The sequence below is a fragment of the Phaethon lepturus genome, unplaced genomic scaffold, assembly GCF_000687285.1.
Source record: "Phaethon lepturus isolate BGI_N335 unplaced genomic scaffold, ASM68728v1 scaffold21613, whole genome shotgun sequence".
NCBI classification, from domain to species: domain Eukaryota; kingdom Metazoa; phylum Chordata; class Aves; order Phaethontiformes; family Phaethontidae; genus Phaethon; species Phaethon lepturus.
This window is the reverse complement of record NW_010530027.1, coordinates 24840-85926: the sequence shown is the minus strand read 5'-3', so window position 1 is coordinate 85926 and position 61087 is coordinate 24840. Positions and strand designations below refer to the sequence as shown.

The 61087-nt window shown below is 37.4% G+C and overlaps 1 protein-coding gene across 1 annotated transcript; it reads left to right on the top strand.

The window, feature by feature from the left end:
- Nucleotides 1–2372: 2372 nt before the first annotated feature.
- On the top strand, nucleotides 2373–48735 carry LOC104616174 (dedicator of cytokinesis protein 2-like; the record flags this gene model as incomplete). The annotated part of the gene is made up of 22 exons (XM_010284149.1): nucleotides 2373–2473; nucleotides 2565–2623; nucleotides 5703–5851; nucleotides 14247–14332; nucleotides 19112–19268; nucleotides 20416–20456; nucleotides 21876–21966; nucleotides 23047–23166; nucleotides 25058–25147; nucleotides 26463–26567; nucleotides 28208–28349; nucleotides 30054–30135; nucleotides 33141–33225; nucleotides 34470–34556; nucleotides 34889–35065; nucleotides 36355–36438; nucleotides 40151–40288; nucleotides 42513–42640; nucleotides 44350–44530; nucleotides 45948–46068; nucleotides 47116–47258; nucleotides 48661–48735. Coding segments are annotated over 22 exons (2442 nt in total), but the record flags the coding sequence as incomplete, so codon positions are not given.
- Nucleotides 48736–61087: the final 12352 nt, after the last annotated feature.

Genomic DNA, 61087 nt, shown 5'->3' with positions numbered 1-61087 from the left:
GCCCAAACCTGGCCACGCAAACCCAGTACAGTGGTTAACACCATGCTCAGCTGAATAGTCTCCATGTTTTGAAGTGTTAAAACACACTAAGCCAGCCTGTGCCGTTACTGTCCGATGCTGCATCTCTGCGGGAGTTTGCAGTGAGTAACTGGTAAGTGATTAGAGAAGGGTCACCTCTCGGCTCCAGCGTTGTCTCCCAGTTCTCTGTCCCTAGCTGACAAGCCAGCACTGGGGCTCATGTCAACAAGCAGCGAAGCGTGTCAGGCAAATGGGAGCAGGAGAGCTCTGGTCCTCTCCTGCCACTGTGAGTGCAGCCCCACCGCACGCCAGGTAGCTGGGTCTTCACATGCAGAGCGTTTTGGAATGTTATTGTGGGCTTAAGAGAAAACAAAACGGGTCTCATGAGCATAGTTTTTTTGCATTTTAAAACCTGTTTCTGTCGGCTTTTGCTGGTTTTTTACTTTTGAGAGACTACTTTGCCTCACAGGGTGTTAAACATAGTTTTGGTACTTAAAGGCTTGCGAGTCCTTCACTTGAATATGCTATTAAAATGCAAAGGATTGTATTTTTTCATCCATCATAGGGTACTCGGAGGACAAAAGGAAATGTATTATATAAATAAGGAAATTGAGCCTTTAGGGTGTGTCTCTGACAAAGGTGGCTTCGAACTTGGAATTAATAAGTGGATAAATTAACTCTAGTAATAAGGCTTCATTTTTCTCCCCATAATCTAGAACAATTTGAGAAATTTGCCATTTTACCTGTGTAATTGACATACGCAAAATGTATTTCCTACACATCGATAAATACAGCTTCTCAAGGGACTGAAAGCTCTAAATTGGGCAAACCAATCTTTTAAAATCTTTCATAATGGGGGAGGGAGAGAGAACAGGACTTTCTGGAAATAAAGAACATTTGTCCTGGGGAAAAACACTCTGAATTAGTAAGTTCTATTAGTATACTGTCCAAAATTAGATACAAACATAATTTAAGTGTTGGTATTAAGGGAGGGGAAAAAAAGCTGCTGCCTTACTAGTGCTCATATTCAAATGTCATTTTTAATAAGGCTGTGATTGGTTTGGGCGAATTCAGAGCATCTTTGAATGGTGTAATACGTAACTGCTTAATACGTGTCTCCGGTGAAACGCTGCTTGTGTCGGTGTGTCTGCACGAGGGATGACTAGGCTCTCTGGCCTGTAAATACTTAAAGACAGAAACAGCCCTCCGAAGGGCTTTTAAATAAGCAAGTCTGCTCAGGAGAGCGTTAGTTGGGCCTCGAAGGGAGGAATAAATTAAATGCAGGATCTTCGTCACATTATACGGGACATTTGAGAATTTTATTTATTGTAGGAAATGTCTGTGTTTTTGTGTGCGGTTTTGTGTGTCGGGATCTATTTTTCCCAGTTATTTGTGCCTAACAGAGTTTTCCAGGTTATAAAGGACAGAGGTCACTTAAGTTTTTGATGAAACACTGTATTTCTAGGCTACTTAGTGTGGGTTCCCAACCCAGGGTTGTATTTCACCATACAAAACGAAAAGCTCTGTAGTGATGTTACATGTTTTGTTTCCATTCTTTAAATTCCCACTGAATACATTTACTGTTGCCTTTCTACTGTCTCACTGGTACTGACAGTGCATATTTTTAGATGCAGCTACGTTTTTAAAAGAAGTGTCTAAAGCCATTGCTGACTGCTTAGAAGCTTCTGAAAATAGTACTTACTTCCTTGAATCTGTGTCTCCTAGTGAAGTTTCTTTTTTTCCCCTTTCCATCTCTTACACATTGAGAGCAGTACTTCATTTTGATTGTCTAGAGAAAAAGTAATTTGCGTTTTTTCTTGTAGTTCAAGTACATGACTCGGTACTATTAGTTACTTAGGTATGTATTCTGTCCTTGTTTCATGTAGAGCGCTCTTAACAAAATGTTTTGGCATTTCACACAAATTGTTGTTGAATTAGAATCCAAAGAGAAGACAGTAGATGCTTTTTGAAGTAGTTCTCAAACACAGTGTAATTACATTGGAGGCCTTCAGCTCCAAGTTGCTAAGATTCACAGGCGTGTCATGTGTTTCACTAGTCCTGCTGTGGTTCGTGCTCTGATGTTGTTAGCTAATGAATCTCATATGAATCTTTTTTAGCAATATTTATTCAGCTGCTGTATTACTAAGAGCAAATGTGTAGTAGTGGTTATTAAAATGCATCTTTCTTGCTTTTCTGATAATTGCATAATACTAATTATGTACATCTTCGCATAATATAAAAATCTCATATTGCTTGCATCATTTGGTTTCATAAATTATTCAGCATTATGCATAGTTTAATATCACGCCTGCTTTTCTCAAAACTGTTATAATTTCCCTATATTCAATTTACAGCTGTGGAACAACTATTTTCATTTGGCTGTGGCTTTTATTACCCAAGATTCACTACAGCTAGAAAACTTTTCCCATGCAAAATACAACAAGATCCAGAACAAGTAAGCAAAATTGTATGCTTTAGCTTATCTCTTCAATTTTGTATTAAAATGATGATAATTATAAGAATACCTTCCATATTTTTTTTAATAGATACGGAGATATGAGACGTTTAATTGGCTTTGCTATCCGTGACATGTGGTACAAACTTGGTAAGTAGGCAAATGAACTTAATTGCAACTGAATCCATAGCATATTGCTCATTTCATTGAAAAATATTTGACATGAAGTGCTTTTGTAAATATTTCTGCTATCTGAACTTAAAATAGGTTTTCTCTTCTTGTGATTAAGTTTGGAACTGACATGAGATACTGTTTGACTACTGCCCTTTTTTTATTTCTAAGAGAACTTACAACCTTCTCTCATGTTTCAAAGATGACTGAAATCGGGAGATTTCAGAAAGGTTATTTTGCTGAAATTTGAGAACCAGATAAATTTTTCCCTGGAAGGTTACTGCGCAGTTTGAATCTACAGTTCCAGAAATTAGATTTGGAATCTGTTTGGATTAAAATTCCAAAATGTTTTTACAGTTGTTGTACAGCCATGTTCTGCCACAGCCCCTTCGAGAGTTCATAATAAAGGGAACAACAATGTATTGTTCTATGAAAAGATGGATTATAGAGGTTTTTTTGAAATATACAGTGAAGACAATTATGATGATACCTATGATTATACTTAGAAATGCAAGCTGAATCTCAAATTTCAGACAGTTAATCATGAAAAGACCAGATTTCATCAGTTTATTAACAGAGAGATGACAGAGAAAAAGGCTTTACAACCTTTCCTCTCACCCCTGAGCTGGTCAAATAACATTTGCAGTGTGTTTGAACCTCTGACACAGCAGTGTTGCAAGGTAAAATAAGCTGTGGAGAGGCTCTAATATCACCCTGTCTTATTACACAAGGAAGCCAACGATGATTTTCAAAACGCACTGAAAGGGATTTGTTTCATTCTAACTGAACTTATGTAGAGTATTTGTTTTATCTTGGAAATTTTTTGTGAAATTCTTCTTTTAGGACATGTGAAATCTCTTCATCATCTCTATTAAACTTTCAAGTTTCCAAGGTGTATCCGTGCTTGCCTGGAGATTTTGAATGTTTTCATCACCTTGCACATAGTCCTTCTGGTGATATGTACCCCTTTCAATCTCTCCTTCCTTAAGTTTTTTCTTTTAGTATTTTTTAGTAGAAAAAAAAAGTTTTAATGCATCAGTATACTCTGATGTATCAAAAAGAGGTTGTCGAGGTTTTAAAGGATTTATACTTTTGCTGATTAATTGGTGAACTCTCAAACCTGTGTTCAGCATAGTCATTAATTTTCTAGTTTATCACCCTTGTCATCCTTTTTAATACTGGTAGGTGTAAATGTGAAATTAATCATTTTCACATGGATTCTTGATTCTAGAGCCATTAACATCTGTTTCTTAATATAAACTTTGAAGTTTTCATTTTACTACAAAGTACCACAAATCTTGCAGAAGCACTCTGCCACTTGTGTGTGTTTGCGATTTGCAGTTGCATCCCACTCATGCTGAATCTGAGAGTCCGCGTTAAAAGCAGCAAGCACAACGGCTTTATAAAAATTCAAGGGCCTTTAGCAGTTTTGTCTAGCATAATGTTGAAGACCAGGGGATTGTTTTATAATATCCAAATGCATTACTAATTTATTTAAATAATATTGTCTTACGTACCCAATGGAAAAAGTGAGCCATACAGCTTGAGAATTGTTTCAAACTAATATGCAATAATTCTCACTTAATAATAAATGCCCCTTCCATTTATTTTTTATAATCTTCAGGCTTCTTCTGTAGCTTTAACAAAAAGGAATCTGCATCCTGAAAAGCAGTAGAGCATCTTAAGTATAAACCACATTTGAGACATACATATACAGCAAGATTGAAACAGGTGAATGCGTGTCAAAGAATCGCATACTGTGACTTCAAGAGTGCCTTTCAAATGAGGCATTGAATGGCCTTGTTCTGTGGGGCAGATTGTCTTCCTTTGTCCATTTCAGTCAGTCGGTCATTGTGAGGTTTGAGTAGATGTTACTCGTGATTCCTGAAATGGAAATAAAGTTGCTGATGGCAGGATAGTCTTACAAATTATTTTTAAAACTTTCTTCATGTATTTATTTATTTATTTAAAGTTGTGTGCAAAGCTGTTCTGATTTTAAGTGTGAGATTAGTCTCTTGGTCAAGCAATAGGTATTGCTGTCGTTTAGCTGAAAGTTTCTCTTTTTTTTCTACTCATGTAAGAGGATTGCTTGAGAGAGTGCAGATTTTGAGAGGTGAATGGATAGCTATGTAATACATGAAATTCTGTGGTTTTCAAAAATTACAGACCTGTAAGGTCTAATACATATAGGTATTAGAAGTTACTCAGTCATCATAACATTCTTTTCAGTCTTACTGACTTTACTGATTTAACTAGGATTTATAATGACTTTAATCAACATGAGTGGAAGAAAAAATAACATTGCATAAAACTGTTGAAGTTGTAGTTCAGTTATGCTTAGCACCTCATGTGTGGCACCCATATGAGAGGAACATCAGAGTCAGGTTACTTTCTAGTTACGGAACAAGTCTGGTCATATTTGTTTATGAGAATATTTTAGCTCCATACAGCTTTAGGCAGTATTGACATTCTTACGCAGGTCACTGGATTTTGATGGTGGTCTGTTCCACATATCACACATTTTTCTTCCCAAGAAACAAGCAGCATTTGAAGAACGTCTTGGACCTGGTTGAGTTTTTCTGCAGATTGGTTGTTCATTGGCACCTGATGTAACAGTTGTGCTACAAGATAATTTTGTGTGGGTTGAGGAGTTGTGTGGATACTGCTTCTGTTACTGCTTGCAATGTGTGATGCGTCGGTTGGTTTGATTGGTTGCAATGTTTGATGTTATTCAGGAATGAAAGCAAGTACTGTTTTTCTCCTTCATAAACTAGAAAGGTTACACCGTGTGACATTACCGTGTGGCGCTCTCCTACTGATAGAATTTGGGGGGTTCTTAGGTTTATTCCTCGAACTATTTAAAAGGAGATGTCAAAAGCTGAAAAACTGAAATGTGTTCAGCGTTTGAGAAGGAATAGGGATGAGTGACTAAGTTGTAAGACTTTACAAGCACAGATGGATTAAAACACTGCTTGAAATGATTGCATGTCCTAAATGTTTTCCTAAAAAAGAGGTTTTTTTGATCCTCTCTCAAATAGCCAATTTGCTATTGTTTCAGGCCAGAATAAAATTTGCTTTATTCCGGGGATGGTTGGACCCATCTTGGAAATGACTCTTATTCCAGAAGTTGAACTACGAAAAGCCACAATCCCAATTTTCTTTGACATGATGCTGTGTGAATACCAAAGGACAGGAGAATTCAAAAAGGTAATTAAGAATACTCGGTGTGAAAATTGATTAAAATGTCATATGGTCAGTTTATTTCTGGTAAGTAAGTGTTGTGTGGGCTTTTCTGCTTACAGAAAGTAAAATCCAAAATATTAATAACAAAAGAGCTCTTAGTTTGGACTTCAGTAGAACTTCCATCACAGTGACAGCAATAAGGTACTGGAATAGGGGCCCAGAGAAGTTGCAGGATCTTAATCAAAGCTTTAAAAATTTTATTGAAAAAGGTTCTGAGCAACAAGACGTGACATTGAATTCAGCCCTCAGTTAAGTAGGAGGTAGAATTAAATGACTTCTAGGGGTCCTTTCTAATGTAAATTTTTCATGATACCTCTTCCTTATGACAGATATTGATAAGCCAAAACTTCCAATTTTTAATACAGAATGTCTGACACGAGTAGCAGTGAATAGTTAAGATATATTACCCGATTTCTCAGGAAACTCTTAAGTTTTCTAAATACTTATTGGGAGAAATACTGTGAGAAAACAAACTACTGTGCAGAACTGCCATTCCTAAAATGTTTCCTACAGTCATTTTGAAAAGGAAAAGGTTTTTTAAATCACAAATATTAATTTTTTTTGGTTCATGGAAGAGAAATACGGATGGTTGGATAGAACATTTGGGAATGTAATCTGAATCTCCTGCCACTGCTTGCTGTGACTACCTGGGCAGAGAGTATCTGTCAGATTCATTCCTAGCTGACTTCTCCATTCTCTGCAAGCTCTTCGGGCATGGCCTTAACCTTATTCTGTGTTTGCACGCTGCCCTTCACAGTAAATTATGAATTGGAGATTCAGGCTTTGTAGCTACACAAATAATGAATTTAGAACAATCTGTGTAATGGTAAGTGGCAGACAAAAAGTCATAATGTTAGACATTCATAGGAAAGTAAGTATGTCACTTACATACCCAGCTATGTTTAATACTTTAAATCATGCGGGGCATTTCCGTGTCAACTGAAGTGTGGAACAGACAAGCAGATGGAATTTCCATTTTGGTCTGTATTCCACAGTGCAAGGCTTTTGGTTCAAGGCCAAGATTAAAAACCGCATTGCTTCTGTGCATCTGTTCCCTCTGTGTCCTAATAGTCCTATATTTACCTTCTTAAAGATGTTTTCCTGCTCTTGGCTTATACTTCATCTCTTGGGAGAGATGCACAGATCTGTACAGACCAAAAATCCTGAAAACTCATCAGTCGTACTGACCGATTAACAAGAATAACCACTTAGGAGCCTGGAAGATGCCAGTGCTTAGGTGACCCTTAAATCACTTCTTATGCTAATATAAATAAGTTTTAGGTGATATCTTTTCAGCACTGAGGAATAAGGACAATCACTTTCTTGCAGCTTAAAAATAAGAGGTCATTTTTACCAGATGGCACTGAAACTATTTCATCGTTGAGCAGTTGAGTCTCCCTGGATTCTAATGTTTTGCTTTAGAAATTGCGATCATTTACTGGTCAACAATTTTGGTTTTTATTATCTCCTTTCTTATGAACGAGGTAATTAAGATAAATTTCTTAAACTTGCATCTGTAAGTTTGGCAATTCTGGTAAGTTTGGTTTTTGGGGTTTTTTTGTTTTTTTGTTTTTTTTGTTTTTTTTTAATATATTTTAAAGGAAAGGCACATTTAAGTTTTATTACTTAAAATTGTTACCATCTTAATTGGAAAAGGCAAAGAAATAATATGAATGGAAAATTATTTGATAAATACATATAACCTAACTTTTGCTAGTGGACAATTTTCATATACAAATTGGCATTTAGTATTATAAAGGATATTTTCTTAAAGGTTTAATATAAAATTTTGAGAAGGATAACATGTTATTTCAAGACTGCCTTATGCACTTAGGAGCCTAGATTGACATTCAATTAAAACATAATTTTGCTGAACTTCAGAAATAAATAATTAATTTCTAATCTAATCCTCTCTAATGAGAGATGGGAAAAAAGCACGAACAGAGATGTCTTCACTAGTTGAGTCAGTACCGGCACTGGAACTAGAGCTTGCCTGGTACCTGCCACATGATTTAATAAACTTCACCCAAAAGATTGATTTTGCTAACTTGATGTGGCACTGTGCTGAGACATCTGTGTGGCAGTGCTCCATTCTGGGTGGACAGACATGTTGTGTTGCTGCTAGGTCAAGAGGCTGTGTCCTGCTTTATGCATACAAGATATGTGTGCTAAGGATATAAAGTTATTGAAACTTACCAAGTAGGAATTTCATTTTATTTAGCTATTTCTAGGAAGTCAAGTAATCACTGAGAAAACAAAATTCCACCTCTGGTTACCTCAACAATGAGATACTGTACATATATATTTAATGGAATGGAATACATACGTAGGTGTTTGGTGCACTAAGGCATTTTCTTCGCAGTCCTTCCTTTTACTTTGCAGATGTCACTTCCATTCACCCAGAATAAATGTTATATAAGCTTGTTATTTTACCTCTAATTGAAGATGTAGGGAGGAAGCCATTAATATCTACTAATTTAGGCACCAAAGCTCTGTCTGTCATAGTAGGGAGGAAGCCATTAATATCTACTAATTTTAGCCACCAAAGCTCTGTCTGTCATTAGCTCAGAGAGCTAGGAATCTTGGAAAGGCAATTTATCCAACTTACGTCCAGTGTCTGTGGATAGAATTAGTCCTGCAAATATATCCCCTTCTCCTTCAAATATAAGGGGAAGCTGGTTGCCTACGTGTGTCCTGTTGGACACATGACGTTAAAAGAATCCCGTCCTCCAAACGTTGATAACCCATCTTTCCTTGAAAGATCAGGTTGTACATTTTATTAAGACTTCCCAAAGAAAGATATGTTGTCCAGCAACCTAGTACTGTTTGTTCCACCTGATAATCTGAGGCCAAAAGCTAGAAAAGACGTACTTAAACAAAAAAACCAAAGTCCAACCAAACCACACTTAAAAAAACCCACAAAACTGTTTGCAGAGTAAATGAAAATATTATTGAAATAAACATGGATTCAAGTTATGTTAAGGATTTAACTTGGCTTAGGAAAGATTAATTCATCTGTGTTTATATTTTTGTTCATTCTGTTTGTGTTTGGTATTTTCAGTTTAGTATTTCTCATTGGTTCCAGTTGCTGAAGCCATCTGGGGAAGTTTTCTATATTTGCTTTCCTTCCTGACAGTTGATGGGCTGTGTCAGACAATAGTGCTGACAGACGGTGTGTTCTTGGGTTTACATAGCTGTTGGTAGGGTTAGAGGATAGACGTTTATGCTTAGTGAACCTAGTGGAATCTCACATCCTTCTGAGCTAACAGCTGTAAAAGGTTACTAAATGACTGACTAGAGGTGCTCTCAGCAAGCTCCTTTGGTGCATGTGATGTGTAATTGCTGTAAATACCCATATGCTTTACTCTCAGTTCTTGAAATTTTATTATGCATAAGGATTTCAGAAGGATGCGAGATCATCCTATTAGCAGAAACCAAGTTTGTATGGCTTGGTGCTTCAGACAGATACATGTAGAAAAAATGGAGATGTTTTGTGCTTTCGTATTGAGGTGTGGAGATTTCTTGGCTCTATTAGATAGATAAGCAGGTGGTTTTAAAGCCAAATTGGTGCCAATGACAGTTAGGCACATTCTGTTTAAGTCAGAGGAGAAATATGCTTTCCAGGGCTTTTTTCTATATTTCTGACAGCTTTTTTATTTATTTTGGTTCAAGCAACTGGCTTTTTTGCAGCTTGTTGAGAAACTGCAGGAAAGATGCTTAGGAAGACTTTTTTGTTCAGATCCAGCATCTGTGAAATTATTTCCTCTTAGAGAAGTAATCAATTTCTACCTGCTGAATAAGTACTAGAAAGGATTTAAGAGGTGGATGATTTTTATCTGCTGCTTGATATATTCACAGATTTCTGTCTTACTGCAGTAAGTCCACAGACTGCGGCTCTAGAAAATGACTGGATTGGATCTTTTTGCTTAGTATTGCCTTGTCCTGAAACTGCTGTCTTCCTGCGTTACCCATGTTACTAACACTCACATACACACTACTGGACATACTACTTACACATAGAAATTAATTCAGAGCCCTTTAAACTTCTTTTTCAGCCTGGACCAGCCATAGTAATCTTTTTTCCTGTTTATATTTCAGTGGTAGCTCTTTATTCTCTAGTATTGGTATAGCATGTACTGTTCCACTGGCAATCTTTAATTTGTATTCTAATTACAGAGAAAGAGCTAATATTAGAGCAGCAAAACCCATAAGTAACAGGACAAAGAATTGTTCTGGATGACACAGTATCGGTACTCTTAACAACCCAAAATTCTTTGTGGCCTCTAAAGAACAAATAAGGTTCACTCTTATTTGACACTCCTATTTAAAAAATAATTAAGAAATTGTACTAATGTGGTAGTCCTTTCTTTATCAGAAAATGTGATTGCTATTTCTACTGAACGATTTGTAGTTTTCTCTGAGAACGTTACGGGAACTGTCTCTTAAATGGAGACTCTTGAGATGTGAAGTCGCTAAGTATTTTGAGGAGCAGTGTAGGGCCTATTCAGTATGCCACAGAGAGGAAACATTTACTGCCAGTGCCTGTGGAAATACTGGATTACTACATGCTGCTCAGTTCTGCTATTAATGTTGCTTATATGCATACTATAAAGGTTTGCAAATTCATATTCAGCAATGACCTTCTGTATATAGGCATCTCACAGATAATAAAGAGCAGCATATTTTCTCAATTTTCCCCTTCATCCAGACAGCAAAATATTTTAACCATTTTATGGCCATTTAAAACAGTGCTATTCATGTTTTCCTGAACATTACTCTTCTACTCAGTCATCTTAAGATGTGCTATACCTGGTGCTGAGCTGGAGAAGTCTCCGGTTCTACGCCATCGTATAGCGTGTACACAACTTGTATCCAGGCTCTTGCATATCACATCAACCCCCTGTGAAGTGTTTAAGTATTTCTGTTTGAAGAAGATCTGTCTGGTAGATGAATTACATGATCTATAATCATACAAACAGTTTTGGTTTCACACATGTACAGCTGTGGTTTTCTTGTTTTGACTTGGTCTGAGAAATACCAAGTGGTTGAGATTGCTCCTTCCTCCCTGCCTCTTCTAGAGAAAAGAGGAGTGTATCTATGTTGCCTAAATTTCTGCACCTAGTTTTTTGGTTTTCATGTGAACAGTGTCTAAGGAAGTTTAAGGAATCTAAGTGATCTAAGGAAGTTTAAATAGAGATTTTTACATATTGTGTAGCTTATAATTCTCTTTCTTTAAGAAGCTGTTTCACATAATTGTACTTGTTGATTTTAGGGGCAAAATAATTTGATTGGCTTATGTTCTGGAATAACCTTGATCTTTGACACTTGCTGGTCTTGTTTAGCAGAATCGCAGGACAAAAATGAATGTTATAAAATAATTCTGGAGAAAAATGGGGAATGCTTGGTCTTCATTCTTGAAAAATGCTGCGTAATTTTTCTGGGTGTGTAATTTTAATCATGACCTACTTGAAGGAAGTACACGTACTAACATGTTTCTAGTTAGCATGCCACGTTCTCTAAACACTGAAGGAAGTGGCCCTTCCAAAACATGAGTCTGAAGATATGTGTGACCTGAGTGGTGTTCTAAGGGGAAGAACTATTTTGTTCTATGTAGCCTTGGGCTTAGCTTCTTCAGCTAAAGACTGAACTTTTTGATGAGGATAACTGCATTGACATTATCTGACAGTACCACATACAAAATACTCTAGTAATTCTTTCTACTATGAAATGCTTCCAGTTCTCTGATGGGATGATTTGGATCCCAGTCTGCCAAAGCACTCAATTACACAGAAACACTCCGGGGAGAAAACAGAATTATTCATATACTGAAAATTATGCAACATTCTGTGCAAGAGAAAACTGTGAAAATTTGTTGTATTAGTACGGTAGTGAATCCTCTGTCATTTGTACAGTGCTTTCAATAAAATTATATCTAGGTAAAGCAGCAGAGCTTTATTTTGATGTAGATCCCCTAGTTTTCTAATGCTTTCTCTGTGCCGCTTCATGGGTTAATGGCTTGTCTACAACCTTGTGGTAGATCTTTCCTACCTTTTATTGAAAATACTATGCCAAAGTTTCTTTTATCTGATGCTAGATCTTAACTAGGGCACAAATTTTTCTTTAGCACCTGGAAAAGTCTCTTTTAGACTTGCTTCCTGTTTTCTCAAATGTCATCTTATTTGCACTCTTGGGCATGCTTCTCCCATTAGCATGTGTGCTTGCTCTCAGAGCACGAGTAATCTCCCATTTTTAGTATGTCTCTAGTTGACTCATGGGGCAATAGAACAGGCAACATAAACAAGCAGTCTTTCCTTTCTGCTGCCTCACCATGCTGTATGTAAAGATGTGAAACGTTTGGTACTTACATGAATTATTAGAAACAAAAAATTAATATAAATTTTGCCACACCTGAGTAATTTATTCATATGGTACTCAAAGATTTTAGTAGAAATCTTGGGGTGAGAGGACTGAGGCATGTTGTGACCGCATGAAGAGGACATTGACAGCCACGTTAGAAAAGTTTAAAAAAATGTTGGCATTAAAAATTTGTAATTCTCTAGCTGTGCAGATTCTTTACAAATTTCTGTCAAGTTGCCTTCTCATATGATGGTATCCGAACATGATACAACCAGTTGTATGAGAAGAAATGACTAGCTGCACTAAGACTCTGAGATGTATGTATCGCACTTCATTACAGAGGGCATGCCCAAATGAAATGGAAGCTTAGTGAAAGGGAACATCCAGGCTTTCAGCAGTGCTAAAAGCCCAGACTATGAGTCAAGCTGATGAATCTTGGAATGCTTTTATAAATTCTAAGGTTTTCATATAACAAGCCAAAAATAGATGTCAAAGGATGAAGAATCAAAGAAAATTATCAGGCAAGAGGCTTGGAAGCAATGAAGGCATTCAGTAAAGGCAAAGCACACAACAAGGTCAAACTGACTTAGGCGCAATCAGAGTATAAATGTATTCCCTTTGTAGTTAGAGCTAGAGGCTGGTCAATAAAAGAATGGCTCTGCCCGGAATTGGTATTGTCCTTACATTTGTGCTGAGTTTCCAGCCTGCAGGTGCAAGAAGATACCTGCTACTTCACAACAAAATATTTGAAACTTGGGAAAAATTACGCTGATGGGCTGTCGGCCTTTTAGTGGTTTTTTTTTTTTGGTTAGGCATTCAGTAAAGGCAAAGCACACAACAAGGTCAAACTGACTTAGGCATCAGAGTATAAATGTATTCCCTTTGTAGTTAGAGCTAGAGGCTGGTCAATAAAAGAATGGCTCTGCCCGGATTTGGTATTGTCCTTACATTTGTGCTGAGTTTCCAGCCTGCAGGTGCAAGAAGATACCTGCTACTTCACAACAAAATATTTGAAACTTGGGAAAAATTACACTGATGGGCTGTCGGCCTTTTAGTGGTTTTTTTTTTTGGTTGTTTTTTTTTTTTTTTTTAGGTTATTTTAAAACACTTTCCTTTTTGGACACTTTTTAAAACATTGTTTCAGATCATGTCTGAAGGATAACAATAGGCTGATATACCTAGTAATTTTGTTCAAAATGCCTGGCTCTACACTGGGCAATATTAGTATTTTCCTTGGAACCCTCTCCCCGTAAATTTCCAACTGACTTAAGTTTCTTTTTTTTTTTCCTCCCAATGGTATTTTTCATTTTATATTGAGAAAATAAACCAACTCAACTTCTGTATTTCTGTTATGAGTATGATACATAAATATGAACTATATGAGGGCATTTTTCAAATATGCAAATGTTCTTTAAGGTGCTTGGAATTGGGTGGAAAAAATACCCAAACAAACTATGTGCATGTATTATGGTTTCCATGGTTTTAATTTCCCGGACCTGAATGCAGTCTGCATAATATATGATAAAGGCATTGCAAACTAGTTACAAATTCTGATTTAACCGTGTTACGTTGGATTAACCCTTTCAAAATGATAAAGCAGTTTCCTGCGTATAATGTATTGCAAAGGCTTTGAAATGACAAATTATGATTGTATATTTACTTTGCAGTAACACAATAACATTTTAAAGAGGCTTTATATCATTAACCCAGCATAGCGTTGGCTTAAAATATAATCCAACATGTACTTCCATTTCTTTAAGAGGTAATGGTATATCACTGTGGTATATTAATGGTATATTACCTAGAAGTTCTCCAGTGGAGAAATATTAACAGGGTTTCTCTCTTTGCGTGCACACAAGCTGCATAGATTCTTTTTCAATTCAGAGAAGGTAAAAATGTACTCTGTGATATAACTATACAAAGATATTCTTTTGATGCCATATTGAAATGTGTTTGACCTCTAGATATCTGCTCAATGTTTTCATTTTTCTTTCCTAATTAGTTCGAAAATGAAATAATTTTGAAGTTGGACCATGAGGTGGAAGGAGGACGAGGGGATGAACACTACATGCAGTTGTTTGAGTCCATGTAAGTGGTGCATGAGAATAAACACCTTGAGGATGTGTTTTATCTTACTGTTCCCACTTCTCGAGTTGGTGACCTCACTTAAAAATAAAATAGAATCTTACCAACTTTTTTTATGAAGGGACTGGAAATAGCATACTGGTTCAGTGAACCTGGTTTGCATTGTAGTTTTGCTCATGGAAACTATTTTCATGGTTGCTTGTTGGTATTTTTTGCTCCAGCTAATTTATGAAGAAATTATACCTAACCTGCATTTCTCTATCCAACTTTCAAGCAAAGATAATCAAATACTCACTGCACTTCTAGGTTTCCCCCCCATTTTTCTTTGTAACCTTTCTTGTTTTTATTTCACACTAATAAGAATAAGGTATTTCAAAATGTCTTTCTTGCTTTTCTCTATGTCTAGATTGGACCCTAAGAGAGAATTCCCTGAATTTATGTAAGGTGGCTATCCTGGAAGCGCTACAATATTGCAAAGTGCTATAGTTTAATGAAAATATTTCTATTTCTGTATTTCTAGCAATCCCAAAGCCTGACATAGCGTCTCCTTTGTTCTTGGCCGCCCACATTCAGTTTTATTCTCAGACTTAGTAGCTGTGTCTTCACTTGTGGCAGGTTGCTGCGTGATGTATTAGGCAGTGGTGAAATCCTTGCACCTACCTCTGAGAATTTGTTCCTAGCTTTGTACCTTAGACTGTAACAGTGAGAAAGTACATCACTCATACACTTTCTCAAGCCTTGATAACCTAGTAGTTATTAAGTATAAAAATGTCGTAGCACTTTGGCTGTGTGATAAAATCGATACCGGCTTTGTGACATTGAGTGTGTATGCGTTTTACTTTCTCAAAGCCTGCTACATTGTGTGCATGGTATTTTTGTGTAGGGGGGAGCAATCTTTGCAAAGGCACATCCCTTACCAGAGGAAGCATGAAATCTTTGTGTATACCACAATGGAAAAAAGTCTACTTCCAGTGAAAACATGATTTTGTAAAAAATACTGAATTGTATAATGAAATAATGATATGTAAATGTTATCATATGTAAATAATGTGTAACTATATTCTAATTAAATAGTAAAATTTAAAAGAAACATCATTTAAATCAAACATAATTTAAATGTTGGCTATGTTAGTTTAATTTCTGTCCTACAACGAGGCAGATAAAATACAGAGGCAGACTTGAAAAAAGTTAGAAGTACTGACGCTTTTTAAGCAATACAGAACTATTCTTTGAAACTGATACAGATGGGCAGATGAAGTTTTAAAAATGTCTCTTTCACTTCCTAGCAGGCAATGACTATGTAAACTGAAAGCAATAAGGTAATTTTTCAGTTTGGAATGTTTTCTGTTCGGCTTCAAGCCTTAGGATAGCTAAGAGGTGACGCAGAGATGTTCAGACTGGCTCCTGGTGTGACCAGACCAGGCCTGCAAGTCCGTAGTTTTCTCAATGACGCTGCTGCAAAGCCTAAGCCGCGATGCCTGCCTGAACTGTCGGTACAATTCATCATCTCCAGTAGTGAGGATTCAGCTGACACAGTGAACATTTATTCAGTTGTAAACTTTCCTGCTGCTAGTACGTTTTTTTCCAGATATCCATACTAAATCTTCCTTGCCTCAGTTTAAGCCAACTAGTTGTCCCCCCCAACAGGGGACATAAAGAATCATTTATTCTCTTTCTCTTTGCAGCAGCTTTTAATAAATTTGAAAGTTGCTGTCAAGTTTCCATCCATTTTCTCTTTAGGGTAAACAACCCAAGTATTTCAGTTTATCATATGCAATGTTTTCTGGACATTCCTACAATGTCTACATCTATTTTGAGATACTACATTGCCTTAAAGCTGGAGACAGTATTCAAACTGAAACTTTCTCAATGCAAAGAGAAAAGCTTCCTTCAGATCTTGTGTACGAGACTCTTGAGGTTTACTTTTCTGAGCTGTGTAACAGGGTTTGCTTGTCCTGTTTGCAGTTTATTCTTGCATTCAAATATTTTTCCAGAGAACTGGTACCTATGCAGTTAAACCCCATCTTTCAGTAGTGCAGTTAAATAGTCTCATCAAACATACTACATAGCATTTGCTCTTCCTGCCTTTCCAAGGTTCTCCTCTTTCTTTGATATACCCGTTTTTTTCCCTTTGATACTCTCCCATGTTCTACAAGGCTTCAAGTTCAAGGTTTCCACATTTCTGAAGATGTCACTTCATATTATCTCCAGATAGTATTTTTTGTTCCATCCTTGAAAGTTGTTTAATGATGCCCGTAGAGGGACAGTTGAAGCAGAGGCTGGTGACTTGTCTATGGTAGGACTCTCCTCTCCCCTCTCTTCTCCCCTCTCTTCTCGCTGCTGTTTTTGTTTGGTTTTAAATCTTCCTACCTTCACACCTTTCAAAGCAGGGTTTTCAAGCCACTATCCCCAACTCCCTGTTCCAACTGGATACAGACCCAGTTAAATTGGGCTCCATATTTATTCATTTGGTCATATTTTCATCAACTAACTAATTTCCTGTAACTGTCTGCGTTAGTTCCAGTTGCCACCCAAATGCGGATATTTAGCCCTGGTCAATGACTGGCTTGTGTGTTGATGCTCACCTCTGTACCCTACACTTACTCACACTGGTTGGTTGCTGGGATCTTCCCCATGCCCACTGAACCAAACAGGATCAGCAGAAGTTTAATCACTGCCTTGCAGTTGTCCGTAGTCCTAAACGTTAGCATGTGCCATGGCAGGGTGATGACCTGTGCTGATAAGCGCTGTCCCAGCCAACGCCGAGGAAGAGTTGGGATAATACAGAACAGAGGAGAGGCTGTTCTCAACACGCAGAATAGACAAGGCTATGCTCTTTTGGGAGATGGAGGAGAATCTGGCTATATGAATATAAGGTGTGCTTTGCCACTTTTCCTCGGGCTCAGAAAATGAATTCTGGCATGTTTTAGTTACCAATATAGGCACAACAGAAAAGAGCATTTGGAAGCTTTCCAGTCCCCCATCATTGCAGTGGCCCATGTTATGCAGTTGTTTTCTTGAGCTTTATTGAAAATATTTTTTATTTTAAAACTTGGGGTTTTTTTCAAACTCTGTTTAAAAATTCAAAGGTTTCTTGCTCCCTCCTGGGGAGAAAAAAAATATTCTAAAGTTTTATGGGTTCTTTTTATTGAGATTATTATAAAGCTGAGTAAGACAACTTTTTAAATCTTCCCTCATGAGACAGGTATTCCTCTTGCCTTTTCATTTTGTAGTTCTCCTCTATGTGTCCTCCAGTTCATCTTTCTTAGTGACTGGAGTTACATACTATATCCTGGGTGAGATTAGCAATAGCTTGTGTTTTATGTCAATGTTTTTCTACTTATATTAGAAAGAAATGTGATGCCTTGGTGACTCATGTTCATTTCACAGTCAAGTAATGTTCATAGCTCTGCCTTGTTTGCTGTCACTCCAAGTGAACCTATGGCAAAAATCTGGAATAGTCACTTAAATGGTGACTGTACCTTCCCTTGTTAGTGTCTTCTCCTGTTTCTGATACTAACATATGTAAAATAACCCCATTTTTCCTGTATAGTGTTCCAGTCTCTTACATGATTCTGAAGGCCTTCTTACTTTCTTTTCCACAAATACCATTTTATGTGCTCCAGCCTATTCTGTCAGTTGTCGACTCTTCAGACCCTCCTCCTCCTTTCTCTTAGCGTTTACTCCTGAGCAAATGTCATATGGTATGGAATATCCCTTTGGCTGGATTGGGTCAGCTCTCCTGGCTGTGTCCCCTACCAAGTTCTTGCCCACCCCCAGCCTGCTGGCGAGGGGGAGTGTCGGGGAGCCAGCCCGAGCACTGCTGTGTTATCAACGCCTTTCTGGCTACCAACACACAGCCCAGCACTGCGAGGGCTGCTATGGGGAAAAGTAACTCCATCTTAGCCACCAGACCCAATACATGCATATACAAATATGTACGTGTGTGTGTTTATATTAAAAAAATTGAGTTTGTCAGAAAGAATCCAAATGGAAAACCAGAATGCTAAGGAGAGGAGGCAAGCTTTTAAGCAAAGAAAGAAAACAATCCTTAATGAGATGCTGGTAATCATTTCATACAGTTTGAACAGTTAAGCTTTGAAAAACAAAGCCATGCCAGTGATGTGAAATATCTGCTCTTAAATCACTTCAGCACTTTATAGAAACAGCATATGCTAATATTTTGTTAATCTAAATTGGACTCTGATGATGGTGTATAAAACTCACTTTCCGATATTTTTATCATGAGAACTAACTGCTTTGTTTTGATCTGGAGAAAGTTTATTGTTTGGTTTTGCTTATTTCTCAAGGGCAAATTGCTCTGGTGAGGTCTTGTTCACGAATGTCTTTTTTGACTTAAAATTATAATTTCTGTTAGTTTGACCTCTGTGCTCACACATAACTGTACAAAGAGAAGGAAATAACTGTTGCATTTTACGTTGTGCAAAACAGAGGTAAGGAAGGTCTAACATTTGTTGCAGTAGAGCGGCAGAGTTTGTTATACTAGCAGATGCAGGTTGCTCTATTCTGAAATTGTGGGTATACCCTTGAATTGCAGTAATTTTCAGACAGGAAGTGTAAATGCTTAATTTTTTTTTTCTTTTGATTTATAACCCATCTGTCTTCTGGATATCTAAATTATCAACCCACAAAGGGTGTTTCCAGTGCATTCTGCAGTCGCTTTAGCCCTAATTCAGTATTTGCCTTCAGGTCCAAACAGTTTTTCCGTTGATGGGCCACTAATTTTCACAGTACTGTAAAAACATGTTTTTGTGTTTGCAGTCTTACAGAGTGTGCGTGTCAGTATCCCGGCATTTTTAACTTGGTAGAAAGTTTTGTCAGCCTAGTTAAAGGCCTCCTGGAGAAACTGCTGGATTACCGAACCGTGATGAATGATGAAAGCAAGGACAATCGCATGAGCTGCACTGTGAACTTACTGGTATGTTCTCTCTTGTAATTCTTGTGTGGGAATGGGGGAGAGCTTTAGAATCCGTTTACTAAAGATGAGGGCAAATCTTCCTGGGGACAGGACTGGTTGGCAATGCTCAGTAGTGATTTTAAACCCTGAGGCAAGAGATTTTTATATCTATTTGCATGGATATATGCACAAACCTGAAAGCAACATCCAATCAGTTCTTTTTTTTTGCCTGTTTTATCCACTTTGATTCTGTGGATAAATAAGGAAGTCTACTGTTCATATACCTTTACCTTTTGATAGGCTTAATGTAACAGTGGGCTTGCCAGAGTCAAGTTTTGCACGAGGTTCTAACCCACTTGCTACTTTAGCAACGCAGCAATTATGGTTTTTCAATCTGGGGAAGAAACCTGCAAGATACACTTGCAATAAGATGCCAAGAAGATTTGAGTCTCTGATCTGGTTCTAGGCCACCACGTCTTTTTTTCTCTTCCTATTTTGTAATGAGGGTATTGCATATAGAGATTCCTCCACCAGGAAATTCCTCTAAGCTGAAGAGCAGCTGTTGTCTACTTTGAAGGTTGGGAAGAGAACATGCTTAATGTGTACTGCACTCGCCTATCCTCTGTTCCTCGGTAATCACCGCGCAGTGTGGTGTAAATCACTGCAGCTCTTCAGGAGGCAATTCTTGTCGTACATTTTGCATAGCCTTAGCAACTCTTATACCTGCAAAAGTGTTACGGTGACAAAAATGGGCTTTATTCCTGCAATTAGCCCCTTTAAAGGTATTGCACAAAAGCGCTACTTTCAACTTCAGTAAATACCAGCTTCTTTTCTGGCCAAGGACTATAGCCAGAGCATGCAGTTTATTATGTTAATGCATTGGGATAACCATCTTTTCCTCTTCTCCAACAGGAAAACTTTCACTAATGATTTCATTAGTGCACTCGGAGAAGTACGCACGTCTATGTATAATAATAACACATGCTAATAACTAATTAAAATATTAATTGAAGTAGCAGTGCCAGCTTTAAACTTAAGATAGTCTGTCAATAAATAACTTCTTGTGCTGTCCAACTAGCAAGAAAATAAAAACCTCAGCATATATATTTTTATCTTGTGTTTTAATAAAAGACATTAGGAGGTAACTTTTAAATGTTTGTGTCCCTAGAATTTCTACAAGGACATTAACCGTGAAGAGATGTATATCAGGTATGGCAGTTGTTTTGTTGGATCTGTTCTGGAGAGGGAAATAATATTCTCTTACGAATTCTGTTTTTATCATTGTACTTGGATTTCTGTTAATTAATGTTAGTTTAACACCCACAATGACTCTTTTATAGTCCTGACCTCATTTATATTCTTACTCCACTGTTTGCTTAGCTGTCAGTGATTTGGAATCTATCATCTGTATACATCATCAGCAGTTTTTCCCCCAGAATCAACTTCCAGTTGATCAAATCACTCAACATTCACTGTCTATTGTTTTAAATAAAGAAAATGCAGCTAGATTTGAGGTTTGACGGAGGGTGTATAATACATTTAGAATGGCAGAAAAAACATTCAAGTTTTATAGATTTGTGCAGTCTGCCAAGTCTCTTCAAATATGCAACACTACATGCAATGCAGAATTACTAGCAAAGCATTTTTCTGTAAGGGCTATAGCTACACTGGCAAATTCTTTCAGGTGTGATATGGCCTCTTACTGTCTCCAACGGTTTTGCATATGAGCAGCAGCAAATCTTGCTGTTCAAAAGCTCACTGTTCCCTGCCTCTCCTCACATTCTGCAAAATCTGCAGAACGACCTGCGCCTCAGCCACTGCCATGCACAGCCCAGCAGCTTAGCTGAAGGGAGCACTGCAGGGGTTCAGAGCTAAACCTGGAGCCGTGAGCTGGAGTGGCCAGGCAGAAACAATGCTCCCTCTGTGGGCGATTGCTGAGGGGGACGCACTTCCAGTTGGGCTCACAGCTGGGAATGGCAATGCCTTGAGCTGCTGCAGCAAGGTGTCAGAGTTCTGTGTGCAAGCTCCTGTTGTGTGTAAGAGGGTGGGATGCACTTTTTCTTTCTGGCTGCTGGAAAAGATGGGGCTTCAGTCACATGATGGGCAGCGGTTGTGCTGGTAGCAGCAGAGCTTCCCTAGGGATCAAGGAGAACACTGGCGACATGTAACTTCGACCAACTCTTCTTCCCACCCCCTCCCCTTCCAAGTTGTACAGGAGCTTGCTTTGTCTTTCTGGGCTGGTGTTTTCTCCTTTACCTTGTGTTATCTGTTGTGCTTGCCTGTATTTACATGGGAAGTATTTACATGCAATCGAAAAGTGCTACAGAGGAAGGCAGCTATCTTTAGTAAACAGTCCAGAAATAACAGACTCAGAGGTCTTAAACCTTGAGTCTAGTAATTCTTGCTCTTCCTTGTAGAGGTGGAGCTGACAGCAGTTCAGCATAGACAGAAAAGCCTGAACAAATGCACAGAGCTTTAACCCGTCTCAGAGTGTCCTTAAAGACTGCGTGACATCTATGAAGTTTCCACTACAGAGTTTATCTAGAACTTTTTTGACACTTAGTATTCCAGTTGTGTCAATATCTAACTGATATGTTCTAATCACATCTAATTCTTCTCCTCTAACAGGTATTTGTATAAACTGCGAGATCTTCATTTAGATTGTGAGAATTACACAGAAGCAGCATACACCCTTCTACTCCATACATGGCTCCTGAAGGTTAGATTTTTCCAAACTCAGTATATAAATAAGCTTTTGCAATTTTCAGATTTATAAACTAAAAAGTGATTGTCTTAATCTCTGTTTTACTGCATATTAGTTATTTTCCACAGGGGTATTCAAGTTTCTGATTAAAAATACTGCAGTAGGTAGTACAAAATTAATATTAATTGTTGAAATTGTATTTTCAATAGGTGATTAAAAGCCACATATTGGTGAAACTAAACACTATAGCAAAGTGTCAACAGTGTGTGCAAATTCTGAAGCCATTTAACTTCCATGTGGTTTTCATCTTGCTGATTTCTTACTATCCCGGACATAATAATGATGGAAATGAAATGCAATTTCTGCCAACTATCACAGGGTGACAGCTGACTTTTCATTTTAAATAATATGGATCACTCTGCCAAATTATGTTTGCTTTGTTTTGTAGCTTATAATTATTTTTTGCTACAACTGATGTTTATTCTCATTGTAACTGATGTTATCAATAACAATGGTCAGTAAGATGCATTTCCATTTCAAGGGTAAACTCAAAATTTAAATGTTCTTCAGAAAAAAATTGAGATTTCTTACGGAACTTCTTCTAGTGCAGAACCATATAAATTTGGCTTTTCACAGTGCAATTTTGCTTAAACTTCATTTTGACTTGCATAAAAAATGTATCGTACAAAAATACGAGGTATGCTGTATGTATTGGTATAGACAAAGATAATATCATATGCAAATATTTTAAGATAAAAAATCAAAACCTAATCAGTCAAGATGACACCATGAAAATAAAATGAACTCATTTTCTCACACAGATGTTTATTCAAAATTTTTGGGTGGAGGGGAGGAAGGAACACGGGTTTTTAAAATGTTATGTTTAGTCCTGGTTATCACCTGAAACACAGTGCTTGATTGAAGAGATAATGAAAACATTCCCAGTGCCTTTTCCAGTTTCTTTGTGGAATGGTAAAAAAAGACCAGGAAAAACCACTTAGAAGAGCCCAGGGGACCGGGCCTTGGGGGTGGGGGACACGTGTGTGAAATGTTGAACTCCAGGATTGTGGTTTTTTAATGTGTTTTTATTCTCAGTGGTCAGATGAACAGTGTGCACCCCAAGTCATGTCAACAGAGTTCCAGTGTTCACAGACCTATCGACACTTGAAAGAGAATTTGTATGAGAAGATCATAGAGTACTTTGACAAAGGAAAGGTAGGTCTGTCGAGTTCTTCCCCCTGCCGCATCTCTTTGTACAGTAGTATTTAATGAATATGCTCTGTATAAAGTGTTTGTGTAGGAAATCCTCTTTGAAATGTGGGTCAAGTAAAAATTGTGTCCTGAAGGCTTATTCACAGAGTGTATCTGTGCTCTATGAACACGTTCTTTCAATAACCACATTCACAAAGACAGAGGGCTAATGTATATACTGGTCACAAGCATGTCTGTCAGGCGGTAATAAAATAATAAAAAAAGTTGAATGGACTTTCCTGTACTAGGAAGAGAATACAGATTACACAGATTGCACTTCTAAATCATTCGGTCATTATCTCCCAAAAAACCAGAGAGTTCAAAATGGACATACTTGTTTCAGAGAAGTCTGAGAATTGCATTCCAAACTTAAAATGTAGTCGTTTTATGTTCAGTACTCAGGTTTAGTTCAGCTTTAAAAAAAAAAAAAGTTAATAAAATTGCCTATGAATACAGTGACATTAAAGCTGAGATTTTTTTCAAGTAAAGCAAAAGACTAAAAGAAAGCAGGAAAAAATTCTGCGGTGCCAGATAATGACTCTTTTGACCCAATAAGGCCCTTAAGTCATTATGTCAGCCAAAGGTATGAAGGGGGAAGGCAATTCATTACTGCTTCTTGCAAAATAAAGGCATGACTCCCCCATGAAAGTTGCTCCTGTAATTCAGAAGATAGAAAGTTTGTTGTGCTTCAGCACTGTGGAGGGAAATGCAGTGCTATTTTTAACTTCTCACAGGGGTTTGGGTTTTTTTGGCATCTGAAATGACTCTGGTGTAGCAGTCTCCACCCACTGTATCAGAATAATCAAATCCGCGTGACACCTGATCTATCTAGCGTTCGGGTTCTCCTCAGATACACCAGAGGAGGCTTGCGGGCAGCTGAACGTAGCTATCAGGTTCAGAACTGCCTACCCTAGGAGATGGGGCAGATGCCCCATCCCTGGAAACATCCCAGGTCAGGCTGGACGGGGCTCTGAGCAACCTGCTGTAGTTGAAGGTGTCCCTGCTCACTGCAGGGGGGTTGGACTAGATGGCCTTTAAGGTCCCTCCCAACCCAAACTACCCCATGATTCTACATGGCACCATATAAAAATGGTTATAATATGTGTGTGGCCACCAGTGACCTTATACGAGTAGAGAATGGTGTTCAGAAAACCCCTTTTGAGGGGGAATTTGAGTTTCTATATGCTTTATATATATGCACTTCATCTATATATATGCACTCTATACGCACTTTTGTGCTGGATACATTAAGTACCTATAGCAGATAAGAAAACTGTCCTAGTCTTCCCAGTGCAGCTCTGTAACTCCTCACAGTAATTTTCTGAGGTAGCTATCAAGCTGTGTGGTAGCAAACAAGCTGCTAGTCCAAGGCAAGTGGCCTTGTGATTTTTTTGCTGACTAGGAGAGCTGTCGTATGCAAGGCTACCTATGAATTAGGTATGCTTCAGAATTTCTTGTAAAATGAAGTGTGTTTGTTTTTAAGACAGGCAGGCATCAGTCCCCTCATACACTGATCCTCTGCGTGGGGTATGTTCTGGATGTTATGCACCTTCAGTGATTTACTCTTCTTTTTTAAGCTATCTGGAAGGTTAGGTGTTTTTTATTATCTTATTGTAAGAATAAAGTATGCTTACTTACTCCTTCCTATAATGAACCATAAAACACTTTTTATTTTTTAGATTAATCTGCTTTCCTAAAGTTTATGATTGCCTTGTCTTCCAGTCTAAATGTGCAGTTAATAAATGACTGCAATTTAAATATAGCATAATCAAGAAAACTGTAGTTAAACAGTGATGCATTAAAAACTTGTTTGCTGGTACTGCATTTACTTTTTGAATATGTGGTTGCGTTGCAGATGTGGGAAGAAGCCATATCTCTATGCAAAGAACTTGCAGAGCAATATGAAAAGGAAGTTTTTGACTATGAACTTCTAAGTCAAAACCTGGTAAGATTATATAGAGGTCTTCAAATTATTTCAGTCACAGAAATTATTACTTCTGAGCTATCAAATGATAGAGCTGCTTATGAGCTTGTTGTCTACAACTCATTTTTAATTCATTTGTCAAAGAGTTGCTATGTTTTATTGTAACAATCCGGTGGTAAAGTAGAGTTTCATGAAGAATTGTTGGTTAAAGTTGCATGGACATCTGCATATTGAGGTGTTTTGAAACTTCTGTAGATGAGATAGACATGTTCTCACTTAGTGCAATTTAAACGCCGTGGACAGAAGACGTATAACAGGTTTTTGAGGCCTTTGTACTGCTTTAGTGTAGAAAAAGCACCTGGATGCATTTTTTCCCTGAAATTTTTCTTTAAATTTTAGGTACTTGAATCTTGACAAGCCTAAAGAATTCTGTCCTAATCAGGGACTGGGGAAGTAATACATCACAAGGAATTAGAACTAGGTCCAAAGGCTAGAAGGAAGATTTTAAAGGAGGAATTAAATGTTCAATTATTTGCTTTCATTAAAATGGAATTACTCTAAAAAGAATCCCCTTCCCCACATACCTTCTTCTTTCCCATCCCCAAGATTCCACACTTGCATGATCGTTAACAAATGTTTAGGGCTCATTTAGTAGATATCCGTGAGCCTTCCACAAAGAAACCATGGGAATCAAAACACGATGTTCTTGAACAGTGTTGTGTCTAAAGAAAGCTTCTTTTCTTCTCAATCAATTCTGCTTTTATCATAAACTAAAAGATAAAGACAGTATTTTTGCCCATTCCGTTTAAGTTGCAGTGTTGCATGTCTCATAGGTTTAACACAGGAAATAAAAATAGTAAACCTAAATGACAATATTTTCTGGAAGACATTGTTCTAAGCCCTTGACATGGTGCTAGGGGAAAAGCTTGAGCTGATCCATACCTCAGAAAACATTTGAGGCGGGGAGTTTTTCCAAATGTATTATTTCAGTTATTGGTTAAGTGCTTAAAGTATTTGATGCTTGCTTTTTTTCTTTTCACACTAGTAAATTATGGGTAAGACTGATTCTGAGGTCAAATAATTGAAGTTGATGCTATGCACATTTAGCTAGGTATTATATTTGCATATAAAAGTAAACAATATTTAATATACCACAACAGTGTCATATGCATGTGCATGCTAACTGATTATGCTATAGCTTGGCAACTGACAACTGATATCTTGCATATCCATGGATAGCTGTAGTAGCTATCAGTAGCATAGTACTATGTAGAGGCTGAAAAATAAATGGAAAAAAACCCCAAACAGAAGTAATTGCAGTTGGTTTTGCTTTCAGATTCAACAAGCAAAGTTCTATGAAAACATCATGAAAATTCTGAGACCTAAACCAGACTATTTTGCTGTTGGATATTATGGCCAAGGATTCCCCACATTTCTAAGGGTAAACCTGTTTAAATTCTTACTTGTTTCATCTATTTTCATATGCTACTAAAAATATGAGCGTACTTTCCTAATGCAAGTGAGTCTCTGGGGATATTTGCCATGGATTTAGTTTTGCTTGGATGCAGGATGGTAGTCAGAATCTGACTTGTTACTTGTAAGGATATGCATGTTTTCAGATACATTTGATTCCTTCTCTTGGTTTGATTGCAGAAACTAGAAGATATATCAGCTATGAAGGTGATATATGAGAGCCAAATGCAGCAGTATGATGTAATTTGGTATGGGCAGCTCTTGTGGCACATATTTCTCACACGGATTATTGATAGCTAGTAGAATGCCATTAACTAACGTGTTCAAATGAAATCCAAAATTCTGTTTCACGTGAGCTTGGTATTTAGTGGACCTTGTCATGGACTGACAAGAGTTTCAGGTTTATATTGCCTCTCAGCTACAACTGCAATACGTTACCAATGGAGAAAGTGTATTTTTCAGACCAATGCACTCTATAGCCGAATATTGTGTCTTTAACAGTGGGAAACAGTAGATCAGTAGGGTAGGGAAGAGTATAATACAGGGAAGGTGTGCAGTGATATTGACCTGGTATACATTCCCTGATAAACAGCTTCCCGGGCTGGAGGTGACACTTTTGTTTTCTAGCCCTTCATGGATTGTTCTACAGTGAAGTTGTCCAGTTGCTTTCTGAACCAATGCCCTCCAGAACATGCTGTGGCCTCACAGTACACAACTCTGTGTATTGGAGGTTTACTGTTGACTTTTTGTTGTCTTCTGATTTCTCTACACTAGTTCTTACAGAAAGGCTGAACAGTTGCTCTTTATTCACCTTCCTCATGCCACTCATGACATACTGTTCTCCTATAGTCTTGGTTTGTTTAAACATTGCTTCCACAGCAACCATTCCATATGTTTTAACATCCTGGCTCCCTTGCTTGCCATTTTCTAGTTCATGAGATGATAGGACAAGAAGTGTACATAGTGTTTGGAATGTGGATAGACTATGAATTTGACCTCTCTTTCCCAGTTTTAAAGGTCAAGGTTGCCTTGAAAACATTGGAAAAAATAGTGAAAAGGTATGCTAATATTACACCAAAGGAAGCATGACACTTTTTTGTTTCTGGTGTTATAGAAGTATCCTGTTACATGAAGCAAACTGAACCACAGGGATAGACTGTATTGTAAATGATGACATTTCATAATACCAAGGAGAAGGAGTAGGTAGAGGAATCCTATATATTGGTATTAGAAAGCTGTGAAACCTGGACCCAGAATGTATCTGAAAGCAAATCCTTACACTTGACAGACAAGAAGAAAAGGAATTTCACTACTTCTCTTATGTCCCATTCTGATTTTATTCTGCTCTACAGGAGCATCGTCAGTGGTGATGCCAGTTTATCTTCATTCTATCTGACAGCATAAAGTATCATCTCCGGAGAGTCAGTGCTGCATTCCAGCACCTGGTCAAAGGGTTATCTTGCTTTACAGTTAATTAACATTCAGAAAGCTGTATGACTCATTCCAAAATTTGGAGACCCCATTGTGCCTTTGTACTGATAAACATGCATCTGTAACTTCTGCCTCAGCATCATAGAGCCCAAGAAAACAGCTATTTATTCCTTGCAGAACAAAGTATTCATCTATCGTGGGAAGGAATATGAGAGGAGAGAGGATTTCCAGGCACAGCTGATGAGCCAGTTTCCCAGCGCAGAGAAGATGAACACCACCTCAGCACCTGGAGAGGATGTGAAAAACTCTCCTTGTCAATGTATCCTTGAACATGTGGAGATTACAGAATGCAGGTGGGCTGCGGAAACCTTGTTTTTCAGCAAGAGTTTATCTGTGTCGAAGAATCATTTCCTAAAAAGGATGAAAGTTCATTGATGTGGAGCTCAGCTTGCAGTTTTACTTTTATGCCCTGCATGTCTTTTATGGTTTATTCTTAAGATGTTTGCGCTTGTTTTTCTCACAATTCTAAGGAGTCTGTCTCTCTCAGTCATCATAGAAACACAGAATCATTTAAGTAGGAAAAGATCTTTAAGATTGAGTCCAACATAAAGCTAACATTGCCAAGTCCACCACTAAACCATGTCCCTAAGCACCACATCTACACGCCTTTTAAATACCTCCAGGGATGGTGACTCAACCACTTCCCTGGGCAGCCTGTTCCAACGCTTGACAGCCTTTTTGGTGAAGAAAAGTCGTTCAAGTTCATACATGGTTTACCTTTATTTTCTTCAAATGGCAAAAACAGTGATGAAAACTTGAATTGCCTGTTTAAAGCAGAAAATCATCTATTACCTCACATTCGCAGCTGTTGTGTCTTGATAGTAAATTCATGTCTTCCTTGAACATTGTTCTGACTGGCAGTGCATTTGGGTATCACCTGCATTTCTTGGCAAGATAATATACCTTATGTCACTCTCAGAAATTTTCCTAGGAAAATGAGCTCATAAACATAATTAACCACCTTTTAGAATGCCTTAAAGGATTCTTGTTTGGAAGTACTCTAACAGTTGCTTGCACACATTCTCTTTTTCTTCATGCTCTGATTTAAATCATTACTGGCTGAGCAGATATGAGATCACTTCATTGTATCAGACCTTTTTTTTCATGTGTTCATTTTCCTTTGTTAATTTTCAAGGTAATACTGTAACACTTCATATGCTCTCTTGAGTCTGTTCTGGTGGAACCTGCTGGAGAAAAGGAATACTGCTTTCCTTTTACACTGTTGGGACTGAAGCAGAGTATTACAGGCTTGTGTAAAATAGTACATTAAGCTTGGGAGCCAAGCTCTCATAAGTCTGTCTTGTGTCTTAACTTTTTTTTTTTGAGATCATATGCTTCAGTGCTTTCTTAAAGTAGACTTTGCTCAAGTCTATTTGCAACTAACAGGAGATGCACTTTGGAAAAAACTACAGAATCTTACCAGTGGGCAAGAGTTTCAAATATACTGACATACGTAAGAATATATTTATTTACAAACACAGTATTCAGATTTTAAAATAACATTTGCATAGAAAAAGGAAATCTCAGGTAAAGGGCTGCTCAATTACAGTTTTCAGTGTTGAAATGCGAAACATCATGACGTTATACATGCCTAAAGCTAAATAGTGAAACTGTTAGTGAAACTGTTAACATCAGATGTTATTTTTGTAAGTTTGGCTTTAAAATTTAATGAATGATTCGGTGTGATAAATTCAGCTACAGATATTCAAGCTCAGTAAATAAAAAAAATATGCAGCTCAAAATCAATATTAATATATATTCACTGGTTACTATTCGTGGATTTTTCCTTTCTTGTCCACAAAAGCTCCACAAATGAAATGCTGAACCTTGCAGATTTTTTATCAGGAAATGTGTGTCTGTTGTTGTTTTTTTTTTTGTTTTGTTTTTTTTTTTAATTTCCCCCACAGCATACAATATTTCATACTGATAGTTAATAACATGCCCTTAACTTTCACGATTTCAGATATCCAGTGTTTTACAGTGCAGCCAGTCCTGGAGGAGCAACCTAGATTCAAAAATAAGGCAGTACCTGATCAAATTATAAAGTAAGTGAATTTCTGTAATGGAAAATATAATGAAAGTCCATATTCCTAAATTAGACAGTCATTATTTTGTGAACTTGGTCATTTGCCAATGAATCTTAGAGCTTTTATTGTCTTAGTTTACTGACATGTATTCCCTAGGAATTCCATGGAAGAACATCTACCCATTGACCACTTCAGGAATAGTGTATGGTTATGGAGGGGAGGTGCTTTGAGTGCAAGTTCCTGAGTTTTCAGCAGAGGTTCATAGACAAATGAAGGAGAGAGGTGACTGGCAGTATGAGAATGGTTGAGTTGAAGGCTGTCATACAACAGGATCTTGTTATGACTTCTTGCCAAGTGCAAAACACACAGTGGTAAAATGGTTTCCATTGATACTATGGTCAGGATTTTGTAAAGGAATAAAGGAAATTAATTGTCCAAAGTATTCTGAGAACAGACTGGCTAACATTTCTGAACTCCTAGCCCACGTAGAACAGGTTGAACTTATTACATGCTCCTAATTAAGTGTTCTGGCTACATGTGTGAGAAGTGATGGTTCATTCTAATAGCTGACACCAAAACTGCATACTGAACCTACTGGAATATTGGCTGACTTCAGGCTTGTGAGATTTTTGGCTCCAAATCCATCAATATATAAGGGGGATTGTAAGAAAGTTGGAGAGAGACTTTTTACCACAGCCTGTAGTGACAGGATGGGGGGCAATGATTTTAAACTGGAAGAGGGTAGATTTCGATTGGATATAAGGTAGAAATTCTTTACTATGAGGGGCGTAAGACACTGGAACAAATTGCCCAGAGAAGTTGTGGACACCTCATCCCTGGAAGTGTTCAAGGGGAGGTCGGACGTGGCTTTTGAGCAACCTGGTCTAGTGAAAGATGTCCCTCCCTACGGCAGGGGACTTGGACTAGACGATCTTTAAAGGTCCCTTCCAATTAAAACCTTTCTATGATTTATATGGTTGCAAACATGGTCAATAAAAGCTGTTGTTACCACTAACATCTCAACGAAAAATTTCAAGATAATATTTGTTAGCTTGTAACTTAAGGACAGCAAAAGGTACAAGCACCATTAGTTAAGGCAGGACATATTCTTGTATATATTCTTGTCAGTGCCTGGTGAAAGCACAAGGTATGACTATCTCCCTAACTGAAACTGGTTAAAACAGGCATCTTAAGCTAAAATTTGTACAGGTAAACTGAGGTAACTGCCTTTTTAATCCAAGAGAGGCTTTGCAATGCCTTCACACTTAAACAAACAAAGGTTCAGACTAAACCCTTTAACAACACTTGTATTACGACTTTGCAGAAAGCGACTGAAGACAGAAGACTTCTTTTTATCAGCTGAGACAAGTTCATTTCTAACTGTTCCACAGCTGGATTCAAACTAGATGTCACCTTTATCTGCAGCCTTCTCTATAGAATCTTTACTGAAATTGCAGTTGATTCAGAGTGGAAAAACAACAATCAGCTCCCCACATACACCGAAATAAATAAACCAGATAGAAACACAGGTCTTGTACTAAAAGATTAAAACAAATGAAAAAAATAATGAACTGTGGTCCCCATTTCAACTTGAATTAATTTTAACATCAGTAACTGAAAGACAGCTTACAAATCTGGTCCTGCTTGACTAGATTTCAGTGTAGTTCCAGACACATTTTGAACTTGTAACAGTTTTATTCAGCAAAGTGCTCCACAATCTCTTGTCATATGGGAGATTTTTCCAATTGTTTGTCTCAGGTGCAGAATTCAACCAAACTGCTAATTTCATCTGGTCGGTCTTAGAGATTTGTTTTTATGAGTGTGCTTTACTGGATTTTTAATTTTAGTTACATTAATTGGTGGCAATGCATTTGTTCTGTCAAAGACCTTCAAAGTATCTGCCCTTTCAGATGGAACCGTACAAAGTGATCTGACATGGTATGGCAGTATTTTCCACTTTCTTTTCCTTATTGGTGAAGATGGATCAGAAATCATAAGTTCCTGTGAACTAACGTACCAGAAGTTTGCTTAGCTCAACTGTTTGGGGTCTCTCCATTTATTTGTCTCTCTAGGCTTCCAAAACATGGCTTGGTTTTAGTGTAAGATATTTCTGAGGGTTTGGGTTTTTTTTTTCCTTGATCTGCAAAAGTAGCTTTTACTTAACACGGCTTTAAATTTTATTCATCTTTAAAACAAAAACTAAAATCCAAAAGGAGGTCTTTTGCTGTGGACAGCAAAATACTTAGCCAAAACTGTGCAATCGATGTTCTTTTAAATTAGCCAGTACTAAAAGCTGAGTGATTATGAGTTTAGTGGAAATATGTGCTCACAGTGATTGAGAATGATTCATTAGCTAAACAGAATAGACCATAACAGGAATTTGCCATAGATTTTTTTACATTGCTATCCCCTTCTACAAGTGTTTATATACATTTTCTTATCTATCACAAGAAGTTATTATTAATGAATTCATGTGTTTAGTTTACTAACTGTTGTTCTGCTTTGTGAGCAGAATTGTTAGACATTACTAAACTAATTTGGCATGCCCCATGGATGAAAAACACATGTATTTCAGTCCAGGTGAATATATCCACGCTGTTCAGTCAGTTATTTTTAACAAAATATACCCTTTTTGTATGCCATTATAAAACAGGCAAGCAGTGTGCATGCTCAGCAAGAATACAGGGAAGTAAAAAGTCTTTCCTGGGCCTTCTTCTATAGATCAACTTAATCTACAGAACTTAATCAACTTCTTAACATTAATCTGGAAGTTCTGGAATTTTTATACCTGGAAATTATTCCCAGTCACAAGCTGAAGCTTAATACTTGTAAAATACTGTGTGTGGACCCTTACTTATAGATAAAGTAGTTGTCTCCTGAGTTTTCAGTGCTTTTTTTCTGAGCAGTACATTTGCTTTTAATCAAAAACTCAACTGACTAAAAATGAAATATTTCACTGTGATAACAAGATCCATAAATTTCTGAATTCTGTATTTTACAATTCTCCTTTTTAAATCTTTCAGTTTTTATAAATCCAACAATGTGCACCGGTTCCACTATTCAAGACCAGTCAGAAAAGGATCTGTTGACCCTGAAAATGAATTTGCTGTAAGTAAATGAATGACAGGGTGATGGATGCAGTTCTGGTAGCTGTGACTTAATTTTGATCTAGATCCTTTCTTAGTCTTAGTCTTAGATTACTCATTACAGACACGGTAACTTTAGGATCTGGTTCAAAAAAATGAACATAAGATTTCTCTATTTCAGTGCTACTCCTGCATATGTACTTGTTTCAATTGGAGGTAAACATATTCTGGTACAGATTTTCGTTACGAAACAAGATGACATGTAAATACATACCAAATGGTTTGCCTCTCGTAGTTTACACCACTTCTGTTAGCTGCCAGCTTGGCAATGAGAGGTGTGTGTTGTCTGCTTTCATCAGTCCTGTGAAATCTTGACAGGCTAGAGTACTACCTATGTCATTTTTATTCCCATGTATAATGGTGTAATGCTGAGAAATAGTCTTCATTGTTCAAATATTCTATGAAATCTGCAACGCCATAAATTATTTTTCTGTTTCAATGCATAAAAATGTGGTAAGTTTCTATATCTTAATTTTACAGATCTCTGATATTTTGTAGTTTGTCATGAAGACCATTTTGTAGTTGGTCATGAAAACATTGAAATGGTTTTACAAAAATTAAGTCATTAATGTTTTCATTGCAGATGACAATAGATAATATGCATACTTACTTCACATAGGTAGAAATTGGGATAGTTGGAGTATATCTTCATTGGATTCATTACTATATTTCTCAGTACTAGCAGTTTCGATAAGCCGATATTGGTAAAATAAGGAGCAGTAGGGTAAATGAGCAAGTGGCATTTTAAATACCAACAGCTAGTCTTGTTCAGAAGAGGAAAAAGAAAGCGGGGGCGGGGAGGCGGGGGGGAGTAAGAATGCTGGCAAGTCATTATATGGCTATTCCTGTTTTTAATTGCAGAAATACATTTCAGAAGTGGAGGAATTTTAATCTGGGTAGAGGTGAGAGTAGGTCATTTAGTCACAGTCATTCAAGCTGTAATGGCAAAAATAGGAATACTAAAAGATTCAAGGGTAATTTTCTTTTTCCTCTACTTTGTGCAGGCTTAGTGCCTGAAGCAGACCTAATCTGAAATCAGAAAAATGATTTGTGCAAATTGCTGTGCTAGAGTCATTTTGCAGTGTCTTTTTATGCAAAAGTGTGCCTATGTTTTCTATGTGCTTTTCACTGACATTTCAGAAGGCAGAAAATATTAAAGTTTAAATCCTGAAGTACCATTTTCTCCCTGCTATCTTTTTTTAATAGTCTATGTGGATTGAGAGAACATCATTTGTTACAGCATACAAACTTCCTGGAATTTTACGATGGTTTGAGGTTGTCTCCATGTCACAGGTGTGTATTAACATGCTAAGAACCCATAAAACATGTATCTACATGAATTCTCATGTACAAAATAGTTTGCGAATTTATCACCCAAGGCTATTGTTATTTACTTGGTTTTATACATACAAAACTGTTACTACTTGTGTTTTATCTTTCTACTGCTGGGATCAGTATCTCCTACATATGATTTATACTTTCAGGACCAAGTCCTAAGAGAGTTGAACAAATCTGTGTTGGTTTCATGAATTGTAAGAATATTGTTCACATACATGAAGTTTTACAAAACGAAAATGACCTTTTTATGTCTTTATAAACCTTAGAAGTCTTTTGTTTCTTTATAGACTACAATTAGTCCTTTAGAGAATGCTATTGAGACTATGTCCACGACGAATGAAAAAATTTTGATGATGATTAACCAATACCAGAGTGATGAGAACCTTCCTATTAATCCACTTTCTATGCTTCTGAATGGGATTGTTGATCCAGCTGTTATGGGTGGTTTTGCTAAATATGAGAAGGTAAGAGCTTTTAAGTCAATGCGAAGAGCGTATTCAGATATATTATTTCATAACCCTACCACATACTTTGTTTAAAGTGGCAGTGGAATGTGGACTGGGAATATGAAAGTCATAACTCCACCGATTAAGAGGTCCTTGTATCCTGGTCACATCTGTCTTTGAAAGCAGAAACTAGCAAACTAGAGTAACTGAAGCTCAATATTAATTGCAGTTATGAGGGTTTTCATATACATGTGAGACAAGATATGCCTTTTGTAATGAAATAGGCTCTCACATCAAAAGGTTTAGTCTGGAGTAAATGAATCAAGTTTATCCTCCAGTAGGTCTGGAGTATTTAGACGTGGGCTATCAATTAAATTGTCATCAGGTTTTCTCAGCAACTGCAGCCATTCTGCACAGAAGGTTTTGTTGTTGAAAGATGCGACTACAAATAAAAACTGAAAATTTGTCCCTATGGCCACCTTGTGAAGACGGGCGTGGGAAGAAGGCAGGAATGTTAAAAACTCATGTAAATTTAAATTCTAAACTATTAAAGTTTTAGAGCAAAATGAATGTGGGTTACTCCACAGCTGTAGAGCTCTGTTATTTCTGCCTGTCGTTTCATGAAAAGCATGTGCCTTGCTTAGTGGGCTCAGCATGTCAGATAGACTTGGACAGTGCTAAAAAGATGCCATATATATATATGTATATATTTATATATGTGCATGCATAAATTATATGCAGTAAGCATGACATTCTGGAGGAATATGACTTATGCTCTTAGCCCTAAAGTATCATTTGTTTAGATATTTGGCAGTCAGGGACGAATAGCTACATTCTTCTTTTGTACATGGGAGATAAAATCTTTGGGCAGCAAAAGGCAGTCTGTATGCAATATCTGGCTCTACTTATCTTTGAAAGAGTTCAATTTCTTTATTGTATAACACTGGCTAATGTCAGTAAGCAGAGTACTTGAATAAAATGATCATGTATCAATGTAAATTCTGATACAGCAAATTTGTGCCTTTTTTATTTCAGTGCAAGCTTAAACACAAACAATAATTGGGTTTCATAGTAAGTGTCTCAAACTCAGAAGTGTTGGATAAAAACTGAGTATCTTTTAACAAAAAAGAGCACCTCTCTTCTCAACTGATACAATAAGGAATTAGCACTAGCAGTATCTGGTTAAGGAGCATATGTCTCTCTTATTTGATAACCAATATTATGGTCACCATTTGGAGTAAATGGAGTAATCACTGATATCTTTACCTGTTGAAATTATAGACTGAACTATGTTTTTTTTGTCTAAGGCTTTCTTTACAGAAGAATATATCAGAGAGCATCCAGAGGATCAAGAAAAGCTGAATAGGCTCAAAGATCTAATTGCTTGGCAGGTAACTTCGTACTGACAGCGGTCATCTAAGGCTTCATCAGCTATTCCTTTTTTCTCTTTTTCTGTTCCTTTCTAGCAGGAGAACATAGCATTTAGATGATCGTGTCATTTTTACCAGGGTGTCTTTGTGGTGGGTTTTTTTGTCTTTTTGTTTGTTTACTGTTTCCCCAAAGGAGGGGAGGGTAGAAGAATAAGAAGATTCTTGTTACAAACCTCCTGTCTAGTTCTGTGATGAATTCATAGTATTTTTTTTTAAAAGGTACTCATAGTAAAATAGTCTCTCTTAGACTGTTCTAAACCTTCTGTTTCAGAGCATGTATAGTTGTAAAAGGATTATCTATTTATTATCCTATTTAGATATTAATAGTATCCCTTAAGTAGGAAAAAGGACTTCAACTCCTTCCATTTTAGTGTGCCTAACCAGAAGTATGTATTACATTACTAACCCACTAAGATCACTGACAAAACAGCATAGCAATAATTCCTTACCTGTTGATGTGGCATGTGGTAAAACATTCTTGGGGATCTAAGTGATCCTGTCCTTCAGGTTTTTTAAAATCTGTGCCTAAACTGGAGAAATGGCTTAGTCACAAAAATTGTATCTTACTTCCTGAGAAGAATCATCATCAAGTGTGTGTTCCAAGTCAGATGAAATGCTAGCAGAATCAAAGGAATTACCCATGTATCTCCTTACATCCTAGGGAAAGCAGCAGGCCAGAAAAGTGCTCTGTAGAACACATGATTTGGAACAGTTTATCAGAAGCCACATATAGTGGACTACGTTTACGGTTAAAAGAGCCAGAATTTCAAACTCAGGTTGCATTCTTGGAGACAAAACTGAGAGCATGACCGAAGTCATAAGGACTTCATTAATTGCTGGGAAAACAAGCATTTGCAAATGTCAGAAATTCTCTTGGGAAGTAACTCTTTCCTAGAGGTGCGTGTTCATTGTTGTTGTTTGTGGGGGTGGTGGTTTTTTTTTTTTTGCATTAGAAAACTTAATGGAATGCCAGGTGCTCACAGGAGTTATTTTCATGCTCAATGACCCTTCAAGATTGCTGCTACAGGTCTTTTGTGTGACAAATAGCATGGAAGACCATTAGAAAATGTTTTTAACCTATATCTCCAGAGGAAAACTGAATATTCTGCCTATACAAGCAGCACCAAGGTTATTTCTTTTTTTTTTATTTTTAGCGTACATACAATAAGCCAACCAACCTGCAGAAGCCTTTTGTTCTCAAAGAGGAAAATGCACCTACAGGAGATGGTAGCAGAAAAGACTCTTATTTTTGCTGAGATTCAAGGGAAAATGGCTTTTTTCATCGACCTAAGCATTTGTTATGATAATGGAGGGAAGAATAACATGACCTCAGAAATTATCAATTCTGTTTCCATTATCTAGTCCAAATAGAAAATACTGCCATCGATACATATGCCAAAATGAATGACTATGAGAGAAGAGACTTAAATTCTTGCACAGAGGTAGTTTAAGAAACAGCTAACTGCTAAGTCCTCTGAAGTGTAGATGATTTAAGTGAGAAAGAACTGTTTGCTGTGTAAATGAACGGGCATACTAATTACTATATCAAGGCATAATAGAGTGATCTCCCTTTCAAGAGGGGTGTTATGAAATAGTGAGAGTTAATCTGGAATTTTACTATCAGAAATGAATGGGTCGAACTATTTCTTGTCATCTTCCATGTCTCTCCTTGTATTAACTTGCTAAATAAATTCTTCCTCATTGATTTAATCTTATGCCATTCCTATGACAGGCCGATAGTATCTTTGTTTCATAGACAAGAAGCAGCCAGAATTAACCATTTATTCCTCTCTCAGCCTTGAAATGAGTATTCCCAATGGTTTTATCGTATCTTTTTTTTCTACTAGTTTCTTAATTTTTTTAAGTTTCTTCCTGTTTCGTTTTGATTCATCTCAGTTTGGTTATTAGTTTGAGTCACCAACCTTTACAGCTTTCTCCTGTATCGTTGTCCAACACAGGCTCTGTATGTGGTTGCTTTCTGACCATCAGAAGTACTCAGTGAATGTAGTGGTATAAATTGACTGTAATACCATCTGGCATTAGGAACTAAAGTGGTAATTTATATCTAACCCTGTACATCTCTCTGAAGAGGACAAACAGATCTGTCTGTAATGGATGGGCTTTAATACCATGTCTTTAAAAGTCATATTGAAATTGAACTTCCATAACATATCATCAGGTCAATGGGAGGGACAGATATATACAGTATTAACAGCATCTGTAGGGTCACAACACAAAAGGGAAGCGTTGAATCCAAGTGGATTTTACAAAAAAGCCCCAAACATTAATGTAAAATAGCTAAAAGTCAGTGGTAAAGCAGTCAGAAAAGGTTACTGGCAGAGGGTAGCTAAAAGTACATTGCATAAATCTCGTAAATCACCATCTTCAAAAACTGAAGAGTAATGAAATATCTTTATACTTTAAAGATGAGCACCACAAAGTTTCTCCTTGTGAATATGTTTGTTATTAAATAAACAGCATGTCAAAGTGTGCTGTCCATTATCTTTGACGATAAGATTTGGGTTTTTTGCTTTTAACTAGATATAATTACACCAATATAACAGCAAAGATGATAGTAGCAATATAATAGCAAAGGAAAGCATTGTAGGGGGGAGGGATTAGAAAGGTAGTATTACTATCATAGTGGCTTCATTGTAAGATTTTTTCAATTTATTTACTTTGGTAAGCAAGCCATTCCTTCTGAAAAAGAAGGGTTTTGGAAGAAATTCAAGTGGAGGGAGGTATTTAATGAACTGATAAACCTTTTCCTAACCTTTTTATCAAGTGTACTCCTTTAAGGGAGTAGGTATCTACACTTCCCCCCTCCCCTAGTTTTTAAAAACTCTTGTTATGTACCATTTTTCCACTCTAGTTTTCTAGTACTCTAGTAGGAATAATTGGCGATTTCAACACCTTTGTTTAGTTCTCACTGACCCCAGCCTAAAGGATGAGCAGCAAAAAAGAAAAGCACAGGGGTAAAATTGAGCAATGTCAGACTGGTTAGAGCAAGCTGCCTCTGTTCAGGGCTCAAGTGGTTCATTTTTGTATTGAAGCATTATCTTACTGAACTTTTCTCGAGATGTGGGGAGTACAGAGGAAGCTTGCAGAGTAAAACCAAGGAGAAAGGAAGAGGTCACCTTCAGTAACCAGGCATGAACCTATTAAACTGCTGCAGCAGTTGTCAAAGTGATCACACGATTAAGCCCCCAGCAGATTGATTTAAGCCTTTCTCAGTCAATTAGTTCTCTGTTTGAAAGAGAAGAGTTGAAACCACCAGTCTGGAACCTACCTGGATATTTTTTCATCCCTGCCTTCTTTCTTATAAAATATGGCAGGCACTTTCATAAGCAGGTGGACTAGTAGTTCTAATTTTTTAAACTCTCACATGGTATGTTTAATCTCATAAGGGATTAACATTCAAATACATAGAAGAGAGAAAACAGTCACTGTGAGGCAGCCAACATTCTCAAAATTTACTGGTCAAGCTCATTTTTCAAGAACCCTTTCCATCTTGTAGTTGCTGCTAAAAGCTGAGATCAACTGACAGATCTGTCTGCCAGTCACAGTAAGAGTTTTGCAGTTGACTTAGCAGATACTTTAAATGGAGTTAGAGGGGTTGTCAGACCCAGTTTAATATTTCACTTTTTTGCTTCTTTTTTTCCCCCTCTTCAAGATACCTTTCCTTGGGGCTGGAATTAAAATTCATGAAAGAAGAGTTTCTGATAATCTTCGCCCTTTCCATGACCGTATGGAGGAATGTTTCAAGCATCTAAAAGTTAAAGTGGAAAAACAATACGGAGCCAGAGAATTGGTATTGCTCTCATTTTAATCTCTCCCGCACTTTCTTTTTACATAATACATGTTTTGTTCTTCTAAACAAAAACACTTACTAAACTTCTGTTGCTTGTGGGTTTTCTTGTGATCTGAAGGTAGTAAGACCTGAGTTTTACAGTCAAAGAGTTGATTCAGTTCTCTGACCTATAAAGTATTCCTCATTCCGGAGGATTTGGAGTATTTTATTATGTCTATTAAAATTGCAGTTCTTTTCCACCTTATTAAGGAAGTAAAAGCAAATTTTCATGTTTCTCCTCTTTGTAGTTTTTTAGTGGTTTAGGGCTTTGAACTGCAATTGATGTCTTTCTGTGCTAGCTGCTTCCAGCTGTATTGTGAAGTAAAACCTATCATGTATATAATATTATAAATATTAGTTGAGACCAAACTGAAATATATGGGAATTGAAGGATAACTTCTAGAGACAAACACTCCAGACAATTAAAATAGTCTACTTGAGCTGGCACAGACTTGCAAGAATGATGTTGGCTGGTTTTTGGGATTAAACACCAGTTGCTTTCGAAATTATTTTACGTTGTTGCTTTCAGTGTTGATGATTTCATGAAAGGAGTTATTTCTTCTGTTGTAGGGGAAAAAGTAGCAAGTTTCTAACCGAAACTTTGGATATTGTGCTGTGTTACACATGTACATGATGAAAATTCTACATGTTTATCTCAGTATGTTTTTCTTATTTTCAGACCCATGCCACCATCCTTGCAATAATCAAGACTGTAATCCACAGTTAGCAATCCTGCCTTATGCTTGAACCCTTCAGCACTCTTACAGATCAGGACTTAAAAAAAGCAGCCTGTTTAAAATTCTGCAAGAGTAGAGAACGTGCTTTGTGAGTGGCACTACTGCCGTTTTACCATGTCAGACTCACTCTGGTGGCTGGCCTGAGCTTTTTTGTTAAAAGAAAAAGTTATGCAGCTGTTGTGTCTTTATCACAAGATTCTGCCCATTCAAAGTATGAGCAGCATGTAAACTGACTGCATGTGAACTCTGCAAAACACTTGAAAATAATTCTTGAAACTACAAATGTTTCCAGGTTGTCTGCTGCACATCAGAATCTTAGTGAGAAATGACACCAGAAGCAAGGTGTTTGGGAATTTGGCATACGAAATTATGCATGAATTTTTAATATTTTCTGGATAATAAGAATGAAACTCTCTACTTTAATATGAAATGGGTTTTTTTTTAAGTAATTAATATCCTGTTTATAGGATAGAAATTGAAGTAGGCTGGAAAAGTAGTTTATCGTATGCACGCACTGGGAAATTCTCAAAAACCTGCCCTCTCATCATGACGTTGCAATGAGCTAACTAGAGGGAGGCATGCTCAATGCAGAAAAAGAGAAGAGCTAACTGCACTCTACAATTTTAGAATCCAGAAGTCACCTCTTGAAAAAAGAAAACAGTTACAGAATTAGCCAAGAAATGTGATTCTTGTCCCCACTGTATCAACAAAAGTAGCAGGAAAACATTTGGAAATAAGTCAGGTTGTTTCACTTAACATTGTACCAGGCTGCAAAGCCTAAATAACCATCAGCATTAAGCTGAATATTTCCACCATGATAGCTAAATCTTCTTCAGGAAGATTTGGAGTGAAATCTCCTTTTTCTCCTTGCGCTGCAGAATATATCAACTTCAAGCTTTGCAGAGAGATATGGTGCAGCATATATGGCTTTGTGCAATATGGATACATGACCTGGAGAATCCTCCTGCTCTTCCTGTCTGGCTGTTAGGGAGATGCTAATTTTGTCCAACATTTGCAAACATACAATTCAAAAAGACTCTATTAACATAGGGGTGGCAAGAAACTGTTGTATTGAAGACAAAGAATGATTAGTCTTGCAGCAAGGGCTAACTAAATCTATTTACCTAAGGAAGTGCTTTAATGGTGTGCCCTAGGTCTCTTCAAAGTGAGATCAGCACACACTGTTTCTTTAACTTTTTTCAAACATAAAGTTAATTATGTTAATTCTAGTTTATTTAGCAACTCACTGTATCATTGAGTTTGAGAGGTCTTAGAGTAAAAGCGTATCCAGACAGAAGAAACAATCACAGTAATTAATGGTAGCAAATAACTTCTGTCATGGCAAATGTTAAAACATCTGTGCTGTCTTCAAGACCAAGTGAAAAGGGATGAAGTGAGGTTCACACAAAGTTGTCTGATAGAATGTGTTTCTCTTTTCCACTCTGTAGCCAGATTTTGATGACAAGAGAGTAGGACGGCCAAGGTCAATGCTGAGATCCTATCGCCAGTTATCAGTCATTTCACTGACTTCCATGAATTCAGACTGCAGTACTCCGAACAAAATTGCTTCAGAAAGGTTGGTTATGAATACAATACAAATTTTCTTTCAGTCCTGGTTTTTAACAAGTTTTATGGGATGAAACTAAAAGATTTAACAAAAAGGCATTCAAGGATAAAAGACCACCAGCAGTCTCTTCAGAGTACACCAAAATTATTTTTAACTCTAGCTATCATTTCCTCCAGGCTTAAATCTACAGTATTTCAACCTTAGTAGAAAAAATATGCTCAAGTCTCACTGAAAAAAGTGGCATTTCATTTTCAGGAAACAGGTATTTCATAATTTAAATGGCAATTCAAAAAAAATACAAAGATTTGGGGGTTTTACAAGTTTCTATTTATACAGCTTTTAACTTAATTAGCATCTTTTTGCTTGTAAAAATTGGAAGGGAAGGGGAAAGCTTTTACAAACTTAGAATTAGGAAGGTGGACTGTTTTAGTAAAGCCTGTAGTAATGTAAAATGCTTTGCCTAATACACTTTCTTAACTGCAGTGCTGGGAAACATAAATATTTTTAAGTTGAGAGAACAGTTATAGGTGTATCAATTAGCTTTTTCATGCACAAATTGTTTTGATTGCTTTATAAATTATCTTTTGGGCACATAGAACTTCTTCCCAAACAAGGCACATCTAAAATTGATCTTGCTAAGTAGTGGTTTATTGTGATTTTTTTTTTTTAAACACCTGATATCCCTTTTTGAGTAGTACACTTTTAAAAAGTGAAAAGTCCAAAAGTGCATAACCCCAACTTGTACTACTTCTTAAGATACCCCTCTGTTCTTACATGTTGACTGACAGTTCATTGTTTAACACTACTTAATTAAATTCTTTGAGTTGTCTAACAAAGATGTGTAGTATCACATGTTATGACATGCCCCAGGCTGCTCCTCCTCAACTTCCACTCAAGAAGGATGTTCCACACAAACATGATGTGTGTCCTGTCTGCAAGACTTGTGTCTCTAAAAAAGCAGGACATCTCCTATGGAACCAGACAACTGCACTTAAGCAGCTGAATCATGCACCTGCTTCTAATTCTCATTTGTTTTTAGGAAGCACGAGTAAACAAATTCACTGTACTGCTTGCTTTATCAACTTTTGTTGTAAAATATGTTCAGTCCCATGTTCAATAGGCTAGTTACATCAGCAGAGGAGGGAGTAAAGCCAGCACCAATTTAATGTTTGCTTCTTTTTTAAATGAAAATTAGCCCAATTTTTAAACTATAAAAATTAGAGAAAGAGAAGGAGGGAGGTTTTTTATTTTAATCACTGGGTATATGCATTGTTCTCCAATATGGTGAAATAAATAGGAGGATGCATTTAAAACATGAGAATAAATAGTAATACTCTGTTCCACTGTTTTCAACAACCAACATAGCATGTCTTGCTTTCAGCACCATGCATAAGCTTGTCATACGAGCTCTAACTCTGTTTAGTTCAGGAGTTCTTAAGCTACTGCACAAATCTTTAAAAAGGGATTTGCATGCGTTAATGTTTAACATTCTTTGCAACATTTTAAGATGATATCATACTTCCTGAACGCATCTTATTTGTATATACAGTTGCCAGCTGAAGCACATCATATACTTTTTACCAACAGTCTGCAAGGCAGCATAGAAAGTCGGAGTAAAGGATGACCTGCATTTATATTTCATGGGGAAATGACATCAGAATTCCAGTGGCTTTTAAGGTATCACTCAGCAACTTATACTTTTTTCTTTTCTCCTGCAGCTTTGATCTGGAAGTAGTGCTACCAAAGCCAATAAAAGCAGAATCAGAGGAGACTGCTCTGCAAATTAATCCTTACCCTGAAGTAAAGATGAGAAGGTCCAAAAAAAGAACAAAAAGAAGCAGTGTGGTGTTTGCTGATGAGAAGATGGCACCTGATATTTCTCTCTCTGACATGAAATGCGTATGTTACTGATTTAAAGTAGTATTTTATAATCCATAAAAAAGAGGACATTACTCCTTTGCTTAGGAAAAGAAAAATATTTCACGCAGAACTGTAGCTGTCGTAAAGGGAAATACGCAGGATGCAGACAATCTGCCCTGCCATGAATGAAACCTGAAAGATCCTGAGGAGGAAACAAATCAATGGAAACATCAGAACATCTCAACTTGCTTATGATGACAGATAATATAGCCTTGAAGCTGCAAATTCTGAAGCTTGGTTAGTTTAAAATGGAGTACCACACTAGGAGGGTTGAGTGAGCTTTCCTGTGGAGAAGCAATTGACTGTGCTGACATTTCGTGGCAGCTCTTTGCGGTCAGGGCTATTTCAAAAGTGATGAGCCCTGGCCGGTTTGTACCTTGTTATGGAGCAGGCAGCAGTTAGGAAACTGCAAGATTGCAAACAGTGTTCCTTAAATGGTGCCAGACTGAAGTTTGGAGGCACTGGCATCTCTCGCTCCATAAAGCATCTGAGTAGTTTTATTGCACTGCTAGATCGTTACTTACATAGTGCCGCCTTTTTTTTTTTTTTTTTTTGGGTAGTTGAATTCTCAGGAGACTTTTCTTCTTTTTGTATGAAAAGAAATAAGTAAAAAAAAAAATCCGAAAGATGTCCTTTTGATACACAAGCCCTATCTAAATTAAAACGTCAGGTAATAACAGATTGTTGAACAACATGGAGAGAGCGTAAGTCATTTGATCAGAAATTTTTGGAGGAATCATCAAAAGAAAAGTGAATTCAATAGAAAGCTAAGATTCTTTTGGGAAACAATGGAGGATTATGATTTTCTTACACTACATGTCCTCATACAAAATAGAGATATAAAACACAGTCATGCTCTGAAAGGCATTAATATACAAAAACAAGCAACACACATATGCCTAACTGTGGGAATCTCACTACATATTGAGTTACAGGATATTCTTTTGCTTCAGAAAAATAGTGACAAGCTTCGCAGCACCCAAGCTGGCTATGATAATGCAATAGGAAAAAATGTTTTCAAAACTTCATTTTACTTTGCAGATCACAGTCAGACCTGGCTGATGGTATTATTCCAAAGATACGGTAGGAATACCACCCTACAGTTTCAGATTAGAGAATCTCTTCTAGCTAGCTTTTTTAGAGTACGTTTTTTTTCTGTGTGGAATGGGAAGTAGTCATCTAACTAGAAATAACCTGCAAAATCATTACATGTTTTTAGCTAGTGTATAATATTTTGTGTTATTGCAAACAATACCTTAAAGAACTGGTGTTAGGCATGATAGTTTGTTTATTAATTACTTTCTTTTATGCTTTTCACAAACTACTATTTTGCTTAGATCTTTGTTGCTCATATCTCAATTCATTATAAATGGCAGTATTTCATTTTATTAAATAGCTGTCAAGGAAATACGAGTTCATGAGTGACACCAACCTCTCAGAACACGTAGTGGCACCTCAGAAAACATCTATCCTCAAGCAGATGAGTTCTGTCAGTCGTTCTATGCCAACTATCCCAGGTAAGCTGCTTACAGTAAGGTAAGAGTTCTGCACTTCTTTACTGCTATGTTAAGAAAAAATAGCAATAAAAGGGTTTGCTCCAAGCAGAGCAAGTAGCTCTCTCTGTGTGGTTCCATGCCTCTGAGACAAAGATGATACTTTAAGTGTGTGTTGTGCATGTGAGGCTGGCCCGCTACTACTGCTTGATAACACTGTGCTGCCTAGTGCTAACATGCAAACCCTAGAAGTGTTACTTCTGGAGCTCCACATTTGGGTTCCTTGTACAGCATGGGCATTCCCCCTGCCTTGAAAGAGGCAAGGTTTATTCATCTTTCTTGCGCTGTAGGGTGTCCCTCACAGAACCAAGGGCTTCTGCAGTCTGCCCTCACAGCCGAGGGCGGCATTTGAAACGGGAAGCAATGTGCTGTACTTCACTTTGGCAGATGAGTATCCCCAAAGGTTGCCCCATAGCAGGGTTTCACTTCTGCTTTTGACATGAGAGAGAATCTCATAAGCCTCCCTCACAGCAAGAGGGAGGGGAAACAAGCTAATATAACTGCCCGGTGGAAAGACTGACAGTTGCATGATAGAGCAGGGGAAAGTGTACCTGAAGGTGGAACTCATTTCTAGCCCAGGGTGCACAGAGAAAATCTGCCCTATTTCAATGTCTCTCACCCCCTACTTCTTCCCTAGCACATCCTATTTCCTAGCCTGCACTCCATCTATCCCTCTCATTGTCCCTACCTTCCCAGATGCCTGTAACAGACATTTAGCACAACACAACAGACCGTCATGGCCCACTTCTTTTTCATGTACTTATCTATTTTTTCTTCTTTGACCAGATTGGTTCATTTTTTTCACTGTTCAGCTTCAATGTGATCAAGTTTAGTGCTTCTCCATTAACAAATGGAAATTTTAACTTATTTTTGTGTTCTAAAGATATACTTAGATGACAAATACATAATTTCTTTCTAGCAATTGCAGTAGTTCATTATTTTGAATTCTGCTTTGTCTTTGACTCTCCTTTTTTGGTTTATTTTGTGCAACCAATATGTTTCTATTCTAAGGATTAACTCTGTCCGTCAGCCCTGTGACACCTGATGAAACAATTGCATCACATAGGTTGAGTCAACCAGTGTTTCCTTCCACCTCAGATGGTGACAAGAAAACCTTCAAAAAAAAGAAAGTGAACCAGTTATTTAAAACAATGGTAAGTTCTGTGTGTTTATGGGGAAGAAAAGAAAGCGTTACCTCTTCAAAAATTCTATGCTCTGAATCTTACAGAATTTTAAAATACTACATCAGTCTTTTCTTTTTTTTTTTTTTCTTTTTCCTTTTTCCTTACTTCTGTCGTCAGAGCGAGCAGTGGAAGCTCTATGGGGAAGCAAAAATTTGCCTCTGGCTGTGCTTCCAGATATACAGATGTACATCTTTGTGTTAAAAAGGCTCAGATGTGCAGTTCTGCATCTGTACCACAAGAGGTCTCATCTGACCTACTCATTTTCTCTGATTTGGCTTTATATAACATTTATTAGCAAAAGAGGAAAGCAATTACTATTGCTATAGTCGAGCTATTTGTTCAACTTAATTACATGGAGCAGTTAGCACTAGCATCAGACTAAGGTAAGCATAGCATATGCGGCAAAACATGCACAGTGTGAGCCCATTTCTGATTTCAGAGATGCTTATTTGAAAGTAGAAATTGGCTTACAGTAGAACCATTAATGTTCCTTAAAACAGTTTGCCTTCCTTTGAAGTAGTAAACCTTTTATTGATTTCTGTGGGAATTTCACAAAATTAAAAGTATTGCATTTAACATAGTGTTTGAAAGCAAAAAATGTATATTCAGTGTAGATACTAAGATTCAAAAGTTTTAAAGGTTTCATATTTTTTTCAAGTAGTGGGAGAGTGACATTTAATGCAGATGCTGGTAGTTAGTGATATGCATAGTGCATAAGCATTCTCTGACACTTGTAATATTTTACGTGTCAACTCTGTGCTGATCCTTCAAAGCAAAGGTTGATTTTTTTTTTTTTTTTTTTTAATTTTTCTGGTGAATAGGTTTCATTTTCTTTCATCCATTCATTTCTGCATTCTTTTAAAAATATTTATAGTGCCTTAGTGCCTTCAGGGAGCATAGAGCAACATTTAGGAAAATCTGCATTTAAGTGTGTTTATAATTTTTCTGGTAGGAACAAGAATAACCTATTAATTTGAAGTCTGTAGGGTTTCACTTATGTTCAATTTATCACATGTTCATTTAAGACCCAGGAGTACCAGCTTTTCAGCATGCTCTCATCCACTCACATTTAAACCTAAGTAGCATATAAAATAAGGAGGACAAAATGTCTATTTTACAAATCTGAAAAAGAACTGAATAAAGCTAAAATCCATTTGGATAGGGCTTCACAGCATGACTGGAATCATGTGGACAGGTTTAAATACAGGCTTATGGTTTTGCAGGATAGATAAAATATCCAGGTTTCGGTCAGTGTCTTTTTTTTTCTCTAGCTGCAGCTTAAGGACACAAGCTAGTTATTAGAATATATATAACTAAATCCAATACAGTAATCATTTTAACATATGGCACTCTGTTCCTTTGGTTTTTGCAGCGCATTTCCAAAGTTCTAGAAGATGGAAAGCAGTCTGTGGAGCACCATTTCAGAACTTCATCTACGGATCTGTAATTCATTCAGTTACAAGACCACTTCTCAACTAAAAATAATTATATATACATATGTATCCTATTTGGACCACTGTCTACTCTAAAGAAAGGCATTGATAATAGATGGCTAATAGAGAATATGAACAACAATATTCATGGGCTCTGATAAGTTGCTTTTGATACAGATACAGGAATAACATTTGAAGAAATTATTACAGGATGTGCCCACTGGGATTTGGAACAAAAGCTTAGCGAGCCTCTGGTTATACAGGTCAAAGGACATTGTGTGTTCCCTGGTGACAAAACTTGTTCCTGGGAAGAAGGTGTATTAAAAGGCCATCTGCAATGCTTACTATATCATGTAAGTCAGATCCTGTTCTTTTCAAAGAGCATGGAAGTTACTGTTTTGTGTAGCTTGTGTAGACACACTCCAGCTATCTGTAAACTATTGCTGGCAGTGTAGTCAAGGCAACAGATGGCTCAGCACGTAGCCACTGACAATTTACTCTGTGGCTGTAGTTGGGTTTACAGTCCTGAGGTCCCTCTGCTGCTCCCACCACTCTGCTCTGTATCCTTGATCTTTCTCAGGGTGGTGTCCATGACTGTGACAACCATATGCCTGAGTTATTTTCAGAACAGTGGCTATTATGTTGAAAACATGTGCAACAGTTTATTTACACATGTACAAATTGGTATTACGTCCAGCAGTATGATAAACAAAAGCTGCATTTTTTGCTGTTCATCAATAAAATGTTAAAAATTTATTTGCATTGAACCTTTCTCCCTGAAATCTCTAGATACCATCATATCCATATCCATACCACATATAAGGTAATCGTTTCTTACTGACAGCAAATGGAATTCTACAAGCCCAAGTCTTCTGCTTTCCAAATTGATTTTCTGTGTCTCTCCGGCTCCTGAGGTGGAGCTGGAAGATAACGCCTTATTGGCATGACTCTAGACAGCACTGCAGGTCAGCATCTCAGGGCTTTTTTTTATAACTTGTCAGTTCTTTCTAAAGGTAAGTATATTCTCCAAATATAAAGGTTTCTAAAAGGCTATATCCTTCATTCATCCCTTTATGTTTCAGATACCTACATAGGTTTATATTCATTAAATAAAATATGACCATGTATAGTGTTGTGGATGGGAGAGATTGGCCTTGTTGCCATTTATATGCTTATGGGAAAGACAAAGAGGTTAAAATTATTCCTTGCTGAGTGATTGAGTCAATGGACAGACATCTTCAGTTTGTTCTAAGCTTAACTATTTCTAGAGACATTTTTACATTCAGCATGAATAGTTTATTTAATGAATTTAGACTTTCTTTTCAAGTTGTCCGTGTAAAGCTGTTTTCTACAGAAATAATTAGCAATTGTTTTCTGTGAGAAGTTTGAAATATTTACCATTGGAACCAATTCTGAGCCAAGAAATACTTTTCACTAGAATAACCACAGACAGCAGAACAAAATAGGTCCAGTTTTAATACTAAGTACAGTATGTGTTGGCATGGATACTGATAGACTTCTTGTTTCATTTGCTTTTCACAGCGACTTGATACTCCTTCTGAGGAAGCACAGAGGGAGGACAAGGCTTTTCTAGGGAAAAAACCCTCAGTTTAATAGAGTGGGTTATCTGTGAGTGGGAGAAAGTGAAAGGTTGAGGGGTGCATATTTTACATCTTGCTACCCTGAGGGAAGAAGAGGGAGGTACCCAGGTTGTCCTTCAACATTATTTGCAGATATATTGAAGAAATACTGATCTCAAAAAATGAAAAGTACTTTAAAAGAGAAGGGTTGGTTCTAGTGGGAATGAGTAAGAAAAGGATGATTTAGCAACTGTTAATTCTTTGTAAAGATACCTGTTAAAGATTCTTTTGCTTACTGTATCTTGCAGCTTTGTTTTCATGCGAGAGTGGAATAAAAGAGTTTTAGTTCAAGCTGTTGTTATAAATTATAATTGAAGTGCTGTGATTCAAAATTAAAAAGTACACAGAACAGAAGGGAAAGAAGAACGCAGAAACAAATACCAGGAAGGCAGGAGTACAGTGTCCAAAGGAAGTTTGGTGTTGAGTGTTTAGCTAATGGTTCAAGATTCATACTTCTGTTTTTCTCACGTTTTAGTATAATTTTTCATGAAGAGTTTAGATTTACACTTAATTTACCAAATATCAGCAAAAATCTTCTCAGTTGTCCTACATCACAGATTGTGCTCTTCTTGCCAGCTCAGTTTTGGATCTGTTTCAAGCCTGAAATCGAGCAGAAAAGCAAAATTAGCTAAGAAAAAATAACTGTCAAGAACAGGGCATACATGGAACTGGAATTTTAAGGATGTTTGGACAGCAAGCCTCAGCCATTCGCAAGTTTCCAAAAACTGTGGATACTGACATTCAGTCCGAATAAACAACATCACATCAATGACAAGCGATGCCCTGCGATAATAAACTGCAAGTATGGCAATCTGGCAATGTCTGCTTAAAAATGTAAATCAGCACTAATTATTGTCATTTCTGTCACAAGCTAAACAGGCTTTTAGTGAAGATCTACTCAGGCGGCACAGAACCTATGTATTTGACATTCTTTAATGTGAAGCACAGAGGGCAGAAACTTACTCCAGGATAGGGTCAGGCTTTTGCTGCTGTCCCAAGGAGTTAATGAAGCAGGGGTAGCTTCACCTGAAATCTATATAGCCCCATCACCTCTCACCAGGCAAGGTCAGAGAAGCATTTTGGCACACGACAGTGTTTTCATGTGGTTTCTGTATCAGAGTTTATTTCAGTTTCTCTCAGTTGTTTCAAATAGTCTGGACAGTAACAGTCTGGCTGTCTGGATGCGTGGGACTAAGATAATGATTGGGTAGTGTGAGTCTGTAATAAACAATTTGTTTAGGGTGGGGTAGAAAAGACTGCATGTGCAGCTAAGATTTTATGTGCTGACTTGATGTGCTTTATGAAAGCTGTTACACTGCAAAAATGTAAGATGCATTTAAGCGGCCTGCCGTGTATGTTCAGTTAGCTAGATGTCTGAATTTTAGACACAGACACCTGTGCTTTATCTCTCACAGAGTGCAACATTATGTTAGTAGTAAAAGTCCAGCTCCAGAAGAGCTGCTCTGTCAGTGCTGCATATGGTCTGGTCATAGGCGGCAATGTTAGCATTCTGACACATCAAGTTATTCGGGAGTGTTCTTCAACTAACTTGGGTATCTGACCTGCCCTTGTTTGTGCCGTGTAGTGATACTGTCTAAGTCCTCATTACGAAATTATGACTTAATTACTTGGCGGGGGCGGGGGGGGGGATGGAATTTAATGCTGTCAACATTTTGATAAAAATTAGCTGGGGTAAGCTATAGGAAGGTGTTCAGAGTATAAGTCAATAAGGATCAAGTTTCTGAGCAGGAAGAGGAGTTTTATTAAAGATTTTCCAGACCTTAGGAGTGCATTGTGGTTTTGAACTAAGAATTAATGTGTGATAGACGTGTGTATTTGTTGCAGGTACTCCTTGACATTGAACTTTTAATCTGTATTTTATCTGTAATTTTTTTATTAGACAATGGAAATTTTGAGCGAGGAGAATCACAGAAGGGTTTGAGTTGGAAGAGACCTTAAAGATCATCTAGTTCCAACTCCCAGTGGGCGTAATGAGTGCCATATTGATTATTCTGTATGGAGTCCACAGGCACATTAGGCATCAGGGGATCTCTGTTTTAATTTTCCTTGTTGATATTGTGTGGTCTGGCTTTTGGATTTTTCTAGTTCTCAGACTTGTTTCATCAAGTCCCTGACCTTTCTTTAAAGACTCATTGAGGCAGGATTCTCACTTTGTCTTGGGACACCACAGTCTTGTATGGGAGAGAAAGAGGATTGGATTTCTTAATAATTTCAGAAGTGCAGAATTTTAAATTAACAATTTTCTCCTTTTCAAGCCTGTTCATAGTTGATAGAAGACCACAGCAAACAAGTTAAACTAACTCAGATCAATATGTTAAACTAAAGGCAGTACAACACTGTGTAAGTATAATTTTCCTGGATGTGTTACATCACATGAATGGTAGCCTTAGTAGCATAGAAGACTGGGTGTCTGGAATGTGTCCAATTTGGTCATGTTTAAATTGAAGGAGCCTTGTGTCATCCTGGTCTCTGAAGAACAGAACTCATATTTTTGACATGGTGGACTATTCTGCTTTCCGTATGAGATCTGAGATGCAGAGGCGGTTTGCTCCCACAATTACTGACACAAGGAAGCTGTAATGGAATGGCAGTGGAAAATTTTCTTCAATCCGGAGGACATCAAGTAGGCAGAGTGGTGATGAGGAGTTTTTACCACCAGCTATTATATTCTACTCGGTGTTTTCAGGCAGCAGCCATTTTACTATAAAAACTGGCTGAAGAGCAATTCTTAACCTCAACTGGCAAAAAGCAATAAACCTGTGCCAAGCGCTTGTTCACAGCTCTTAGAAAAGCAGCAAATGTGTAGAAAGGTTAATGCTTTTGTGTCATGCTAGTAAAGTTACTGAAATTTCAGTGACAGAATGGATTCAGATTGAGTTTAACCTATTTGATAGTCACAGCTTCTGTTGTTTGGCTGTTCTGCTGCTTGCATCATTGCTAGTGGCAACGATAGAGCAGACACAAGGAACCCTGCAAGAAAAAAAGTTGGAATGATGATGGGAAACAGCTGATGAAGTGAAATGGACTTAGAAGATTTCACTTGATCAGTTTGAATGTGAAATCTCTTAGCAATTCAACAACTGATGGCTAGTAAATCACACAGTACAATCTATACCCAGAGTCATAATTAGATTTTACACTGATTGCACTGTGAGTGTAAATTTCTGCTTTGGACTACAATAAATCCATAAGTATTTTATTGTACTCGGAACTATACAGCTGCTGAATCAAAGCTGCTCACTAATGACAGAATATTGCAGCAGCGCTCTCATGTCTAGATGGATTTTTATTTCAGCCCAAGTAGGAGCATGGAAGCATCTTTGAAATAATCATACACCTTAAATCACTAAAAGCTAGTCAAGCTCCCAGGTAGGTCTGTTCCACCCTGATTATGGGATGAGGGCACTTTTAAACATGAAAAAGCTGTTAAGCATGTTTTTAAAAAGCAAGGTAGGACAAGAAGGTGATGGTTTTGTTTGTTATTAAATCTGGTCTCTGTGTAAGTCAGCTGAGGTCCAGGAGTTGTGTTTAAAGCTATCTAATCACATAATGCTCTGTGCTAGCTTGCTCTTCCATTTTAAAGGATTTTAGCTTCACTATCATGAGAAGACCGAAAGACCCTTTTTTGTTCCAGCTTCAGTGCAGTGCTATTTAACAGATGAAACATTTACCCCAGAGACTGGTTCCATATATGCTGACGTCAGTAAGAATCCTCTAGACCTAGGTCATTCTGTTTAAAACAATAGCACAGGTCAGTTTTCCAGAATGTAGGAAAATAAAAGGAATAATTTAGCCAAACACAGGATCCTTTTCATGTAGAAATCAGGAGAATTCAGCCAATTTAAAAAAAAATGCTTTTTGTGTTTTCCCTTTTTAAAAAATAATTTCTGAGGAGGGAGAGAAAATTAACAATTTAAGGATCCTTTCCCTCATTAATTTTTGGAGGTGGCTATGTCCATCTTGTTACATAAATCTTTTTTTTTTATTTTCCCTAGGAATATGGAAGCCTCCATGAAAAAGGCTTGCAGTCATCTGTCCTGGATGCCCTGGAGTAGTCACTACTCTTACAGTATTTACTTATATTTCCCTCCCTGAATTCCTGAATTCCTACTTGCTCTTGGGCATTCAAGGTCCTTCTCAGAGGGAACACTGAGCAACATTCCAGGGGCTGCCCTCAGTTGTAAGGACTTCAGCATTGGCAGTATTTACTGCCATGGGGTGAGGAGAGTAGTTGTTCTTTATTGACTCAGTCTGTAATTTTCTATTCTGATTTGCTATCATGATGCAGTGTGTGCTAAAGATTAACACCATAAACAATTAATTGCTCTGCAAACAAACCTCAGGTAGGCCTTGGCTTTCATAAACTTTAAAATGTTACATAAATTTAATCATGGTTTTCAAGTGAGGACAGTTTGATCTGATTGGATTTTGGATAGAATTATCCCTTTTCAATGTAGTTTTTTGTCTTCCAGGGTAACAGAAAGCTCTGCTGTGCCATGAGGATTAGACAGCCACTGTGTCTGTGCTGTAACAAAGATAGTTTCCGTGTTAATGATTTTTTCATGAGTAGTAGTGTGTGCTGCAGCTCCACATGTCCCATTCTGCATGTGAGTATTCAGCCTGCATTTACTAACAGGTTACTGTGAGAGGTATGAATGATCTCTCATTCACAGTTAGCAGTTTGTAGACCTTCCCGTTAACTTGAATTAGTTCAGCTGATGGTAGGTGGCTGTTGATGGTGTTACGATGGATTTTAGTGGTGATTGATTCAAAAGGCACAGGAAAGGTGGTGAGGATCAGAAAACGGTCATTTAAGGTATTTATGCCCTGAGTTGGCAGGCTGGCAGACAAAAAAAGAGACTTACCTAGGTGAAGTAGTAGGAATTTTGCACAGTTGTTGTAACTAGAAGACATCTTAAAAACCATCTACGTTTGACAGGTATTTTGAGGGAAGGTCTTCCCCAGAAAGTTTGCTCGCATGTTTTTGTACATAAGAAAACAGCCCTAGGTAGAGTTGCTTTAGATGCAGCTCTTTTAACCAGGAATATTGTATTCTGTCATACATTAAAGCATGTTATGGTTGGACTGTACAAATACTGAGGAATGTGAAGTCTTTATTACATGACTTCAGTTGCTTTGACACACTTAGCAATACTTCAGTAGTGCTTTGAAACAGTAATACTTCAGTAGTGCCTTACACTCAATAGTACTAACGCACAATGCCTGAATTTGTAGACTCTTTCTCCATGACTGCTTTTAGACTTATTTCACAAGACAAGAAAACAGTACTATTGGAGATTAATACTGGAAAACAAAAGAGCAAAGGAAACAAACCTGAAAGAAAGCCGTAAGTGTCTAAAGTTACCAGAATTTCTGCACAGAACTTCAAGGCAAATGAGGATTCTAATATGAAAAAGTTAAAAATGTTTACATATACCATTGCTTATTTTTACAGATTCCAGACTTACAAATCTAGATCTATGTAATACTGCGAAGCGGAGAGTGAACACACCAGTATAAAAACTTGCTACTGACTTAAGATGTCTCTAGGGCAGATCCGGACTAATTCGATACATTTTCAAAAATTGTCACTAGAGGGGGATAAGTAGTTGCTATACTTTCTGTATATAATAGAACTCAAACTACTGACCTGTCTGCCCAGATACCGGGCAAACCAAAGTGGAGCAACTGGAAGTGCAAGGATTATAGCACTGTAAATCATCCTATTCACAACTTAGATGATCTTGGTTTACCGCAGTTAAACCCTGGTTACATTAAAACAACCTTAAGTTTATCTATCACTGGGTGTGTCCATAGAGTAGTTCAACTGCACTTGTACCAATTCAGTTACCAGTTTTAGTTGCTAATTAATTTTCTCCAAGTGTTTGTGTTGTGCAAGTACCAAAGGGTATAGAACACTGTGAACAAAATATATTAAAAAAAAAAAAAGGAAGTTGTTTTCTCAAAAATCCTTGTTTCTAAAATTTCTTTTCAGTTAGATCTCCATTTAAATTGTGGAGTGGGAGGAGCTGATTTTTCCATACAAGCAAATACCTTGATGCTGAAATCTGACTGAAACAGAAGTATTAGCATGTTACTATTTTTCCTTTGTCTAAATCCTCTTGTGAATCTCAGTGAAATGCACAAGAATTTAAACTTGGAAGGGTTTTGGAAAGGTGTACCTATTAATCTCCTTGGTAAACAGAATTGATGTTCATACACCACCTCATTTGATTTTAGCACCATTTATTTCTAACAAACATTTAGTGGCAGGCATAGAAGAATAACCAGATAATCTGAAACAGGCAAGTGCTTCAGCTGTTGGAAGCTGGTAGCAGCAGTGAGGTTGTCAAAGTATGATTGATTGAAATATCTATAGTTGTACTACTTTCCCATAATTGAGAGACACCTCAGATTCTAACATGAGAGGAATTTGTTGCAGAATCTCTCCGTGTCTGGTTTAGACTTAGGTATCCCTCCATTGCAGGGCTGAGCATGTCTGTGTATCTAAATGCAGCAGATCCCATGAGAGCCATAGGCAGCCAAATGGAAGATACAGATCTCTTGCCTGCCTATGGCCTGTCACGACTAATACATGAATGGGAGGACACCTAATCCCCTCTACCATATTCTATGTTGGCAAGATGGTGGAAGGCCTTTGTTGAAGCAGGAGTTATGACTACCTTTATTATCATAGTTGTCATGGTCAGAAAGCAGCTACTAGCCCTTAGAAGGTTTTACGGTCTTCTAAAACACCAGTTATAAAGTTGCTTTAAAAATCTACAGTGGTTTTGTTCTGAAAGCCTTAAAAAGTCTAGGGGCATTCTAGCATTGCAGTATGTATGGCACAGATCCAAATGATAGTGCCTTTTCCATTAATTTAATGTTCAACCTGCATTTCTAGAAATCAAGCTCAGTTCCCTTGTTTTGCAATACTGTATTTTACATTTCCTATGCTTTTGTAACGACCTTGAGATGACATTGTTTTGCCTGCAACACCTTGTTTCTTCTGATGATGTGGTTTATTCTGTGCATACACTGGGCAGATGATTACTGGAATGAGACATGAAGACTTCTAGAAGTAATCTACTAGGCAACCAAGAATGTAGGTAGTTTGTCATTATGTGAAAATGTAGTATCAATGGATACTGAACTGTTTCTGAATTCAGTGTGTGAATTGCTTGAAACAAGGTGGGTTCCTTGGTATACTGAGCTGTAGATGAACACTTTCCTTTCAAAAACAGTTTTTCCCTCTTCTTTGTGACCATATGACTAGCTTGTGTGAACTTTTCTTCAGCAAGGTGTTAAACTGTGATAATACACCATGATTGGGGTTATACACGATGTTAACAGTACAGCCTAAAGCTTCATATTAATTGAAAGTACATGATCTGGATCAAGTGTAAACAATCGAGTTAATTTCTTACTAATTAGCTAAAATACATGATACAGAGTGCTTTATATTGGCTATGTGAGGGACAAATGACATGCAGTATGCCATAAGGTTTGCCAGGATGAAATTACTATTATAAAATTTTGAACCTGTTTGTGTCATTAGAGTCGGTCTGCAGTATGTTGTAGTGTGCATCATGCTGGCATGGTGCTTTTGATGCAAGTTCTCTGAAACTGTTACACTGTGAAACAGCACAATGACCTAAGGGTGCTTGTGGGACTAGCAGGTATCATGCTTTACCTTGCTTTATTGTTTCGAAAGATCCAGTTAAGGTAGTTAGGAGTATCTCAGCCAAAACATTACAAAAGTATACAGACAGCTCCCCACATTATTCTCTACCTTTTGATCGCTGTGCTTTTGCTTCCTACTGTGTGCTGGTGTGTATGCACTTCTTCCAAGTCACTACATTTCAAAAATACTGAATATATAGGTTACTTGGGAGTCTAAGTGAAAATGCCGAGGAATCCCAGTTTTAATGAAAGTAGTCTGAACTTCTCACAACCTGAGATTTCAGACAATTACGGTTTCCCTTGTAAAAGCACAATAAATGTGAAAAAATATTACTGTTGGCTGGAATAGAGAGGTACATAGGAGCTGACCTAAAAAAACTGTGGAGAATGATGGTTATGCAGTGGCTCAGCCTCAACCTGGCAGATTTTGGAGCTTTGCTTAAGAAATCGAGAACAGCAAATTTCATATAATACAAGAGTTGACAGCAGTCTTTGGTTTGACAACAGTCAGCAGTTGATCACTCTTCCAGCTGGCAGAGGCGTGCACTGAGGGCTGTACAGTACTGTACCGTAATAAAAAGAAATGTTAAAAGCATGATACATCTTGCATACAAAGACCTCACCAAACCCAATGCATTATGATCTTTCGAAGTAATGATTACTAAACTATGACACCAGGATCAGCCTCCATTTTATTTCTAGAGTTTTTCATCCCTAACCGTGATCTGTTAGCATGGCTTGGTCAGCGTATCACCTTTTTCCAGCCTTTCTATATGGAAGCCTCACTATTTTTCCTTCTTTTTCCACTTCTGAGATTGCTACCTTCTCCTTCCAGCTGTGCCAAGAACAGGAGTCTCAGTGGTGAGGACCCCAGGGCAGTATTCCTGGCTAGACTCAATTAACTCCAGTTCTGACCAGCCCTGCTCAGCAATCGCAGCTTGAGCGAAGTTTATTCTTGCTGCCTTTTGCCTGCATATGAGCATCTGCACCTGAAGTGCTATATAAGAACATGTATTGCAGTGCTTCTCAAGCAGTAAGGTGTGCCCATAGTACTAACAAAGTACCAGTTTTACTGGCATTGTTTATACTCCAATCTGAGTAAATCAGGCACAGTCAGCTGGAAGAAAAATGTTGCTGATTGGATCATGTCTATGCTAGAAGCTGTGCCAGCACACACATGCCCGGGAGGGATCAGACCTTTGCGTTCTCTTTCAGAGCTCTGTAGGCAGAAGCCTGCAGTTGTCTTTGTACTTCGTTGCTCTAAAAGCAGTACTTGCCATTCTTCTCAGCAGTCCTCACTTCAGTTAGTTCTGTGTGATACTTTGCTCAGGTGTCGCATCAAGGGAGGTCTGGTAGTAATGTGCGTTCTCAGGCAGCTGCAGAGCACAACTAGGGATTGACCTTGCTAAATTGCACTGCACCAAAACTTCACAAAGATTAATTAGCAGAGGAAGTTTTACAACCTTCATCAGTCTCTGGTTGCAGAAGTTTGGGGTTTTTTTTTCCTTTTTAAAGCCTGGCATATTTTTAAAGTATGTATTTACTCAGCACCCACTTCAGTGTATTCTAATTGTAACTATGCATGCAGTGTACCTTGGGGAATAGTATTTAAATGCCACTCATCAAAGTCCATGATGAATTTTTACTTCTTGGAGTAAATGAACCCTGAGCAGTAATAAATTTGGAAGTTCTTCTTGTTTCCAAGGTTTGGGGTTTTTTTGTAAAACTGTAGTATGTTGAAAGGATCAAAAATTTATAATGTTTTCACACTATTTTCTCGGTCTTAGTTCACTGTAAAAGTAACTCCTGTTCTTACTCATTTGAGCATTTCTTAAATGTTTTGTTCCATTGACTCTTCTGTAAATAATGAGGGTTTTTACTAGCAATGTTTGTAACATTAATATTTACAGGACTACAGATATAGTTTTAAAATATATCTATATGTTAGTAAGGTAATTAGGAAGCTGTAGGCAATGGTGCTTAAACAGCTTTTTGCGTATTTGTAACTCCAATTCTTAAGGATAAAAACATTATTTCAGATAGGTTTCATGAGGAGGGAGGTACTGGCATTATTATTACGTGAAAAATGAATCATCATGTGTTTTTTCTGTCCAAGTCACCTTTTGCACAGCGGTTGTCACTTAGAAAATAAGCCATCCTCACTGTGTTCCACTTAACTTTTGTCTTTTTAATGTGTATCTCTGCATAGGCTAGTTAGCACTTACAAACTCGGAAGTCTCAGTCATTCAAATTAAAATAGCAACTTGTTTGTCCATACCTGTAGTACGAATGATTTTATGTGCAGTGAAAGCATGTATTTTTTAAATAACAGCTGTAGAGACACATTTCTGAGCTAGTAAATTCACTAGCTTTGTTACTCTGTACTCAATATTTCAGTTGTATTTCCAGTGAATTTTTTTCCATACCTTTCAAAGCAACAACAATATGAACATGACATTGGTGAATCACTAATGCTTAGGGAGGGGGGAAATCCTGGTGGTGCTGCAGCACAAAAGGTTAAGTGAATTGATGAATGTGTGACAAAGCAAAAAAAAAAAGTCTCTGGTACAGCCAGGAATTCAAATCTACAGGTCAAAACTTGTGTTTCTGCACAAATTATATGACTAGAGCCATCTTAAAGGCCTTGTCATAGCAGGTCTGTCTTTAATTGCATGGATTACTAAGGCAGTCAAGTTCTAAATGTATGTGCCTTAAACATAAAAAAAAAAATGCAAATATCACTTCTGAAGGCAACTGCAACTACGGTTTTAACTACAGTGCTTTTTCCTCCTTCGAGAATGCAGGATGCCATGCAAGGCAGTAAGTATTTTTCCAAGTCATAAAAGGGCTAGAGGTTTTTCCTTGTTACTTAATTTTAAGGACTCAACTTTTGTCTGTGTGGATACCAATTAAGTTATTGGAAATTAGCTGAAAAGAGCTGTGCTGAACACTACCTCTTTCCTGTTTGGCAATTCTGCTAAGAGGTTTTATGAGCTCTCTGCACCAATCCTGCAGCAAAGAG